We start from the raw sequence: 72,089 nt of genomic DNA on the forward strand, positions 1-72,089 counted from the left end.
ATTCATCTGTTCTACTGTTTTTCCTTTGTTTGTTTCTGTATCATTTATTTCTGCTCTGATCTTTATTATTTGCCTTCTTCTGCTGGCTTTAGGCTTCATTTGTTGTTCTTTTCCTAGCTCCTTTGGATGTAAGGTTAAGCTGGTATTTGAGATTTTTCTTGCTTCTTGAGGTAGGCCTGTATTGCTATATGCCTCCCTCTTATGACCACTTTTGCTGCCTCCCAAAGGATTTGGATGGTCGTGTTTTCATTTCCATTTGTTTCCATGTATTTTTTTTTAAATTTCTTCTTTAATTTCCCAGTTGACCCACTCACTCTGCAGTAGGACGTTCTTTAACCTCCATGTATTTGTGGTCTTTGCAAATTTTTTCTTGTGGTTGACTTCAAGTTTCATAGCATTGTGGTCAGAAAATATGCATGATACAATCTCAATCTCTTTGTGTTTGTTGAGGTCTGATTTGTGACCTAGTATGTGATTTCTTCTGGAGAATGTCCCATGGGCACTTGAAAAGAATATATATTCTGCTACTTTAGGATGAAATGTTCTGAATATATCTGTAATGCCCATCTGGTCCAGTGTGTCATTGAAAGCCATTGTTTCTTTGTTGATTTTCTGCTTAGATGATCTGTCCATTGATGTAAATGGGGTGTTAAAGTCCTTATTATCGTGTTATTATCAATGAGTTCCTTTATGTTTGTTATTAATTGTTTTACATTTTTGGGTGCTCCCAAGTTGGGGGCATAAATATTTACAATTGTTAGATCTTCTTGTTGGATAGACCCCTTTATTATGATGTAGTGCCCTTCTTCATCTCTTGTTACAGTCTTTAGTTTAAAGCCTAGTTTGTCCCATATAAGTATTGCTACTCCACCTTTCTTTTGACATCCATTTGCATGATAAATATTTCCCCATCCCCTCACTGTCAATCTACAGGTGTCTTTAGGTCTAAAATGAGTCTCTTGTAGGTGGCCTATAGATGGGTCTTGCTTTTATATATATATTCATTCTTTGGATTGGGCATTTAGTCCATTTACATTCAGAGTAATTATTAATAGAAATGAATTTAGTGCTATTTTATTACTTGTTTCATTGTTGTTTCTGGAGATTTTCTCTGTTCCTTTCTAGTCTCCTTCACGTTTGGTCTTTCCTTCCCACTTGAAGTGTCCCCTTCAATATTTCTTGCAAGGCTGGTTTAATGGTCAAGAACTCCATTAGTTTTTGGTTGTTTGTTTGGGAAATTATTTATCTCCCCTTCTATTCTAAATGATGGCCTTGCTAGGTAGAGTATTCTTTTCTGCAGATTGTCCCCATTCAGCACATTGAATATATCATACCACTTTCTTCTGGCTTGCCAAGTTTCTGTGGAGAGATCTACTGTTAAGTTAGTAGTCTTCCCTTGTAAGTTAGGGACTTATTTTGTCTTGCTGCTTTTAGGATTTCCCTTTATCTCTATTTTGCAAATTTCACTACAATATGTTGCCCTGCTTTTGTTGCTTTTGATGGGAGTTCTCTCTGCCTCCTGGATTTGGATGACTGTTTCCTTCCCCAGATTAGGGAAGTTTTCAGCTATAATTTCCTCAAATAAACCTTCTGCCCCCCTTTTCCCTCTCTTCTTCTTCTGGGGCTCCTATGATAGGAATGTTATTAAGCTTTATGGAGTCACTGAGCTCCCTCAGTCTACTTTTGTGATCCAAGATTTTTCTTTCCCTATCGTGCAGCTTCATTATTTTCCATAATTTTATCTTCTACATCACTGATTTATTCCTCTGCTTCATCCATCCTTGTGTTCATTACATTCAGCTGGTTTCAAATCTCAATTATTGCGGTTTTCCTTTTGTTTTGACTAGCTTTTAGGTCTTTTATCTCTGTGGTAGAGGTCTCCCTGATGTCTTCCATCCTTTTCTCAAACTCAGCTAGCTGTGTTTGAGGGATGAAGCAAACCTAAGGTCTTTGTACTCTGTTGTCATCTTAGGTCCTGAGATTACATTTCCAAACGGCAAAATGTGGAAAGATTTCCATTCTCACACTACTAAATTTGTTCATGTCCAAACCAAAAGAAAACCACTTATGCCTTTAGCATCATCTTAGAAAATGAAGAATAAGATTAGCAGAGCTGTTATCAACTAGACAGAAAAATGTAATATATGGGCACTAGATTTTGAGTCCAAATAGGCTTTTCACATAAATTAACAAATAATATTGTAGTTTACAGTATACATTTTAGGATTTGTATAGGTACTTAGTCAAAATACGAATTCAGAGTATTATTCTACAAAATGTGTTATTTCCATTATCCCTCTAAAATTAACTCAGACAATAATAGTAGGGGTATATACATTGGTAAACACTATATCAGAAATTATTGAAACTTGGAAGATGATTGAAATTACTTGTTTAAATGGGAAAAGAACAGTTTCATAAATCTCTAAGTGCTTGTGTATTTGGCAATTTTTAAGTGATAATTTATGTTTCATCTTGACCAGAAGCAAAGAGGTTGACCACTTGACTTGTTTTTATAACTTTCCTCTTCATTTAATTCATCTTCTTACACTCTTAAATGTTCCCAGAACTTATAAACACACCTTTTATTAAATATCCCTTTTTGCCAGTCATCCCTCTGTAGGTTTTAAAGTCTTCCTTTTAAATTTCAATCTTTTTTCTACCATATGTCTGGAATACCATTCAAGCCCCATTTCAACAAGCTGTTTCTTGACCATCAAATTCCTGCAAATTTTACCTCTTTCAAAAATCCACTACAACTTAGTTTTCATGTATTTCACTTCTGGACTTGTTTAATTCTTTCCATTTTCAATGTTCTTAATATCTATTTGTATCATTCTATTCCAGATTATATATTTCTATGCAGCGGAAGTGATAGAAGTTTGTTTCACCTTGGATCAAACATGATAAACATCCTTATGATGGGAACATCTAAGAGTTGTATATAATGTGTGTGTTTTTATGTGTATTTGTGAATGTAGTTCCTTTAAACCTGAAAATATCTATATTTCATTTCAGGAAGATATCCATACGCAAACTTCTACAATAAGCAAGTATATAACAAAGATCAAAAATAAACCTTTTAATTTTAGGATGACTTTAGGGAATGTCAGTGTTGGCTTTGGCCATTACTGTGAACATTAAGAATAGCATGACTTATTTAACCAACATTCGGACACTAAATTAAAAAACAAAAAACCTCTGCCTTTACATATCTTCTTTCAGTTCAAATTAGAATATATTTCATTTTCGTTACAACAGAGAGGAGTGGAAAGAATGGGTTTCTCATAACCACAAATCAATGTATAAACCCTGATCAATGAATGCAAACCTCCTCTGTATATTTGAAATATTTTTATCCATTTTGGCATAGTCTATGTCAGGAAGCAATCCATTAGGTTTTAAAAAGAGGAAAGCCAATAAAGATAGGCTAGATGTCAAATTCTCACAACTCTCATACTTCTGGTACAAGAACTAGCTTTCCTGTCTGCTACATTCAATTGTCTAAATGTGGATAATTTGAAAAGTCACACACAGACACACACAGACACACTCATCTTAATTCTTCCATGCATTTTCCATGGGAATATTGAAAAGTATCTTTGTCTTAGTTTTGCTCTACTTGAAAAATGAAAATACTAATATTGATCCAGGAGTGTTATGATGATTCATCATTTGTAGTCTGAAACTAGAAAAACCTCAGACATGAAAGAGCCATCTGTGCAACCTCTGTCATCTTTCAAAAAGCAGAATTTGGATGTGCAACTAAACTTTGTCTGATAAAACAGGCAAGTAGTAAAACAAGAAGCAAGAAGTAAAACAGCTTCTTTTCATATGGTGGACTCTGAAGTCTTGCTTTCTACAGGAAAGCTTCATTGTGAGGTTGATTACTCACAGGCTGCAGCTGTCACACTTTATCATATAATAGCTAAATGAGATATCATAGCATAGCATATATTACTGACACATTTTTTAGTCTATTCCTAAACTATGACCAAGATTTATGGCTAGCATGACTACAAATCACAAGGTGACTTCTTCACTCAGAAACTTGTGCTGAAATATTAGGCCACAGCTGCTCTGTGAAACAAAAGCCTTGTAATTACTTCCTCACCAGGGATGAGTAACAATTTGTGCCAAGTGAGAAACAGCAAACACGTGGGGAAGTGGTTGCCTTCTTGTTAAGGCTGTATTGTCATATTTTGTGTCTAAAACAAGATATTAAGATCTTTGATTGTTAGGAAGGTCCTAGAAATACTGTGCAGAGGCATAGCTTTTTGGTAGGTGATGCAGATCTCTAGGGACGTGGAAATACTATATTCTCTTCTGAAGATTTTCCTTTTTGTTCTCATTGTGGTACTAAGTTCATCTACTAAGAAATAAACCCTGAAGGAATTTGTACTTGTGACCCAGGAAAGGGAAAATTTGTCAAAATTTGTTACTTACATTGCCTTTATCCCTCTGGCTAAGACTGGTTCTTATAAATACTGCTGGAGAATAGAGATGGACCAATATGGCCTGGTGGGTTAAAATGTGATTGACTATTTCAGTTGAAGGGGAGAAATGTGCTACAGTATATACTCCCGGTGGAGAAAAGCTCAGAAAGTTAAGCATGGGTTATGAAAGATTTGTGCCTGGAGAAATTGATTCATTTGTTCCACTGGGAATGTGGGGGAGAAGAACAGATGATATTAAACCTCAACATTCAAAAGAATTATTTTAGTTCTCTATTATCCTGTAATTATTACGGCTCTGCAAGTCTCTACTTGTTCTGCAGTACCCTAAATTTTTGCTAAATGGTTTAGCACATCTGCAGTAAGAAATGTGTAAAAAGGAAAAATTCAATGAATTTAATAATCTGTGGTTGGTTTGACTGCCTTAGGAGAGGATTCTAAAAATATATAAATTATTTCAGGGTCACTTAAACTGCTAGCAAAACTGCAGCTATTGGTTAAAGTAATGAAAGTTGAAGCTAGCCCCAAAATGACACTCCACCCCAACCTAGAAAAGAAATGAAAATGAAAGTTTGCAGCTCCTGTAGCATACATTTATTTATAAAGTGCTTAGAAAGCAGAATACCCAGAATCTGTGGGCAGTTACACTCTGGTGAGCAAAACTTAGGCAAAATTATTCTCTTGGGTTATAGGATTTCCCTTTTGTGTTATTTAATCTGAATGTGGATGCTCCAACCCTAAACTTCTGAAGTCAATGTAAACAGGTGTTGCACCATACAGATTATCAAAAATCTGTATTCTTTGTGCTATGGAGTGGATTCAGATATTCAAAAGAAGAATGAGAAATTGCATCATGAAGGTACATATGGAAGGATCCTAGGTACTATTTGTAATCACCTAGAGAAAAAAAAAGTACATAGAATTCCTGAGTAGCAGCTCTGTAGGTCAGGTTTTGTTGTTGCTATTGTTGTTTTTGTTTGTTTGCTTGCTTGTTTTGCCCAAACTTCAGAGTAGTGTAGAAAATCACAGTGGTTGCAAAATATTCAAGTCCTTCACTTTTGAAATCCAGAATTATCAGTTTGAATTTAACAGTAAAATTTAATCTATTTATGCATGCCAGATTGCATGCAAATGAAAGATCTGTCTGCTCAATTCTAGGTTGCCTATATGGCAGAGGCTCAAGAGAAGTATAACCCACCCTTCCCAGGACTGTCTTAGCAAATTAGGAAGAGCCAATCCTTTGGTCCTATTAAGTTTACCACACACATCTTGATGGAACCATAAAAAAAAAAAAGTATGCATCTGCTTGAACAAAGAGTGAATAAAGATCCTAAATGCTTTGAATGCTTCTTAGAAATACAACTTGGTATTCACCCTGCAAGTCTTCTTTCTGCCTCCACCCCCCCAAACAAAACAAAACAAAACAAAATAAAACAAAACACTCTTGCTTCCCTGGAAATCAATTTTATGTGAATATGAGACCATCTTGAGGTGAATATTATGAGGGTAGTAAGCTTACTCTATGGGAGTGACTGACACTTCCCCTTCAAGAAAACAAGCAAACAAAACAAACAAATAAAAACAACCTCAGATGTACTGTAATACCACCTCTGGTCAACTGTCCTGCCACAGACAGAGGGAAAAATGAACTCCCATTATCCAACTAGCTTTCTGCTGTTAGACCTTTATTGAATTGGGGGCATTTTAAATTAACAGGAGAAATTTGACATAGCCAAATTTGAGCAGTTTTTTATCTTCTCACAAGTCCTGTGGAAGCATTTTTGTAAGAGAGTGCAACATTAAGTTTAAGTTGAAACTGTTTTAGTATTTCTATTATACACATTGTTTCAGCAGTTTAAGTTCAAGAGCAAAATTTCAGTGCTTTCCACTCATTTTTCCTTACCTTGCAGAGATCTTTAATTTCTCTAACTATGGTACCATTTTTCATATAGTTCTCTTAAGGTTGCCTGGCTTTTTAATGTAATGGTCATTTTCATATCTTAATAAAACAAAAATTGAATTATATGCACTACTAGGCAAGCATGACATGACTTTTGCTAGCATATGTAACGTGTGAAAACCTGGGGAAAAATACTATTCAATTTAAGTTCCACTTGAGCACACTGTAGTGCGCTGGGAATGAGTTCTGTCTTAATGGCATTGAAAAAAGGTAGAAAGCAGGGAAAGTTGGAGATCACTGATTTGAACCTAATTAAAGGACCTGACAAAAATGCTAGAAAGCCAGATGGTAAAGTCCATTTCTTAGTACTGTGCCAGTCCTGGGATGGAATATGTTTAGCAGTTGACATTCTGCAAGGGTAGACTGATAATATCAGCAGTGAAACCAAAAGAATTTTGTTAACACTGCTAGGCTCTACTTTTAAAATTCTCTCATGCTTCTGTATCTAAGTAGAAATAAGAAAACAATGTAACTTCTTGATTTTAATCAAATTTTAAAATTCTATAAGAACTTCAAGTATTTGATTACTATTGAATATCTCCAACACTAATTTGAAAACGAAATACTACATCATTATAATATAATACCAAAGAGTCAAGTGTAAATTCAGCACTCTAGAATGATTATCATTCCAGAGAAAAATTGTTCTTTAATTTTAAAAAGTTAAATAATCAATTATTTGAAAACAGTATTTGAACTAAAGTGCTTAAAGAAATAGTATCCAAAATTAGGTAGTTTTTGGTTATTCCAAATATAAACACTTAAGAATTGGAAATTTCATTTGTTTATACAATACGAGATATACCTTTCTTGAATATTTTCATTGCCATGACTTTAGACATTCCTACATAGAACAAATAAAAATAGTTAAATAAGAAATTTTCTTTTCCTACCCAGATTGTCTTCTGTCATTAATATAGTGTTGCAATGAGGTATGGGTAGAGACCCTCAAATGATGAGTATTTATCCACATGTGTTGAGTGTTATTAAAAAATTAAATGTAATTAGGAACTGGGAGAACTATGTTTTGAAATGCTTTATTTGAAAAAGTGGAGGAGAGTTTAAAAAGTGTCACGTGCCTATTCAAGGACAAAGACGAGAAAAGGGAAAAGAGTGAGGAAAAGCCAAAATTGTCATGGGTGCCTAATTTTGCCATCAGAAATTAACTTTTGGAGCATTGATTCATAGCCTTGATTGTCTTCAATCTGTTTGTTCCTCTGTGATGTAACCAAATAATTTATTGGTAACTAAGTCTTCTATAAGTGCCAGAAAAGAGTAAATATATCTTCCTTTTTCCAGTGAACAAACAGTAATGCCTGGGATTTATAGTCTTCCTTTTCCAAAGAACTCAGGGGAAGACATTTTGTTGCCCATTTCATCTCAAATAGCAAAGAGACTTTAACAAGAAAATTTAGGTGGTGTCAGGGACACTGCTAATGAGGTTTGTTAAATACCAGGTTTTATAAAGTAGGATGTTAGTTCTCTGCCTTCAAGTAGAATTCACTCAGTATCACAATCTCTGAAAACTTTCATAAATTCTCTCAGGGCAATTTGTTACATGGACTATTGTCAAACACCATATTTGCCATCCTTGCATTCCCAAGACTATATGAACCATCAAATAAATAACCATCTAAACTATTCTACACCCAAGGCATACCAATGGCTGAGTAAATGACTTGTCAGAATGTTCTTCATTGCTGTTGGAGAGAAATAGGGTTTTTTGGGTTTTTTTTTTTTTTTTTTTGGTTGGCAGTCACCATCTTGGCCAAAAAAAAACATTGTTTTCTCACTCCATTTGGTTCTCTAGTGCTAAAACTGTCTTTCAGTTTTCCAATTCTTTCTGATGCATCCCTGGGCTGCATTCATATAATGTTTAGAATTTTTATTTGAATTTGCATATTTTATATGATTTATTTTTACTAAACATGCTCCCCCAAATATCCAATAATAGAGTTTTGACTTGAACATATTGTTGTACATACAAATGCTAAAAAATTATGTAGCCATTATCCTTTCTTTAAAAAATCAACTATATTGAGGCATAATTTATGCACAGTCAACTGAATCCATTAAAATTGTACAATTTTACAAGTTTTGAGTTTTGACAGGCATATATACCCATGAAAATATTAGCATGCTCAAGATACATACCATTTCTATCACCACCAAAAGACTATTTGTGCTACTTTGCAATCCATCCTACATTCTGTATGTCCCAGGCAACAGATGATTTGCTTTCTGTCTCTCTAAATTAATTTGCACTTTCCTGAGTTTAATCTAAATAGAATAATGCAGTATGTGGTGTTTTTGGCTAGCTTCTTTTATTTGGCATTATTATTTTCTGATTCATTCATTTTGTCAGGTGTATTAATAGTTTATTTCTTTCTATTGTTTTTTTTTAAAGATTTTATTTATTTATTGGACAGAGAGAGACAGAGAGAGAGAAAGGGAACACCAGCAGGGGGAGTGGGAGAGGGAGAAGCAGGATTTCCTCTGAGCAGGGAGCCCGATGCCAGGCTCAATCCCAGGACCCTGGGATCATGACCTGAGCCGAAGGCAGACACTTAATGACTGAGCCACCCAGGTGCCCCGATTTTTTTTATTGTTGAGTATTATTCCATTATATGAATATGCCACATTTTATTTATTAAATTGTTGAAGGACATTTGTATTGTTTCAAATTTGGGTTATTACAAATAAAGGCACTATTAACTTTTTATGTACAGGTTTTTGTAGGTATATGCTTTCATTTCATTTAGGTAAATACTGAGGAGTCAAATTGCTGAGTTTTAAAATAGTGTATGTGTGTATTTTAAGAAATTGCTAAACTGTTTTCCAAAAAATTGTACTATTTTTCATTCCCATCCAAAATGTATAAAAATGCCAGTTACTCCTTATCTACATGAAAACTTTTCTTAAAAGATTTTAGTCATTTTACATTTTTAGTGGTACACCATTCTGGTTTTAATTTGCATTTCCCTGATGACTGATATATCGAGTATCTCTTCCTGTGCTTATTGACCATTTGTGTTTGTGTCTTCTTTTGTGAAGTTTCTGTTCAAATGTTTTGTGAATTTTAATTTTTATTACTGAGTTGTAAGAACTCTTTATAAAAGCCAGATACAAGTCCATTGATGTAAGCAACGTAAGAAATTTACTCCCAGTTTGTGGCTCATATTCTTATTTTCCTAAAGAAATAAGTAAGAATAAAGAAAACTTTGCTTTTTTAAAGAGCAAAAAACGTTTATGTTTGATGAAGTCTAATTTAACAATTTCTTTTCTTTTATGGTTACTGACTTCTGTGACTTGAAAATATTTACATACACCAAAGTCATAAATATTTTATCCTATGTTTCTTCTAAGATGTTATACTTTCAGTTTTTTATATTGAGGTTTATGATCCATTTTGAGTGAATTTTGAATAATGCTTGAGGTAAGTTTCAACATTAATTTTTTTTTACCATGTAGATATCCAGTTTCAGCACTACTTGTTTTAGATTTTCCTTTCTCCATTAAATGGCCTTGATAATTTGTTGAAAAATATTTTGACCATGTATATGAGACTATTTATGGACTATTTTTGTCCTTTGATCAGTATGTTTGTCCTTTCTTTCATACCAGACTCAATTACTATTGCCTTATAGTAAGTCTTGAAATCAGGCAGTATAAGTCCTCTTTGTTCTTTTTGAAAAAATTGTTTTGGCAATTCTAGGTCACTTGCATTTCCATATACACTTAAAATCAACTTCGCAATTTCTGCCTATAATAAAAAATCCCTGCTGGAAATTGGATTTGGATTGTGTTGAATCTACAGATTAATTTTGGGAGAAATGACATTTCAACAACATTGAATTTTCCAGTCTATGATGGTGGCTCTCATCTTTATTTTCTTCCTTTTACTCACTTTTGATTTATTTTTTCCTTATGTTTTTAGCCTGTTGAGGTGGGAATTTAGGTCATTAATATTAGTATTTTTTTCTTTTCTAATATAAGCATTTAAAACTATGAATTTCCTTCTAAGGACTGCATTTTGACACATTTTATTTTAATTACCATTCAAGTGGAATAATTTTTAGTTTTCTCGGTTTCTTTGCAATTTCTTTTTTAACTCATGAATTATCAGGAAATATCTTGGTTAAGTTCTAAATATTTGGGAATTTTGTAGACCATTATTGTTTCTGGTTTCTAATGTAATTCTGCTGTGTTCAGAAACTATACTCTGCATGATTTCAATTCCTTTTTTAAAGTTTTTATTTAAAGTCAAGTTTGTTAATATGCACTGTAATATTAGTTTCAGGTGTTCAGTACAGTGATTCAACACCCCATGCTCATCACAACAAGTACACTTCTAATACTGTCACCTATTTAATCCATCCCCCTACCCACTCCCCTCTGGTAACCATCAGTTTGTTCTCTAGAGTTAAGAGTCTGTTTCTTGGTTTGCTTCACTGTCTCTCTTTTTTCCCCTTTGCTCATATGTTTTATTTCTTAAATTCCACATATGAGTGAAATCATATGGTATTTGTCTTAGTTTTCTTTGGTCTGAAATGAAAACTGGAAGTTTATTCTATACCAGTTGCTTCCTTCAAATTTTGACTTCTCTTTCAAATCCACATGATTTTAATTTGTAGTTTTTAATTCATCAGAGGGTAATTTTAAGAGCTTACTCATACTGAAAGTAGAATTCCCACAAACCTATTTTTGAAAAATATTTAGAACTTGGGGAAGTGTTTATGTCATCATGATAAATGAAAAATATAATGAGCAGAATGCATTCCAGTTCTAGAAATTAAAGTAGTTATACATTTATAATGTATAAAAATGAAAAGGAAATTTATCTACGTCCTCTCAGAGATTATTTCATGGTATTTGGATATGGCTGATTTTTTCATCCTTTAGAGTTTGATATATTTTTAAGAACATCACATTCAATTTTATGATCAGATACATAATAAAATTGATTCAAAAAGATGTTGAAAGGCAATAAATTAATAAATAATAAGTGAATCACATGGTTAATAAATCATCTAGAATTTCAAAGGAGGAAAAGAATATCAAGACCAGAAGATTACAACAGTTTTTCATGGAGAAGGTAAGATATGAAATATTTCTAAAAGTGGACATTTTAAATGAGTGTTGGTCAATACAGATAGAATGGAAGAAACATTCCAATATTTTTCTTGTTATGGAATTTTAGTTCTTGAATTCAAGAAGGTATATGCCAAACCTGTCTCTTGTTTGAGCTGCAATGAGTTTGTTACATTGTGTTTCATCCATAGACTGATTCTGTTAGCAGGACTGGCAGAAGGATAGATTACTCATTCAGCCTTCTGCTTGGTTTCTGTTTCTGGCTTAGTCACTGGGACTGGGGAACTAGGCAAGAGAAGAATGAAGTGATTGATAACTTTTATTTATTTATTTTTGCTTCTGTTGTTTTCTTTTAATTTCCTCCAACATTTTATTTTTCATTTAGGGAAATATTCTCAAACTGAGATAATAAACTCATAAATCTTCATCAAACTTCATGGGAAAATTATTCCTTATTCCTTTGAAATAATATTCCCAGCTTTCAATTTCTAATATTAAAAAAACCCACATTGTTAAAATTTTAAAAAATAAAAACTGAACTTGGAATTATAAACTAAATACTTAAAACATATCATGTAACATTTTGATAAGAACTTCAGAGAGCTTTTTTGGAATACAATGTGATGATTAAGCTTTCTAATTTTAGCAAAATTTTAAATGAACATACCCTACTTGCCAGAAGTCTTATATTGAGTAAATAATTTTTTATTCTTTGCAATTTAACTTTTAGATTAAAGAGGCAAGTTACAATAAAAATAAACTACATATAAGATATTTAATCACAAATCTAACTTTCAGGGCATAGCCTAGAGTGAACACTGACTGAAGATTTCCCTGCTGTCCTCTATAGGGATCGCCGATGTTCAGTATGATGAACCTGAAGCCCTGCAAAATTGTGGGTCTTCAAAGGAAGTTTCGATTATGTTGAGAATACAAGACAGGGAAATAGGTTCATATATTTTAGAAAGATTATAAGTAAGTTTACCAAAATTGAAAAGTTATTATTTAAACATCAGATAAAATTCTGTTAATTGAAGTATTTTATTTATTGAACATTTCAACTAATTGGTTTTTAATTCTTATATATTTTGAAATAATATAATCATGCAATATTCTTAGGAAAAGCAAAGACTATAATAGACAAAATGGTAACTTGTGTTCAATTTTTTGCTTGTGTTCTCTATATTTGTCATTGCAGTTAGTCAAATTTTCTAATATATGGGAATCCAAATCATCCCTCCACAACCAGCAATAATAAATATTAAGATATAGTGGATTTTTAAATAAATGTATACTTTCAATGAGGCTGCAAAGAATGCTTGGGCATTGGTCATTTAAAATCCACATAAGTGTCTAGAGTAGAAATACCTAGTAGAATTTCCTGTGAAATTGGAATTGTTCTCTATCTGCACTGTCTGTTATGGTAGCCACTATTCACATGTACTTAAGTGTATGTATTCACACTTAAAATGAGGGTGGTGTAGCATAGGAAATGAATTTTTATTTTCATTAATTAATTTGACTAGATTCAGAGTTCTCACAGATGATTAAAGTGGAAAAGTAATGATAAAACTTAAGTAGTTTTTTCCCTTTGCCTTAACACTTCTTTAAATGTGAATTTAGTTAAAAACCAAAAATTCGGAAATGCTTTTTTTTTAAAGATTTTATTTATTTATTTGACAGAGATAGAGACAGCCAGCGAGAGAGGGAACACAAGCAGGGGGAGTGGGAGAGGAAGAAGCAGGCTCATAGTGGAGGAGCCTGATGTGGGGCTCGATCCCATAATGCTAGGATCACGCCCTGAGCCAAAGGCAGACGCTTAACTGTTGTGCCACCCAGGAAGAATTAACATAGTTAAAATGTCCATGCTACCCAGAGCAATTTACACATTCAATGCTATCCCGATCAAAATACCAATGACATTTTTCAAAGAACTGGAACAAATAGTCCTTAAATTTGTATGGAACCAGAAAAGGCCCCGAATCACCAAGGAGCTGTTGAAAAGCAAAAACAAAGCTGGGGGCATCACAATGCCGGATTTTGAACTGTACTACAAAGCTGTGATCGCAAAGACAGCATGGTACTGGCACAAAAACAGACACATAGACCAATGGAACAGAATAGAGAACCCAGAAATGGACCCTCGGCTCTTTGGGCAACTAATCTTTGATAAAGCAGGAAAAAACATCTGGTGGAAAAAAGACAGTCTCTTCAATAAATCGTGCTGGGTAAACTGGACAGCTACATGCAAAAGAATGAAACTTGACCACTCTCTCACACCATACACAAAGATAAACTCCAAATGGACGAAAGACCTCGATGTGAGACAGGAATCCATCAAAATCCTAGAGGAGAACATAGGCAGCAATCTCTACGACATCGGGCAAAGCAACCTTTTTCATGACACATCTCCAAAGGCAAGAGAAACATAAGAAAAAATGAACTTGTGGGACTTCATCAAGATAAAAAGCTTCTGCACAGCCAAGGAAACAGTCAAAAAAACCTAAGAGGCAGCCCACAGAATGGGAGAAGATATTTGCAAATGACACTACAGACAAAAGACTAGTATCCAAGATCTACAAACAACTTGTCAAACTCAATACACAAGAAACAAATAAACAAATCAAAAAATGGGCAGAAGATATGAACAGACAGTTTTCCAATGAAGACATACAAATGGCTAACAGACACATGAAAAAATGTTCAAAGTCATTAGCCATCAGGGAAATTCAAATCAAAACCACAGTGAGATACCACCTTACACCAGTTAGAATGGCAAAAATTGACAAGGCAAGAAACAACAATTGCTGGAGAGGATGTGGAGAAAGGGGATCCCTCCTACATTGTTGGTGGGAATGCAAGTTGGTACAGCTATTCTGGAAAACAGTGTGGAGGTCCCTTAAAAGTTAAAAATTGAGCTACGCTATGACCCAGCCATTGTACCACTGGGTATTTACCCCAAGGATACAGATGTAGTGAAGAGAAGGGCCATATGCACCCCAATGTTCATAGCAGCATTGTCCACAATAGCTAAATCGTAGAAGGAACCGAGATGCCCTTCAACAGATGACTGGATTAAGAAGTTGTGGTACATATACACAATGGAATATTACTCAGCTACCAGAAAGAATGAGTTCTCAACATTTGCTGCAGCATGGACGGCACTGGAGGAGATAATGCTAAGTGAAATAAGTCAAGCAGAGAAAGACAATTATCATATGATTTCTTTCATCTATGGAACGTAAGAACTAGGAAGATCGGTAGGGGAAGAAAGGGATAAAGAAACGGGGGGTAATCAGAAGGGGGAATGAAGCATGAGAGACTATGGACTCTCAAAAAAGCTTTTTAATCCATCGCAGTCAGTCTTCAAATAAAGAAGAAGAGGATGACATAATTGAATATGCAATTGAAATATTTGTTTGTTCATTTGTGACATGGTTTGAATATCTCTTGAGTTTTAACTTTTTTGAAATGCTGGGTGTTTGGCACTCTGTTAAACTAGTTGAAATTGGTTAAAAAGCATATGCTTAAAATTAAAAGATGAATACTTAAGCTTAATTTGTTAAAATATTTATATTTTTGTGTAGAACAGAATCCTGAATGAATAATTTTGTCTGAATTATACAAAATCATTTTAATTGTATAGGTTTTGGAAATGGCTGATATCTTTCTAATAGACAGCATGACAATAATTTCTCAAGTGAAGGGAGAATGTGATGATTAAGCAAAATTGTCCCTTTTCAAATTCTATCATTAAACTTAAGGATTTGCTGTGAGTACCTTACAGTAGTTATGGTTAGAAATATTTATGAACTCCTTTTTTTCCGTGGTAAGATATTTTATGGGATGTTGGTGTTGGAGGCATGGCATGACAAGAATGGGATTATACAAATAAGGATGTTGTAGACCTTCATAGAGTTTTTATACTCATCTAAGTATTCTTGATGTTTTTGGCTTGCTCTCTCTTTCTCAGTACTTGAGCACATACTTTTAACTTACTGTACTATTGTCCATGGACTTAATGTGCATCACTGTAGTCACTGTTAGGGAAAAAATAAATTTCCTCAAATCCCAAGCAAGCATTTTGAAATACCATTCAATATTCTACCTTTAACTTTCAGTCAGTTAACTTCTTCATCATAGTCTCTCTTTCTGCTCCCTGATAGAGGTTAGAGTAAGAAACATTGGCAAAAAGCTTGGAGGAAAGACAGGAAGAGGAAGAGCAGTCTGCAGGCTCTATTTTCAACTTCAAGGTTGCTATAATATGAGTGATTAATACGCCAGGTCTTATATTCTTGGTCTTTAAAAGTGCCTTACAGTATACTTCAGTTAACAGTTTATTGCTTTCATTCTTCACCCCCTCTACAGTGAAGTGTTTTGCTAATGCTAGGAAATCTGCTGATTACATATTGCCCTTCCCCACTGAAAACAGAAATAAGTGCTCTGTCATTCTTCAACATTATTTTCCATTTTCAATACCTACTGTGCTATGTGTCTCAGTGGAATACTTTGTAGGTGGTTAAATTCAAATTTATTTTTCTACCAATAAAATGTTATAAAATTTGCTGTAATGGCCACAATCTGTATTATATGTTGTATAGATAATAGGATAATTTTCCTAATGAAAATAGGTAATATATGCTATACTTATGGAGTTTTAACTTTGATAATAATGCCTTTTTTGGTGACCATAGTCTTCACTTTTCTGATGTATGGTTTTGTAAAAATGACAGGTGGTTTAACTCATTATCCTTAAGTGGCTCAATAAATAGATTCTTAATGATCCTATAAATAAATTTTAAAATTATTTTGCTCAATAAATGCCTAAATGGTAGGAGTTTTAAGTCCTGCAAACTTTACTCAAAATAAATTTATTTTTAAATGTAATAATTGGTTTTATTTATTTTAGAAAAAGAAGTAGCTCTTTTAAAATCTAAAAGTGATTTAAGAATTGAAATTTTTGTTAATTGCGCACAATTGTTACATAGACTTAGAAAAATCTAAAAGACCCTTTTGAAGGAAAATTGCACTTCCTCAGCTCTGTTAATGCTTTGCTTCTGTCTTGTTCCAGTTGCTTGCTCAAGCCTTCTAGTGATTATTTTTAAGACACTGATTGAGTGCATTATCAAACACTGTTGTGGCGGTTCCGCTGCATGAGCATTGGAAGAATTAAAGGAGAATGGGGAAAATTCACTTACAAAGGTTTGAAAAAAAGACTAGAAAGACTGGATTCTGGTACTTGTTTAAGCTCTCATGCTTCTTTTCTCATGAAAAGAGAAAAGTCACGTATGTCAGGCCAACTAGCTTCTTAGAATTAGATTTAAAAAAAATTGTTCAAAGATCATTTCTGACCTTACTAGAAGATTCTGTACTCTGTGAGAGACTGCAGAGGGTGCTGATAAATAAATCCTACCTTTCTTGTCTATGGTCCTTTAAGTGTCAGGCTATCTCAGGATTCAGTACCAGTTGTCATCCTGATATTCATTCAGTCAGAAATAGGAAGTAGTTAGAAGCAACTAGTAGCTTTCCAGGAAAAGAAAGTAGTCCTTCATAAGACCCTATATGTAGGATGACTCTGTGAAAAGTAATTATTTCAAGGTACATTACCTAAAACCCAACAAGTTAAATCTTGAAGTGGCATTTTAAGCTTGAAGTTGTTTCCAAAAAAGTTTTAAAAATTTATATGTGAAAGCTCTCCTTTTCCAGATTTTTCCTATGTATACCTCACACACATGGATGTTTTAAAATGTAAATCAGATAATGCTATATATTTAATTTTGTTATTCGATTTTTTTCCAAGTTTTTGTTTAAATTCCAGTTAGTTAACATACAGTGTAATAATATTAGTTTCAGGTATAGAATTTAGTGATTCATCACTTACATACAACACCCAGTGTTTATCACAAGTGCTTTCCTTAATACGCATCACCTATTTAACCCATCACCCAGCCCACCTCCAGCAACCCTGTTTGTACTCTATAGTTAGGAATCTGTTTCCTGGTTTGCCTCTCTCCCACCCACTTCCATGTTCATGTGTTCTGTTTCTTAAATTCCACATATGTGTAAAATCATATGGTATTTGTTTTTCTTTGAATAAATTATTTTGCTTAGCATAATACTCTCTAGCTCCATCCAAGTCATTGCAAACGGCAATATTTCATTCTTTTATACAGCTGATTAATGTTCCATTGTATACATATACCATCTCTTCTTTATCCATTCATAAATTGATGGATATTTGGGCTCTTTCTATAATTTGGCTAATGTTGATGAGGCTGCTATAAACATGGGGGTTTATGTGTACCTTCTAATCAGTAATTTTGCATCCTTTGGGTTAATACCTACTAGTGCAATTGCTGGATCATAGAGTGGTTCTATTTTTAAACATTTGAGGAACCTCCATACTGTTTTCCAGAGTGGCTGAATGAGTTTGCATTCCCACTAACAGTGTAAGTGGGTTCCCCTTTCTCTGCATCCTCACCAACACTTATTGTTTCCTGTCTTGTTGATTTTAGCCATCTGGCTGGTGTGTGGTGATATCTCATTGTAGTTTTGATTTATATTTCCCAGATGTTGAGTGATGTTGAACATCTTTTCATGTGTCTGCCTGTTAGCTAACCATCTGTAGGTCTCTTTAGAGAAATGTCTATTCATACCTTCTGCCCATTTTTTAACTGGATTATTTGTTTTTTGGGGTGTTGAGTTTGATAAGTTCTTTATATATTTTGGATACTAACCCTTTATCAGATACGTTATTTGCAAATATCTTTTTCCATTCTGCAGGTTGTCCTTTAGTTTTGTTGATTGATTCCTTCACTGTGCATATGCTTTTTATTTTGATGAAGTTCCAATAGTTTATTTTTGCTTTTGTTTCCCTTACCTCACGAGACATGTCTAGCAATAAGTTGCAATGGCCTATGCCAATGAGGTTACCACCTGTGTTCTTCTCTGGAATTCTGATGGTTTGCTGTCTCACATTTAGGTCTTTCATTCATTTTGCACTTATTTTTCTGTATGGTGTAAGAAAATGGTCTAGTTTCATTCTTTTGCATGTTGCTGTACAGTTTCCCAACATCATTTGTTGAAAAGACTGTCTTTTTTCTGTTGGATATTCTCTCCTGCTTTGATGAAGGTTAATTGACCATATAATTGTAGGTTCACTTCTGGGTTTTCTATTCTGTTCCATTGACCTTTGTGTCTGTTTTTGTGCCAGTACAATACTGTTTTGATGACTACAGCATTGTCATGTAACTCAAAGTCCAGAATTGTGATGCTTCCAGCTTTGCTTTTCTTCTTCAAGGTTGCTTTGGCTATTTAGGGTCTTTCGTGGTTCCATATAAATTTCAGGATTGTTTGTTGTAACTGTGAAAAATGCTAGTGATATTTTGATAGGGATTGTATTACATGTGTAGATTGTTTGAGGTAGTATAGACCTTTTAACAATATTTGTTCTTCCAATCTATGAACATGAATGTGTTTCCATTTCTTTATGTCATCATCAATTTCTTTCATCAGTGTTTTATAGTTTTCAGTGTACAGATCTTTTGTCTCTTTTGCTAGATTTATTACTAGGTATCTTATAGTTTTTGGAGCAATTGTAAATGGGATTGATTCCTTAATTTTTCTTTCTGCTGCTTCATTATTGGTGTATAGAAATGCAACAGATTTCTGTACATTGATTTTGTATCTTATGACTTTCCTGAATTCTTTTATCAGTTCTAACAATTTTTTTGGTGCTCTTTTGAGTTTTCTATATAGAGTATCATGTCATCTGCAAATTAGGAAAGTCTGACTTCTTCCTCCCTGATTTGCAGTTCTCTGTGATTGGTAATCTTGGTGTTAGCGAATTGTTCCTGCTTATCTTCTGGGGCAAGGGGCCTGTGGAGCTGATTCTCAGGTGTCCTTGCACAGGTAGAATTGTGCCCCCTTTACCAGGGGGCCAGGCTCAGTGTAAGTGGCTCCGGATTGCACTATGTGGTGCTGTTTTGTTCCCTGAAGGCTTTCAGCACTGATGCGTGGGATAAAAATGGTGGCTCCTTGATCTCTAGCCCTGGAGCTGAAAGTTAGCACCCCCCACTCTTCAGTAAGCCCTCACAGAAAAGCAGTCAATCACTCTTGTCTCCCTGCTGTCCGTTGGAACTCTGTGTTCACCCAGCCTGTGACATAGCATTTTTATCTCAGGTGCATGACCCAGTTTCGAGTCTCCAAACTTTATGGACTCCTACAGCATGGACCCTTGCCAGGGGAGGGAGGGAGATCTTCCAGTGCTTCTGTCTTTTTCCAGGCTCCTGCCTGGAAAGCAGTCACATGACCTTGTAGCAGTTCACAGTTTATGGCAACACTGAGCAGAAAGCTGCTGCATAGACTTACTGTTTTCAGCAAGGTTCTCTGCTCTGATGTCCGGAAACTCTGCTGCACTCAGCACCCCTGTTCTTCTTGTGGCCCCAGGGATCCTGAGGACACATTGTCCTACCTAGGATTTGGCCCCACTTCACCATCTGAGCAATAGGGAAGTCCCCACTGTAGCAGGCTTCTAAAAGTTCCAAATTTGTGCTCCACTACTTATGATACTTTGTGGTAGCTTCCTTAAGCAAGCTCCCACCCCTCCATCCTATCTTCAGATATATCACCCCAGATTCATGTCTCTGCACCTCCTACCTCCAAAAAGTGGTTGCTTTTCTCTTTGCAGAATTGCAGCAATTCGTTTCTCACATTTCTGATTTATTTTGCAGGTGTTCAGAATGATTTGATAATTATCTAGCTGAATTCCAGAAAGCAGATGAAATTAGTGTCCTCTACTCCTCCTTCCTTGCTAATTTGGATGTCTTTTATTTCTTTTTGTTTCTGATTGCTGAGGCTAAGAGTTCCAGTACTATGTTTAACAGTGGTGACAGTGAACATCCTTGTCTTGTTCCTCACCATAGATGAAAAGCTCTCACTTTTCCCCCCACTGAGGATGATTTTAGCTGTGGGTTTTTCATATATGGCCTTCATGATGTTGAGGTATGCTCCCTCTATTGCTACTTTGTTGGAAGTTTTTATCATGAATGGATGTTATACTTTGTCAAATGCTTTTTCTGCCTCTATGGTTCTTATGCTTTCTTTTATTAATTTGGTGTATCACATTGATTAATTTGCAAATATTATGCCACACTTGCAGCCCAGGAATAAATCCCACCTGACTGTGGTGAATGATTCTTGTAATGTCTGTCGGATTCATTTTGCTAGTATTTTGTTGACAATTTTTGCATCCATGTTCATCAGGGATGTTGGCCTGTAGTTCTTTTTTTAATGAAGTCTTTGTCTCGTTTTGGATTTCAGGGTAATGCTGGCCTTGTAGAATGAGTTTGGAAGTCTCCCTTCCATTTCTATTTTTGGATATAGTTTGAGAAGAATAAGTATTAACTCTTCTTTAAATGTTTGGTAGAATTCCCCTATGAAGCCATCTGGCCCTGGACTTCTGTTTTTTGGGAATTTTTTGATTACTGATTCAGTTTCATTACTGTTAAAGTTTTCTATGTCTTCCTGTTTCACTTTTCATAGTTTATACGTTTTTAAGAATTTATTCATTTCTTCCAGATTGCCCAATTTATTGGTGGATAATTTTTCATAATATTCCCTTGTAATTCTACTTCTGTGGTGTTGGTTGGTATTTCTTCTCTCTCATTTGTGATTTTATTTATTTGGGTCTTTTTTTTGATAAGTCAGGCTAGGGATTTATCAATTTTATTAATTTATTTCAAAGGATCACCTCTTGATTTCATTGATCTGCCCTATTTTTTAGTTTCTATATCATTAATTTCCACTCTAATCTTTATTATCTTCTTCCTTCTGCTGGCTTTAGGCTTCATTTGTTTTTCTTTTTCTATCTTATTTAGGTGTAAGATGTGGTTGTTTATTTGAATTTTTTTTCTTGCCTCTTGAGGTAGGCCTCTATTGCTATATACTTCCATCTTACGACCACTTTTGTTGCACCCCAAAGGTTTTGGCCCATTATGTTCTCATTTTCATTTGTTTTCATGTATATTTTAATTTCTTCTTTGATTTCCTATTGACCTATTCAATACTTAATAGCATGTTGCGTAACCTCTATGTATTTGTGGTTTTTCCAAATTTTTTCTCGTGGTTGACTTCAAGTTTCATAATGTGGTCAGAAAAGATGCATGGTGTGATCTCAATCTTTTTGTACTTGTTGATCTCAATCTTTTTGATTTGCGACCTAATGTGTCATCTATTCTGGAGAATGTCCCATGTGCACTTGAAGAGAATGTTTTTCTGCTGCTATAGCTTAAAATGTTCTGAATATATCTGTGAAGTCCATCTGGTCCAGTGTGTAGTTCAAAGCCATTGTTTCTTTGTTGATTTTCTGCTTAGAAGATCTGTCCATTGATGTAAGTGGGGTATTAACATCCCCTACTCTTAGAACATTATTATCAATGAGCTTCTCTGTTTGTCATTGTTTTATATATTTAGGTACTACCATGTTGGATGCATAATTATAAATATTTATAATTTGTAATATATTTGTATTTTATAATATAACAAGAAAGTCTTGTTGGATGGTTCCCTTTATTATGATATAGTGCTCTTCTTCATCTCTTGTTACAGTCTTTGGCTTAAAATCTAGTTTGGTCAGATATAAGTATTGCTACTCTGGCTTTCTTTTGACTTCCATTTGCATGATAAATTCTCCATCCCCTCACTTTCTCCACCCCCTCACTTTCAATCCTCATTTGTCTTGAGGTCTAAAATGTCTTGTGTAGACAACATATACGTGGATGTTGTCTTTTAATCCATTCTGGCATCCTATGTCTTTTGATTGGTGTATTTAGTCTATTTACATTCAGAGTAATTATTGATAGATATTATTTAGTGTTATTTTATTACTTATTTTGTTGTTTCTGGAGATTTTCTCTGTTTCTTTGTAGTCTTTGTCACTTTTGGTCTTTCCTTCCCACTCAACAAGTCCTGTTTAATATTTCTTGTAGGGCTGACCATTTAGTGTTCATGAACTTCCTTAGTTTTTGTTTCTCTGGGAAACTCTTTATCTCTCCTTCTGTTCAAAATGATAGCCTTGCTGGACAGAGTATTTTTTTCTGCAGATTTTTTCCATTCAGCACAGTGAATATATCATATCACTCCTCTCTGGCTTGCTATGTTCCTGTGGAGAGATCTGCAGCTATCTTTATGGATCTTCCTTTGTAATTTAGGGACATCTATTGTCCTGCTGCTTTTAAGATGTTTTCTTTATCACTGTATTTCTCAAATTTCATTACAACATGTCTTGATGTTGGCCTGCTTTTGTTGATTTTTATGGAAATTCTCTGTGCCTCCTGGATTTTCCTGATCCTACAGATCAGGAAAGTTTTTAGGTCTAATTTCTTCAAATAAACCTTCTGCCCCCTTTTCTCTCTCTCTTTTTCTTCTGGAACTCCTGCAAATATGAATGACTCCATGTTTCATGGAGTTACTGAGTTCCCTAAGTCTACTCTTATCTTCCATAATTCTGCTTTCTCTTTTTTTCAGCTTCATTATTTTCTATTATTTTTTTGTATCACTTATTCATTCCTTTGCTCCTTCCATCCTTATGGTCATTACATTCAGATGGTTTCAAATCTCAGTTATTATAGTTTTCATTTCTGACTGTTTTTTAACTCCTTTATCTCTGTAATAAATGTCTCGCTGATGTCTTCCATGCTTTTCCAAGTCCAGTGAATATCCTTATGATCGTTGCTTTAAATTCTACATCAGACATGTTACTTATATTTGTTTTGCTTACATCTCTTGGCATGACCTTTTCTTGTTCTTGCCAAGACAGAGCAATGCATCCCAAAAGAAATGGAATGGCTGGGAAAAGGTCATGCCTCCCCTCTGCAGAACCCTCAATCTATTTTTTCTTTTGGGATGCATTCCTCTGTCTTGGCATTTTGTCTAGGTGTCTGTCCTTTTCTTTGTGTTAGAAATGCCTGTTATGTTTACTGCTCCTGCATGTGATGGCTTTATGAAGAACAGGTCATATAGTGTCCAGGACCTAATGCTTCAGGAAGTGTCTCTGCTGTGTGCTGTGTGCACTCTGCTGCTGTGTTTTGACTGCTGTATCCCTCAGGTCAGTAATCTGCAGAGATTCTCCTTGCCTTTGGTGGGAAGTATTTGGATCTGAGCCAGGGTGTGGTGAGTTTTATCTAGGTGTGTTCTGGTCTGATTGTTAAATGAGTCTTGATGCTACTTCCACTGGAACTAAAGCTTTGCAGAACTCTATAGTTGGTAGATGTGGTTTGTGTGCATGATTTTGATGGTTTTCTGGGGAAGGGGCCTGCTGCACTGGTCCTTAGCACACTTGCCTGAGAAAAGCAATACCAGCAGAGTGCAGGAGTTGGGGGTGGGTAGGACTTGGGGTAAGCAGGTTAGGCAGTTAGTGTTGGCAGTGTGCTCTTTACTGAAGTTGGCTTAAGCTGAGGGGTTGGGGAGGGAAATGGCACCAGGTAGGTCCTTTGTCCCTGAAGAGAGGTCTCCATGCTTGCTCCTTTCATGGAAGCACTCCCAAAAGAGAAATCATCTTCCTTCGTGTGTCACAGGTATTTTTCATGCTGTCTATCTCTGGGTTGCTTGCCTGTCTGAAACAGCACAGTGCACTTTGGGCTGTATCTTAGCCAAGCCTGATGATTTTAAAACTCCAAAGTTTAGGGACATGATGTGGCAGGTACCTGAACTGGTCTTCTGGTGGAGGGTCTTGCCACTCTGGGACAGATGCAGGTTTGACTGAGAAGGGTCATTGCACCAGAGTGCAGGGGCATGGGTTTTGAAGCAAAAAAGGCTAAACATCCAGTGTCTGGTTTAACAGCCCTCTGAAGGTTTCTCTGGACCTATGCTGAGGGGTGGTGGAGGGAAATGGTGCCTGTGGGTTCTTTTGTACTGGGGAGGTGACTCTGGGATTGCCATTTCTCACAAATGCACTCTGAAAAGAGTGAACAGTCTCTCCTGTGGACCTCTGGGTATCTTCAGATCACACAGTGTGCTTGCCTGCCTTCTCTTCAGCAGTGGGGCAGTACCCACATGTCTCTAACCCCAACCAAGCCTGCCAACCTCTCAAACTCTAGTCTTTTAGCCTTTTATGTTATGAAATTCAACCTAAATTGTGTTTTATTCTTTTATGGAAAAGGTAGTTCATTCATATGGTTCAAATTTTGAACAGTATCAAAGGGCATATGGCAAAAGTATTCTTTCTACCCTCTTCCCCTGTTAACCAGCCCCTCTTTTCAGAAGCAGTCAGTGTTCTTTCTTTCTTGAGTATTCTTCCAGAAATACCATATGCTTTTACAGCATGTGTATACGTGTGTGTGCATGAGCAGTCATATCTTCACAGCATAGAGCTATATGTATGCATATATGTATATATTCATGTACCTGTATATTATATTCAAATTGATCATATATTTATTGACCACCTTCTATATGCCAAAAGCTATTTTTATTTTTCTATTTTTAAAAAGATTTTATTTGTTTATTTGAGAGAGTGTGTGAGGGGGGAGAAGGATAGAGGGGGGAGGAGAGGGAAAAGGAGAACATCTTAAGCAGACTCTGCACTGAACATGGAGCCTGAATGGGGCTCAATCTCATAATCTTGAGATTGACTTGAGATCATAACCTGAGCTGAAACCAAGAGTCAGTCACTTAATTGACTGAACTACCCAGGTGCCCCAGAAGCTATTTTTAGCTTTTAATATATCATATATAATTATATATATATATATTTATATATATATAAATATATATATATTTATATATTTTTTTCATATATATATAGAGAGAAGCTATTTTAGCTAAAGCTTCTCTCTATATATAATATTAATATATATAATATATAATAATAATATAAATATATGAGAGAAGCTTTTGATATATCATACATAATTATATATATTTTATATACATAATAATATGTATTATATATCACTGATTTATATATACATATATGTATACATATGTATATATAAACATGTATATCTACCTATCCTTCTATTTATCTATCTATCTATCTGTCTATCTATCTATCTATCTATATCAGTGATATATAAGTGAATAAAGCAAAATTTCTACTCTTATGTAGCTATTCTAATGGCACTGGGCATACAATGAACCACAAGTGTAATGAATACATTATATGATATATTAGAATGTAAAAAGTGCTCTTAAGCCAAGAGGGGAAGAGAAAGCAAGGTTGATAGTGCCAGGCCAGAACACAGTAGATTTGGTTGGAATTTTAAATGGGATGGTCAAGATAGGCCTCCTTGAGAAAATAGTACAAAGCAGAGACTTGAAAGAGGTTAGGGAGACTGTCTTACAGATATCTAGAGCGTATCAAGAAGCGGGAACAGTTAGTATTAAAGTGAGAGCATCATACCTGGTATCTTTTAGGGATAGCAAAAGGATCAGTGTGACTGGATCAGAGTGAACTGAAGAGAAAATGGTTCCATAGGAGATCAGAGAAGGTTCCATAGGAGATCAGAATGGAGTGACATTGGAAGGTTTTGAGCAGAAAAATGATCTTTTCTGACTTAGGTTTTAAGAAGATAAATCTTTGACTATTGTGTTGAGAATACACAGTGAGGGGATGGGTGAAAGCTAGGAGATAGGTTAAGTGGCCTTTGCAAGAATCCAGACAAATGATGATGGTTTGGATCAGGTTCATAGTGGTGATAAGATTATGCATATATTTTGAAGTCAGAACTAACAATGTTTCCTGACAGATTGGATGTGGGTGTGAGGGAAATAGAGGAAGTAATAATTCCAATAGTTTTGATGTGAGCAACTGGAAATATGAATTTGACATTGGGGCAGACACAAGTTTTGAGGGGTCTGAAGTTATCATACAATTTTGGGGGTCCACCTCAGGAAAATGAACACAAAATTACAAAACAAAATTAAATAATAGGTGAAATGGGAATATTTATTCATAATGAGAGAATAAATCACAAATTTACAAATGTGAAAAATTGACAATTACCAGGGACATCACAAACTCAGAAAAATAATAGTTTTAAAATTAATTACCTGAAACATCTCTGTTATTGTTTATTGAGTTTCCAAAAATTCTTCTGTCTTTGTTCTCTGAATATGCCTTTTTAAATTGTCCTATTCTTGCTTCATATATATGTAATACTTTATCTTTTTTTAAAGATTTTGTTTATTTATTTATTTGACAGAGAGAGAGAGAGAGACAGCCAGCAAGAGAGGGAACACAAGCAGGGGGATGGGAGAGGAAGAAGCAGGCTTCCCAGCAGAGCAGTGGGCCAATGCGGGGCTCAATCCCAGGACCCTGGGATCAGGCACTGAGCCAAAGGCAGACGCTTAATGACTGAGCCACCCAGGCACCCCTACTTATCTTTCTGAATATATCATTGATTGTTTTATAAAGTTTTCTTCTCCTTGTATAGTCTTCACTTCAAGTTTCTTTTGTTCTGTATTTTTTTATATCTTTTTTTGTAAGTTCTATTTGTTTTTTAGCTTTTGTTCCTGTCTCTAACTTAAATGTTGGATACTTTCTTCAGGATTTACCAGTCCTTGGTTATCTGCTCATGTTTGAGAGTGCTGATTATAACTCAGAGCCTAAGATATAGCTTGTTTACTAGGTGTGTGGGCAGATTATTCATTTCTAAATTCCTGCTAACTGGACATTTAGGTGTTTGTCTTGGGGTCAGCAGGTTCTACATAAAGGACTTTTCCAATTTCTTGCCTAGAGGATGGAAGATTGGCTGCTAGTGTTCTGCAAGCTTAGTAAGGGAAGCATTCAATTAATTATGCATATGGTTGCTTAATCCCTTTGTTTTAGGTAGTGTCCAAGTCGACTGTGCCTGGTGTCTACCTGTTTTTTTTTTCCCATTGCTGGAGAATAAACCTCCAAACTTCTGTGGAGGTAGGAGAAGGACAGTTACATAGCTCTGAGGAATGAGGGAGAGGATTTTTCTAGATTAAACTGCTTTTCAAAATATTTCACCCAAACCTCCTGATTTATTCTCTCTTTCCCCTAACTCTCAGTTTCAAAGGTACCCAGTGTTGTCAATTCTTGAAGCTCAGGGGGGTACTGAATTATAAATTGCATTACTTCCTAGCATTCTCTGCTGCTGGCTACAGTCTCTACCATCTCAGGTTTGCTAAATCAGCTAACACTAATCCATTTGCTTTTGCCTTCATATATTGCATAGCTGTTTATTTTTCTGAAATGTCTTTCAGTTCTTTCATATTTACTTTGTTCTATTATTTATTTATTTATTTAAATTCAGTTAATTAACATGTAATGTATTATTGTTTCAGATGTAGCATTCAGTGATTCATCAGACTTACATAATACCCAGTGCTCATTACATCATGTGCCCTCCCTAATGTCCATCACCCAGTGATCCCATCTCCCCTCCCTTCTCCCATCCACCAAACCTCAGTTTGCTTCCTATGATTAGAGTCTCGTATGATTTGTCTCCCTCTCTGATTACATCTTGTTTTATTTCTCCCTCTCTTCCCCTATGATCCTTTGTTTTGTTTCTTAAATTCCACATATGAGTGAGATCATATGATAATTGTCTTTCTCTGATTGGCTTATTTTGCTTAGCATAATACCTTCTAGTTCCATCCACATCATTGCAAATGGCAAGATTTCATTTTTTGATGGCTGAATAGTATTCCATTTTATAGATAGATAGGTATAGATCTCTCTCTATATATAGATATAAATATCTATCTATCTATATCTATATCTATATATCTCACATCTTCTTTATCCATTCATCTGTCAATGGACATTGTTGTTACCTCTTCTAAAGTTATCAGCTTTTTGGGTTTATGTTTTTAAAAACAATTTTCCCTGCATTTTTAGTGGGGTTTGGGGGAATTAAAATTAGATTCCCACATGCAGTTCACCATTTAAACTAGTCCTCCTTGATATCCAACATTTTAATACTTTCATTTTCATCTTATTATATTTTGACTAGGAGTTCTGATTCCATTCATTTTTTTCAAGATAATAACTACCACTACCACCACAACAAATTTACCCAGCCATTCATTATATGAGAATTAAATGTAGACAAGAGAACATGTTAATCTATTTTAATAATTCAGTAATTGTGATGTGAGCATCTTAGTGTGTACCAGGCACTGTGCTCGGCATTTGACATGTAGAAGTGAATAAAGATTAGTACCTATCCTCAAGCAGATCACAGTCTAACAAGTAGGTTTAAGTGATGTAGATAAAAAAACAATAGGTGCAATATCAGAAGTATGCACAAATTCAAATATAGCCCAGGTAAAGACATCCTTAACTATGTTGGGATTAGGTTCAGGGAGAGACCTAGAAGGTTGATGCCAGGTCAGAGAATGAGGGATAGCAGCTTCCTACTTAGAACTGATACGATTAAGTTGCATTAGGCAATATAAATCCTTCACACTCAAGGATTGGTCTGAGAGCTCTTTTAGATGTTAGAATCTCAGATACAAAACAGAAGAAATAAGTAGATATTTCAAACCATATTCATTCAAGATGACAGAATATCATGGTAACAATGTTCATAACATAATTTATAGAAACAGAAGAGAAAAAATACACTGAAGCCAGTCTGCTTCTTCCACCTTCATTGGGATGTTGTGGTGTTTAATGTGATGGTTTATATAAAAAATGCTTTATAAGACTATAACATGAACATATTTTATTATCAGTTCAAGAAGAAAAACTGAAATTTTGGTGTCATAAATTTATTCAGCAAGTACTTACTAAGCACCTACTATGTCCTGGGGACTCTTCAGATATTATAGGTACAGTGACAAACAGAACAGTTGGTGGAGTAGACAGCTCAAAGCATCAATACTGTAATGAAGGGAGAAATGTTGATTGCAGTGGGAGCATATAACAGGTGGAGCTAACCTAGTTTTAGACATTGGGACGGTCTTTCTGAAGAAGCTATACTTAAACTGAGGTATAAGAAGCAGTAAGAAGTTAGCTAGGTGAAAGTGTAAGTGAAAAGAAAGTTTTGACAGAGGTTCTAGCACATGTGAATGCCCTGAAGTTATCTGGAGTATGGCCCATTCAGGACTCTGCAATAAAGTCAATATGTCTGGAGCCCAAAGTATGAGGCAGAGTGGCATAAGATAAGGCTGCAGTAAAGGGCAGCTTCCAGTTGATAAACTTGTAAGCATCCATGTTAGGGAATTTGGATTTTATCCCCAAAATAATGGACATTGAAGGATTTTATACAGGGGAGTGAGATGCTTCTATGTCACCCTGTTGGTATAACTAGAATATTATCATTTTTAAAAAAGCCCTTAATGAGATAATAAATCTGAGAAAAGATCATTCAGAGTTTGTAATATAAAAAAAGAGGCACTGGTTATTATGTACTTACTACCTTTTCCACCAGGCAAAGAAAGACAGTGTTTCTAAGAGAAGTGTGTGGTTAATTTAACATTGTCAAAGTGGAAAGGTCAAATAAGATGAAATAGAATGTATATTGGATTTAGTGACATGGAAGTCATTAATTATTAGGGATTTTTGGTGGAATGATTGAGCAAAACTAATTTGAATTGGGTTGTGGAGTGACTGGAATGTAGGAAAATTGTGACAAAAAATGTAGGCAACATTTTCAGGAAATGTGAGGAGGAGACATAGAGGGGAAAGATGGGCTTAAGATGCTTTTAGGACTTGAGCATATATAAATGAAGATGGAGATGATTCAATAGAAAATGAGAACATGATGATACAAAAAAGAAAGGGGAAAATTACAAGTGGGAAACTCCTGAGAATCATAAAAGGGTTGGGAACCAGAGGAGAGGTGGAGGGTTTGATTTTAAATATAAGGACCACCTCTTATTTTATTACAGAAGAGAAAATGGGATGGTTAGGTACACATAGGTTTGTAGGTTTGGTGGCTCTCTCTGAGAAAGAAAAAGGGAAGGTTATTGATAGAGATCAAAAGAAGATTTGGAGATGAGGAGTCATAGATATTTTAAAACAATGGGAAGGATTTGAAGTAGCTACGGAATTATATATTATGAGTTGACAAGGAAACTGAGATTATAAAGTGGTTTAGGGATCAATGGTGGCCATGAATATAATGGTAGTAATATGTCTAGTTGCACGATTTTCACCATCAGTGCTCACTAATCTGAATATAGTAAAAACAGAAACATTTGACACTTAAAAACAAAACAAAAAAAAATGTGAAGGGTCCAAAGCAAGTTTTATTGACGTAAGTTATAATTCTTCATCGCCTAGGAACTTTGTTAGTAAAAACAAGATAATAGAGTCAAAGTACCTAGAGATCTTTGGAAGGAAAATCCTTTTAAAATATAAAGTGAAACTACCATGATTATCACATAAAATTAAACTATTTGAGATGTTTTCTATGTTGCTTTTTTGTTTGACTCCTGCATTACATGACATTGATTTCCCTTTGATCCATCCCTTCATGATTTACTTAGGTGTGATTTTCCTAATGTTTGATATTATCCTGTCAGTTTAGGAAACTTCAGAGTAAATCAAAATTGATGATGCCTATGATTGCAAATAACAAACATGTGAAAATAAAAGTGTCGTTTTTCTTAATTTAATAGCAAAATCCACTCATGAAATTTCCAAATATCAACTATTTTATAGCTGTGAAGTGAATTCCATTCAAAATTTAGACGTGCATATGAATGAACATTTATTCTATTTTAGCAGTATTTATTTGGAACCTAGCACTATTGCTAGACCTTAGGGATTTAAAGATGGATAAGACAAATTCTGTTTGTGCATTCATAACTTTGAGGCAGAAGTGAAAACAGGGGTGGAGGGTCAACCAATGAAGAGCCTTATATTCCATGTTAATAGAATTTAAATTTTAACATGTGGGCAAATTAAAACCCCCAAAGGCTTTTTTTTTTTTAGGAAAGTGATATGATCAGATTTTTGTTAAGGTCACTTTCATAGCAGTGTAGAAAAAGGACTAGAGAAGAATAAGCTATAAGGAGAGAGAGAATTAATACTCCTGGAGTACCTACTATATGCAAGGCACAATACTAAATGTTTTATATACATAATATCACTTAATCACCACAATATAACTTAAGAACAAGCATTATCATTTCCATTTTATAGCTGACAAAAATAAGGTTTAGAGAGATTAATTTCCCCAAAGTTAAAATTATAATAAAATATATTGTTGGCGTCTGAAAGCACCCTGACTCTAAGATCTATGATTTTCTTCTGGACTATACTCTAAATTAGGTGGCACTGTATCAATCTAGAAATGAATGATGATGAAAGCCTGCATCAAAAACTGTGGTTGTGAGAATGGAAAGAAAGGGGAAATGTGAGGATTATTCATGGAACAAAATTAGCAGCAAGACTTGGGTTTTGTATAGATTTGTAGAGGGAGGGGGAAGAGCAAGGTGGAATGAGTCAAGAACCTCTCCCTGGTTTTAATTTTTCTAAATGAGTAACTGGTTAATGGTGTTATGAACTGAAATTATGGAGGGAAAGAATTAAGGGAAAGAGAGATGTTGAAATTATAGGACAAAATGGGAATAATTGATGGAATGAAGTGTTGGAGGAAATGGGAAACAGCACAGGTAGAAGGATTATCTTAGTCTCTTTCTCTGTAACGGAAGGTGAGAGACTAATTATATGTTCAGGTGTAGATAAATTATAACAGGGCAGGAATGATGTTGAGAGATGTTAGACTCAATAACCTCTATATTATCTATTACAAAGGAAGTGAAGGTAGGAGTCAAGAGGAGGGAAGTGAGCTTCAAAAGAATAATACTAAAAGGGGAACTAATCACCATTTTCTAGTTAAATAACAAGGTGGTTATTTTAGTTCACTACTATAGGATACCCAGCCTAAAACTCGGTTTCAAGTTTACAACTTAAAATTTTTACCTTATTTTCCCCCTAATTTTCAGAATAAAGTTATTAGACATGGCAATTTAGATAATTGATATTATTCATCTATGAGAGTAAACATTCTTTTTTTGCAAAGTAGTGGAAACAAAGTACAGTTTTACCAAAAGCATACAGGTCTTTTGAATTATTCTTGTCTCATTCTGATATAAATACTAAGTCAGCCACATAAAATAAATTAGGAGTTTTTCTTTTATTATTTTATGGAAAAGTATAAGACTGAAATAATGTGCTTCTTGAATTTCTCTAGAAACCTTTTAGAGCAGGGTATTTTCTTCATTGGAAGATTTTTTTTTAACTGTCAATTAAATTTATGTAATGGCTATAGGGTTATTCAGGTTTTCTATTTCTTCTTCAGTCAGTTTTGATAAAATTATACTTTTTGATAAATTTACTCATTTAAGTTTTCAAATTTACTATCAAAAGTTATATATACTAACCTCTTGTTCAGTTAAATATGATCATCTATAGTTATACTTCACTTTTAATTCCTAGTTTTATTTTTGTATCCTTTCTCTCTCATTCCTAATATATATTTGTTCACTTCTCTTTCTTTTTTTCCTTAATTCCATTAAGTTTTGTCATTAAAATATCTTATCAAAGAACCAACTTATACCTTTGTTTATTTTGTTTATTTTATGCTCTTTTTCTATTTCATTAAATATTCCCTTGATTTGTTTTGCTGTTTTTTTTTCCTAAGTACTTGAGATCAATGGTTTAATCATTATTTTCTATTTTTCTTCTTTCATAATGTAGCAATTTAAGGCTATGAAATTAATTTAAAATATCACTTTAGGTGTTCATGTGTTTAGGTCCATAATGTTTTCAAGATCATTCAGTTCTAAGTATTTTCACATCTTTATGTTAAAGTTTTCTTTGATATATGAGCTACTTATAATTGAGTTTTCAATTTTCAATAATGGGTTTTTCTTATTATATATAAAATTTGTGTGATTTCCTTTCCTTTGGATATATACTTAGCAGTGGAACTGCTGCATTGTATGGTATTACTATTTTTAATTATTTGAGGAAATTTCATACTGTTTTCCATTTTGTTCATACCAATTTACATTGTCATCAACAGTGTACACGTGTTGCCTTTTCTACCCTCCTTCATCAAACTTTGTTTTCTCTTATTTTTTTGATAATAGTCATTCTAACAGGTGTGATAAATCTAAAAAAGTTGTGTTCATAGGGCTAGAGAATAGAACAGTGTTCATGAGGGATTGGGAAAAGTGGGGAAATAATGGTCAAAGAGCACAAACTTTCAGTTATAGAATAAATACGTTCTGGGAATCTAATGTACAACATGATGATTATAGTTAATAATTCTGCATTGTGTACTTGAAATTTGCTGAAAGAGCAGAACTTAAGTGATCTTATTACACCAAAAAAAAAAAAAAGTAACTGTGAGGCGATAAATGTGTTTTTTAAGTTGATTATGGCAATGATTTCACAATGTATACATATATCAAAACATCCCATAGTTTGCTCTAAATATATACATTTTGCATTTGTTAATCATACCTCATTAAGCTGGAAAAATTAGACAACATAAACTCTAGAAAAAAGTGATTTTTAAATTTTATTAGAGTCAAAGAATGTGGCCTGTATGATACCAATTCTTTCACATTTCAGATTTTACAGCTGAAATCTTTTACAGTCCTATTTGTTTTTAAAATATCCTCAATTTGTCAATTATGAAGATAATTGTGATGAAATCTCTCATTATGATGGTATATTATTCAACTGCTTCCTATAATTCTTTACTGTTTAATATTTGAGGGGGCATTGTTACTAGATTAATGAAGTTTAGAATTGCTTTATGATTCTGGTGAATTAAGTCTTTGCTAATATGTAGTGACCCTCATTATCTCTAGTGCAGGGTTCTTTTTTTATTATTATTAAAGTCTATTTTGTCTTGTACTAATGTATCTACACGCACTTTCTTGGCTAACCCTAATCTTAAGTTTAATGTTGCATAACAATGTTTTCACTCTTTAACTTCATATACTCTTTTATAAAGTATATAATTGGATTTTCACTATTTAAATTTTTTTTGTTCTACATTTTTATTTCTTTTTTTAATCTTTTTTTAAAAAGTTTTCATTTAAAATCCATTTAGTTAACATACAGTGTAGTATTAGTTTCAGGAGTAGAATTTAGTGATTCAAAACTCAGTGCTCATCACAGTAAGTGCTCTCCTTAATACTCATCACCCATTAAATCCATCCCCTCCCCACCCACCCACTTCCCTGCAAGTAAACCTTCAGATTGTTCTCTATAGTTAAAAATCTGTTTTCTGGTGTCTCTCTCTTTTTTTTTTCTTCTATGTTCATCTGCTTTGTTCCTTGCAAATGGCAAGTTTTCATGGCTGAGTAATATTTCATCACACACACACACACGCACACACACACACATACCATCTCTTCTTTATCCACTCATGAGATCAGTGGATAGACATTTGGGCTTTTTCTATAATTAGGCCATTGCTGATAATGCTGCTATAAACATCAGGGTGCATGTATCCCTTCAAATCAGTATTTGTTTGTATCCTTTAGGTAAATACCTAGTACTGCAATTGCCGAATCCTGGGGTAGTTATATTTTTAATTTTTGGAGGAACCTCCATACTGTTTTCCAGAATGGCTACAACAGTTTGCATTCCCACCAACAGTGTAAGAGGGTTTGCCTTTCTCCACATCTTCACCAACACCTATTACTTCTTGTGTTGTTGATTTCAGCCATTCTGGCTGGTGTGAGGTGATATCTCATTGTAATTTTTATTTGAGCATCTTTTCATGTGTTAGCCACCTGTATGTCTTCTGTGGAAAAATGTCTATTCATGTCTTCTGCCCCCTTTTAAACTGGATTTTTTGTTTTTTGGGCATTGAGTTTGATAAATTCTTTACAGATTTTGGATACTAACCCTTTATCAGATATGTCATTTGCAAATGTCTTTTTCCATTCTGTAGGTTGTCCTTTAGTTTTATTGATTGTTTCTTTCTGCTTCTGTGCTGAAGCTTTTCATCTTAATGAAGTCCCAATAGTTTACTTTTGCTTTTGTTTCCCTTGCCTCATGAGACATGTCTAGCAAGAAGTTACGAAGGCCCATGTCAATGAAGTTACCACCTGTGTTCTTCTCTAGGATTTTGATGGATTCGGATCTCACCTTTAGGTCTTTCATCTATTTTGCATTTATTTTTGTGTATGGTGTAAGAAAGTGGTCCAGTTTCATTCTTTTGTGTGTTGCTGTGCAGTTTTCCCAACAACATTTGTTAAAGAGTCTTTTTTCCATTGCCCATATAGTTGTGGGTTGACTTCTGAGTTTTCTATTCTGTTCCATTGATCTGTATGACTGTTTTTGTGCCAGTACCATATTGTCTTGATCATTACAACTTTGTAATATAACTTGAAGTCTGGAATTGTGATGCCTTCAGCTTGCTCTGCTTTTTCAAGGTTGCTTTGGCTATTCAGGTTCTTTTGTGGTTCCATACAAATTTTAGGATTGCTTGTTCTAGCTCTGTGAAAAATGCTGTTGGTATTTTGATAGGGATTGCATTACATGTGTAGGTTGTTTTGGGTAGTATGACATTTTAACAATTGTTCTTCCAATCCATGAATATGGAATGTGTTTCCATTTTTTTATGTCATCTTCAATTTCTCTCTTCAGTGTTCTATAGTTTCCAGAGTACAGATCTTTCACCTGTTTGGTTAGGTGTATTCGAATGTATCTTATGGTTTTGGGTGCAATTATAAGTGGGATCAATTCCCTTATTTCCTTTCTGCTGCTTCATTATGGGGTATAGCAATGCAACAGATTTCTATACTTTGATTTTGTATCTTAAGACTTTACTCAATTTGTGAATCAGTTCTAGTAATCTTTTGGTGGGATCTTTTGGGTTGTCTATGTAAAGTATCATGCCATCTGCAAATAATGAAATTTTGATTTCTTCCTTGCCAATTTGGATGCCTATATTTCTTTTTGTGGTCTGATTGCTGAGGCTAGGAGTTCCCGTACTGTGTTAAATAACAGTGGTGAAAGTAGACATCCCTGTCTTGCTCCTGACTGTAGAGGAAAAGCTTTCAGTTTTTCCCCACTGAGGATGATATTAACTGTGAGTTTTTGTATATGGCCCTTATGATTTTGAGGTATGTTCCCTCTATCCCTACTTTGTTGAAGGTTTTTATCAAGAATGGATGTTGTACCTTGTCAGATTCTTTTTCTGTCTCTATTGAGAGGGTCATGTTTCTTATCTTTTTATTAATTCAGTGTATCACTTTGATTGATTTGCACATGTTGAACCACCCTTGCAGCCCCAGAATAAATTCTACTTGATCATGGTGAATGATTCTTCTAATGTACTGTTGGATTCAATTTGCTAGTATTTTGTTGAGAATTTTTGCATCCATTTTCATTAGGGATGCTGGCCTGTGGTTCTATTTTTTAGTGTCTGGTTGTGGAATCATGGTAATGCTGGCCTCATGGAATGAGTTTGGAAGTTTTTCTTCCATTTCTATTTTTTGGCATAGTTTGAGAAGAATAGGTATTAACTCTTCTTTAGATGTTTGGTAGAATTCACTTGGGAAGTCATCTGACCCTGGACTTTGTTTGTTGGGAGATTTTTTATTACTGATTCAATTTCTTTGCTGTTTATATGTCTATTCAAGTTTTCTATTTCTTCCTATTCTAGTTTTGTCAGTTTATGTTTCTAGGAATTCATCCATTTCTTTCATGTTGTCTAATTTGTTGTTCATGTTATTTTTCATAATATTCTCTTACAATTGTTTTTATCTCAGTGATGTTGTTATTTCTCCTCTCTCACTTGTGATTTTATTTATTTGGGTCCTGTCTCTTTTCTTTTTGATAAATCCAGCTGGGGTTTTATCAATTTTATTAATTTTTTTCAATTTTATTATTTTTTTCAAATAACCAGTTCCTGGTTTCATTGATCTGTTCTGTGAATTTTTGTTTGTTTGTTTCTGTATCATTTATTTATCCTCAATATTTATTATTTCCCTTCTACTGGCTTTAGGCTTCATTTATTGTTCTCTTTGTAGCTCTACGAATGTAAGTTTAGGTTTTTTTTTTTTTTAAAGATTTTTCTTGCTTCTTGAGGTAGGCCTGTATTGCTATATACTTCCCCCTTAGACCACTTTTGTTGCATTCCAAAGGTTTTGCACCATCATGTTTTCATTTTCATTTGTCTCCATGTATTTTTAAAATTCTTCTTTAATTTCCTGGTTGACCCATTCATTTGTTAGTAGGATGTTCTTTAACATCCCTGTATTTGTGGTCCTTCTAATTCTTTTTTCTTGTGGTTGTCTTCAACTTTCACAGCTTTGTGATTGGAAAATATGCATGCTATGATCTCAATCATTTTGTAGTTGTCAAGGCTTGATTTGTGACCTAGAATGTGATCTATTCTGGAGAATGTCCCATGTGCACTTGAAAAAAATGTGTATTCTGCTGCATTAGGATGAAATGCTCTGAATATATTTATGAAGTCCATCTGGTCCAGTGTGTCATTGAAAGCCATTTTTTCTTTGTTGATTTTCTGATTAGATGATATGTCCATTGATGTAAGTTAGGTGTTAAGGTCCCCTACTATCATTGTATTATTATCAATGAGTTCCTCTATGTTTGTTATTATTTTATAAATTTGGTTGATCTCACATTGGGGGCATAAATATTTACAATTGTAAGATCTTCTTGTATAGTCCCCTTTATTATGATATAGTCATCTTCTTCAACTCTTGTTACAGTTTTGATTTAAAATCTAGTTTGTCCTATATAAGTATTGCTACTCTGGCTTTCTTTTGACATCCATTTGCATGATAAATGTTTCTCCATCCCCTCACTTCCAATCAGCAGGTCTACAAAGAGTCTCTTGTAGGCAGCATACAGATGGGTCTTTTTTTTTTTTTTATCCATTCTGACACCTTATGTCTTTTGATCTGAGCATTTAGTCCATTTACATTCAGAGTAATTGTTGATAGATCTTATTTAGTGCCATTTTATTACTTGTTTTGTTGTTGTTTCTGGAGATTTTCTCTGTTCCTTTCTAGTTTTTGTTGCTTTTGATCTTTCTTTCCAACTCAAAGAGTCCTGTTTAATATTTCTTTCAGGGCTAATTTAATGGTCACAAACTCCTGTAGTTTTTGTTTGTCTGGAAAACTCTTTATTGCTCCTTCTGTTCTAAATGATAGCTTTGCTGGTAGAGTATTCTTTTCTGCAGATTTTTCCCATTCAGCATGTTGAATATATCATGCCACTCTCTTCTTGTTTGCCATATTTCTGTGGAGAGATCTGCAGCTAGCCATATGGGCCTTCCTTTGTAAGTTAGGGACTTCCTTTGTCCTGCTGCTTTTAGGATATTTTCTTTACCATTATATTTTGCAATTTTCACTACAATATGTCTTGGTGTTGACCTGCCTTTGTTGATTTTGATGGGAGTTCTCTGTGACTCCTGGATTTGGATGTCTGTTTCCTTCCCCAGATTAGGAAAGTTTTTATCTATAATTTTCTCAAATGAACCTTCTGCCCCCTTTTCTCTCTTTCTTCTGGGACTCCTATGATACAAATGTTATTATGTTTGTTGGAGTCACTGAATTCTTTAATTCTAATTTCATAATCTAAAATGTTTCTCTCTTTTGTTCAGCTTCATTATAATCATAATTTTATCTTTTATATCACTTATATGCTCCATTGCTTCTTCCATCCTTGTAGTCTTTACATTCAGTAAGTTTTGAATCTCATTTATTACAATTTTCATTTTGGCTTGATTGTTTCTTAGCTTTTATTCCTGTGTGATAAGTGTCTCCTTGATGTCTTCCATGCTTTTCTCAAGCCAAGTTAGTATCCGTATGATTGTTGCTTTAAATTCTGGATCAGGCATATTACTTATTTCTGTTTCAATTAGATCCCTGGCCATGACCTTTTCTTAGTCTTTCTTTTGGGATGAATTCCTCAGTCTTGGTATTTTGTCAAGGTCTCTGTCTTCTTCTTCTTCTCCTTCTCTTCCTCCCTCCTCCTCCTCCTCCTCCTCCTCCTCCTCCTCCTCCTTCTTCTTCTTCTTCTTCAAGCCTGTTGTGTTCCTTGCTCCTGAGTGTAACAGCTTTATGAAGAAGTCATATAATGTTGAGGGCCTGGCACTTCTGGAAGTGTCTTTAGTGTGTGCTGCATGCACTCTGCTGCCTTTTTTTTTTTTTTTTGGCTGCTCTATGCCTCAGGTCCATCATTTGCAGAGTTGCTCCTTACAGTGGGCGGTGTTTGAACCTTGGCCAGAGTGTGGTGAGTTTTAACTAGGTGAGCTCTGGTCTGCTTGTTAAAGGAGACCTGATGCTATTTCCACTAGAACTGAAGCTTTGTAGAACTCTATGGTCAGTAGACTGGTTTGTGCAGGGTTTTGTGCTGGTCTCTTTTGGGAGGTGCTTTCTGCACTAGTCCTTAGGCCTACTTGCTGGAAAAAAGCAGTGCCTGCATGGGGTGCCTGGGTGACTCAGTCGTTAAACGTCTGCCTTTGGCTCAGGGCATGATCCTGGCATTATGGGATGGAGCCCCACATCAGGCTTCTCTGCTAGGAGTCTGCTTCTTCCTCTCCCATTCCCCCTGCTTGTGTTCCCTCTCTCTCTGGCAGTCTTTCTCTCTCTGTCAAATAAATAAATAAAATCTTAAAAAAAAAAAGCAGTACCAGCAGAACACAGGGGGTCATGACTGGGTGTAAGCAGGTTAGGCAGCCAGTGTTGGTGGTGTTTACTGAAGTTGGTTTATGCTGAGGGGAAGGGGAGTCTCAAGGAGGGAGTTTTGGAGAAGCAAATAATTTTCCTTCGTGTGCCAGAAGTATTTCCCAGATTGCTAATTTCACACTGTCTGCCTCTGGGTCACTTGCTTGCCTGGAGCAGCATGGCACACCTTGGGCTCTCCCTGACCCAAGCCTGCTGATTTTTAAAATTCCAAACTTCAGGGGACCTGGCATGGTGGGGACCTGCACTGGTCCTGTGGGAAAGGGTCTTGCTGCACTGGGCCTGATGCAGGGTTGACACAGAAGAATGGTCATGCCAGAGCGCTGGGGCATTTGGGGATTTGGAGCAAGCATGCTAAATAGCCAGTGACTGGGTTATCCACCCTCAGCAGCTGTCTCTGTGTCCATGCTGAGGGGTGAGAGAAGCAAATGGCCCACTGGTTCTTTTGTCCACAGAGAGGCCATACCATCTCTCACGGCTGCACTTGAAAATATATATACAGTTTCTCCCCATGCCCCTTAGGTGATCCTCAGATCACACAGTCTGCCTTGTTGTTGTTTGCCTGCTTCTTCTCCAGGAGTAGGGTGGCATCCTCAGGTTCTATCCCAGCCATGCCTGGGGACCTCTAAAACTCTAGTCTGATCCCCTCTGATTGCAAAAACTCACAACATTCAGCCCCTTTCATTTTCCCAACCAATGATTTTGGGGAAGTGTTCTCTTTGTGTATATTCCTGTGCACTTCAGTCTCTCTCACCTTTCTCTGCAAACTTCCTCCCTCAGTGTTCCCTTCCCTCCACTGTACCCATGATCCTTTTTCCCCCAAACCACATCTCCACACTTCCTATCTTTCTCAAAGTGGCCTTTTCTCTCTCTCTAGTTGTGCAGTTTGTCCTATCAGTCCCCAGGTTGATTTCTTGAGTATTAAGAATGATTTGATTTTTATCTAGCTCTGTTCAAGGGATGAGGCAAGCCTATGGTCCTCCTACTACGCTGCCATTTTAGCCAGCCCCCCTCCTCCATAACTGGATTTTTAAAAGAAAGTTCAGTAGAACACTCTTTGTGTTTGAGCTGGACAGTTTAGTCTATTTATATTTATAGTGATTAGTGAAGTTTTTGCATTTATCTAAATTATCATATATATTTTCTATTTGTTGTATTTTGTTTCTACTTTATTATAATCTTTTGAACTTTTTAAAAAGATTTATTTATTTATTTTAGAGAGAGAGAGAGAGATATCAGGGAGCAGGGGCAGAGGGAGATGGAAAGAGAGAATGTCAGGTAGACTCCCCACTGAGCATGGAGCTTGATGTGGGGCTGAATCCCATGACCCTGAGATCATAACCTGGGTCAAATCAAGAGTCAGACACAAATGATTGAGCCTCCCAAGTGCCCCTAAACTGAGTTTTTAAAAAAATTTCAGTGATTACTTACCTATTTTAGTATCCTTGTTTTAACATAGAAAATTCTAAAATCAGTCAACATTGGTACCCTCCAACTGGACAACACAAAGACTTTTGAATGCTTTAGTTCTCATGAGCCCCTTTCAATGCTACATAACTGCAACAATAACAAAAATCCTTTATTTTCCTTTTGACTTTATTAAAAATACTGGTTCACTGTTAACATTTATATGATACCATTTATCAAGCTATGAAAGTATCTATTTAAGTCATAGAATTTTTGTAACATGCTTTTTCATTTTATTAAAGTGGTAATGGCTGTCTGGATTGTTGAGAAAGGCTGTGAGCCTGACTCAGGAATATCTGATTAATGTGGTCTCCTGTGGGCATGTTGAGAGCAGAATGGCAACATGTGTGTATGCCACCTTGGAAAGCATAAATTAGTGATGAAATGAAATGGAACACAGAGCAGGCTTTGCTTTGGGTTGGGTACGAGAGCAAGGAAACATGCAGAGCATAAGGATCTCTGGAGACAATAGGAGTAATAGTTCTGTGAGGTTCCTGGGCAGTTAGAAGATGAGCATGCATGCTAGTTTCTGGGAAAAACAGGTTATAGACAATGTGGGCACCTCTAAGGACAAATTATTTGTGTTTGATTTTTTTATGGTTACCCTTAGAAGGAAAAAAAAACACAAAAGCCTAAGTTGTACTATTCTCCTGTGGCAGCCCCTACATCCCTTTATCTTTACTCCCCAGGTTAATGAGGAGATCAGCAAGTCACCTGCTGCTTTGTATTATGTGTTTTATTACTCTTCTTCATTGGTGTGTATGACAGAGAGTGAAATGCAGCGCATCCTGGAGACAATATAGCAGGATATACGTACATGCTAGTCAGCAGCCAAAATCACATCATTTGCCAGTGAATCTGCAAATAATAAGCCCTTTAAGTACTTCTGTAATTTTCACCAAATGCTGCGCTTTTGAAATCTTCATTAATTTAGCCCCATTATAATGGAAAAGGTGAATAAGTTTATGGTGTGGAAGGCGAAGTAGCAGAATTTGCATCTCTTAAGAACATTGCTGGCATTCATTTTTGATAATGGAGTCTAAGTGATATTAAAATTCCCCTACAAAATATTACTTGGAATAAAAAAGCACCAAATATGTGGTGAATTTAATAATAAAATACTTAAAAACCCAACAAATGCTTATTTACTCAAATTAATGCTCTCATATTACAAGGCCCTTATTTGTCTTAGAATCATGTATGCATAGTTCTAGCACTGTAGACAAGGAAGATGTTGAAAGCAATAAAGGACATTCCAGAAATGAAAGAAGCTATATGTATTCAAAGGAGAAATATGATGGAAAAAGTCATTAGTACTGCAAAGGATTTTCATCCATACTTGATCTTTTCCTGAAATGAGAACACTATTTTTACGGGGAGAAATATTCTGTTTAGGAAAAAGAAACATTGGTGTTTGGGGAGGAATAGTTCAAGCAGCCACTTTTAAGTTAAGACGAGTTTGGTGATCTATAGCCATAAGCCCTGGGCTTGGATTTTTGTTTATGATCAATAGATAAGACATCAAAAAGATGTTCCTTGCAAATATCTTATCATGTTTGTCCTTCATTTTTATTTCATTTTGTCCTTCCTTTGATTCACAATTTGTCTTTAGTCTTGTCTGCCCCGCTCTTAGAAATGGCTTTTGGGAAAATAAAGTATGAAATAGGTAACCTCATGTGGGCCAGAGAGGTTTCTTTTTCTTGATTGGTCCATTTTTATTTGTCAACCTGCACAAGTGCACACTTTGACCAAAAGCTAAAAGGGTAGTACAAATTAACTAGGACAACAGACTTTATGAAGGGAGCTTTGTGCTTCTAAACCAGTTCAACTACCAGATTTAATTGTTTTTGCTGTGATTAAGCTTTGAAAACTATAACCAGTTCTGATTGTAAAGAAGTACTATTTGGAAACAAATTACAACTCTTGTCTTTATGACATATATCAATTTACAAACAAGCTGCATAAATCACTTTTTATATTTTCTGTAACAGAAAAATACTGCAGGGCATTTTAATAACCAATAAATTATGTGTTTAATGAACCAGACCAAAATATAAATGGTATGAGTCAAACACCTTTAAGAATGAGGACCATGTATTGACTTGATAGAAATTCTGATCACATAGACTACAGACTATTAGATTCACCACAATTTGAGAGAGTAAATGCTTATACTTCATCTATGGTGATCCACATATAAATTCTTTTTGTGACTTCATCTTATTTGCAGACCTCACTTATTTACTGTTCATATTATTCTTCAAGGAAACCAGGAATAAAAACAGAGCATTTCACCTTCAGTCTTTTACAAGTATTACCACAAGAAGTTATATAATAAACCTATCAGCCTTGGTGAATTGATAGAAAAATCTTTTCTGAACTACTGATACAAAGCAAGTATGTACATTTGACATCACATCAGAAGCATGTGAAGCTCCACTGATATAGGAATGTAGTCACAGAGCTGATCAAATGCATTCTTAGCTTTCGGAGATATATGAATGACGTTCATCCTGGGGACCCTTAACAGGATGAGAGAAATTGGGTAAGAGAAATTAGTGAAACCTACTCTCATCTATGGAACATAAGAACTAGGAAGATCGGTAGGGGAAGAAAGGTATAAGGAAAGGGGGGGGTAATCAGAAGGGGGAATGAAGCGTGAGAGACTATGGACTCTGAGAAACAAACTGAGGGCTTCAGAGGGGAAGGGGGCGGGGGAATGGGATAGGCTGGTGATGGGTAGTAAGGAGGTCACGTATTGCATGGTGCACTGGGTGTTATACACAACTAATGAATCATCGAACTTTACATCAAAAACCAGGGATGTACTGTATGGTGATGAACATAATATAATAAAAAATATTATTATAAAAAAAATGAGTGAAACCTAAATTGTTATGATAGGAGTGTCCAGGTTAATATGGGCTACTTTATTGCTTTCTTATTCTCTTGTATTCAGGTTCACATGTTCACATATGTCCGTGCATTATAACAACAGAAAAGTAAGAACATTTTACATAAAATTTATTAATGTTATTTTTGCTTCTTATTAAATAAGAGTGAAGTAGTATAGTTTCAAGAAAACAAAGCAGGGGTTCAAAAGACAAGGATCTTGCTAATGAAGGTGCTACTAACTAGCTATATAACTCTGGACAGATCACCTCTCCTATGTTTCCATTTTCTCATCTATAAAAGACAAGATGATGAGTAAACCGTTGCTGTTGTTGTTGTTTTTATTTCTTTATCTATTTGGTCTTTGTTGGAAGCCTCAGAGTTTGCATATGAAATTGAGTAAAGTTGTATACCGTTTTATAAAATACTCGTATTACAGAAACTTTTTTTTTCTTTTACTTTGTGTGTGTATGGTGAACCCAATCATAATCTGAGCATGATAGGGGAGATTTTATTTAAAGGAAAATTATGATGATTGTTTGTGAAGCAAATAAAACTTTGTAATGCAAATGATCACATCCTATTGTTTCTTTTTTGCAAGTTTCCATTTTAACATATTGTTTGCTTACCCAAAAGTACAACTAACATTTACATAAAAATGAAAACTCACACCCAATATATATTTTTCATTTTTATCCTAGGGGAAAATTTCTCTTTTCTGTATTTCTAAGTATTTACTGACTATGACACTTATTTTGACATTTGCCATAAGAACATTAGTGAAGAGATCAGTCACTGAAGTCAGGCAGTCTGGGTTTTAGGTCTGATATTGTTGCTTACCAGCTGGGGAGCTTTAACAAAAATATTTGCTGTTGCTGCATATTTCCTCACTTTCCTCGTCAGTAAAGATGAGTTAACAATAGCATGTACCTTGTGGTGTTTATGTAAGGATTAAATATGATAAAAACATTAACAACTTAGTGTCTAGCACATAATCTGTGCTTATTAAATTTAAGCTGTTAGCATTATTCTGAAATATGTCCTGTGAGTTTTCTCTTTTTTCTAAATTTTTAAAATTTTAATTCCAATGTAGTTAAAATACAGTGTTATATTAGTTTCAGGCATACAATAATTATTTAACAATTCCATATATTATTCAGTGCTTATCAAGAGCACTAATCCCCTTCATCTATTTCACTTATCTCCCCATCAACCTCTCTTCTGGTAACCATCTGTTTACTCTCTATACTTGAGTCTTTTGCTTGATTTTCTCTTTTTATTTCTTTGCTTATTTGTTTAGTTTCTTAAGTTGCACATATGACCGAAATTATATGGTATTTGTCTTTCTCTGACTGGTTTATTTCACTTAGCATTATACCCTATAGCTCCATCCATGTCATTGGAAATGGAAAGAATCCATTCTTTTTTATGGTTGAATGATATTCCATTGTTCTTTATATTATATATAATATAATAATAATTTTGTTCTGTATTAGATATGTCATTTTCAAGCACATTTAGTTTCTGGTGTACAATTAGTGATTCGACACTCACATAAAACATCTAGTGCTCATTACAACAAGTGCACTTCTTAATCCCCATCACCTATTAACCCATCCCCCCACCCACCTCCCCTCTGGTAAATATCAGTTTGTTCTCTGTACTTAAAAGTTTCTTGTTTTGCTTCTCTTTTTTCCCCTATGAAATTTGTTTTGTCTCTTAAATTCCACATATGAGTGAAATCATATGGTATTTGTCTTTCTCTGACTGACTTATTTTGCTTAGCATAATACTCTAGCTCCATCCATGTTGTTGCAGATGACAAGATTTCATTTTTTATGGCAAGTAATATTCCCTTGTATATACATATGCCACATTTTTAAAAAGATTTTATTTATTTGTCAGAGAGAGAGAGAACAAGCAGGGGGAGTAGCAGGCAGAGGGAGAAGCAGGCTCCCCACTGAACAAGGAGCCTGAAGTGGGACTTGAATCCCAGGACCCTGGATCATGACCTGAGCCAAAGGCAGACACTTAACTGACTGAGCCACCCAGGTATCCCATACCACTTCTTTATCCATTCATATATTCATGGACACTTGGGTTGCTTCTACAGTTTGGTTATTGTAAATAAAGCTGTATTACACAAAGGGGTGCATATATCTTTTTGAATTAGTATTTTTTTGTATTCATTGGATAAATACCAAGTAGTACAATTACTGGATCATAAGACAGTTGTTTTTAGTTTTTTGAGGACCTCCTTACTATCTTCCATAGTGGTTGCAACAGTCTGTATTTTCACCAAAATTGTAAGAAGGTCCCCCTTTCTCCACATCCTTTCCAACACCTGTTATTTCCTGTGTTGTTAATTTTAGCCATTCTGACAGGTGTGAGGTGATAACTCATTGTAGTTTGTATTTCCCTGATGATGAGTGATGTTGAGCATCTGTTCATGTGTCTGTTGGCCATCTGTATGTTTTTTTCTGGAGAAATGTTTATTCATGTCTTCTGCACATTTTAAAAAGTGGATTATTTATTTTTGGGCTATTGAGTTGTATAAGTTCTTTATATATTTTGGATACTAACCCTGTATCAGATATGTCATTTGCAAATATTTTCTCCCATTCCATAGGTTGCCTTTTAATTTTATTGATTGTTCCCTCTTTTTAAAGACCTTATTTACTTATTTGACAGAGAAAGAGAGAGAGTGCATGAGCAGGGGTAGGGGCAGGGGGTGAGGGAGAGGGCAAAGCAGACTCCCCACTGAGCAGGGAGCCTGACTCAGGGCTCAATCCCAGGCCCCTGGGAATACGACCTGAGCCAAAGGCAGACACTTAACTGACTGAGCCACCCAGGCTCCCTTTAATTGTTTCCTAGACTATGCAGAAGCATTTTTATTTTGATGAAGTCTCAATAGCTTATTTTTGCTTTTGTTTCTCTTGGCACAGGAGACATATCTAGTAGGAAGTTGCTATAGCCTATGCCAAAGAGGTTACAGCCTGTGTTCTCCTCTAGGATTTTAATGGTTTCATGTCTCACATTTAGGTTTTAAATCCATTTTGCTTTTATTTTTGCGTATGGTGTAAGAAAGTGGCCCAGGGTCATTCTTTTACATGTTTCTGTACAGTTTTCCCAATAACATTTCTTTTTTTTTTTAAGATTATTTATTTATTTGAGAGAGAGGTGGGAGGGAAGATGGAGCGCAATCACGGGGAGGTACAGAGGGAGAAGCAGACTTCCCGCTGAGCAGGGAGCCTGATGGGAAGCTCAGTCCCAAGCCCCTGGGATCATGATCTGAGCCAAAGGCAGATGCTTAATCAACTGAGCCACCAAGGTGCCCCCCAACACCATTTCTTGAAGAGACTGACTTCTTCCTTTTGGATATTCTTTCCTGCTTTGTTGAACATCATTGACCATATAGTTGTGGGTTCATTTCTGGGTTTTCTAGTCTGTTCTATTAATCTATGTGTCTATGTTTGTACCCTATTGTCTTGAGCACTACAGCTTTGTTATATAGCTTGGAGTCTGGAATTGTGATGCCTCCAGCTCTGTTTTTCTTTTTCAAGGTTGCTTTTGCCATTTGGGGTCTTTTGTGGCTCCATACAAATATTAGGATTGTTTCTTTTAACTGTGAAAAATGCTGTTGGTATTTTGATGGGGATTGCATTAAATGTGTAGATTGCTTTAGGAAATATAGACAATTTAACAATATTTACTCTTCCAATCCATAGGCATGGAATGCCTTTCCATTTCTTTGTGTCATTGTCAATTTCTTTCATCAGTGTTTTGTAGTTTTCAGAGTAGAGATCTTTTACCCCTTTGGTTAGATTTCTTCCTAGACATCTTGTGGTTTTTGATGCAATTGTAAATGGGATAGATACCTTGATTTTTCTTTCTGCTGTTTCATTATTGGTGTATAGAAATGCAACAGATCTCTCTATGTTGATTTTGTATCCTGCAACTTTACTGAATTTGTGTATCAGTTCTAGCAGATTTTGGTGAAGTTTTTTGAGGTTGTCTATATAGAGTGTCATGTCATCTGTAAATATTGAAAGTTTTACTTCTTTCTTACTGATTTGGATCCTTTTTATTTCTTTTTGTTGTCTGATTGCTGGGGCTAAGACTTCCAATACTATGTTCAACAGCCATGGTGAGAGTGGACATCCCTGTTTTGTTCCTGACTGTAGAGGAAAAGCTCTTAGTTTTTCCCTATTAAGGACTTTATTAGCTGTGGGTCTTTCACATATGGCCTTTACCATCTTGAGGTATGTTCCTTCTAACCCTACTTTGTTGAGGATTTTTATCACACATGCATGTTGTACATAAAATTTTTTTCTGCATCTATTGAAAGGATCATATTATTTTCCTTTATTTTATTAATCTGGTGTTTCACACTGATTTGTTAATATCGAACCACCTTTGAAACACAGGAATAAATCCCACTTGGTTGTGGTTAATGATTCTTTTAATACACAGTTGGATTCAGATTGCTAGTATTTTATTGAGAATTTTTCAATCCATGTTCATCAGGGATATTGTCCTGTAGGCCTCTTTTTAGCAGAGTCTTTATCTGGTTTTGGTATCTAGGTATTACTGGCTCATAGAATGAATTTAGAAGTTTTCCTTCCATTTCTATTTTTTGGAATAGTTTGAGAATAATAGGTATTAACTCTTCTTTCAGTGTTTGGTAGAATTCACCTGTGAAGTCATCTGGCCCTGGACTTTCGTTTTTTGGGAGATTTTTGGTTACTGATTCAATTTCTTTGTAGTTTATGGGTCTGTTCAAGTTTTCTATTTCTTCCTTTTTCAATTTTGGTAGTTTATGTATTACGTATATATTTATGTGTAATTTTATATGTAATTTATAGGTAAATTTATTCATTGCTTCCAAGTTGCCCAATTTGTTGGCATATATTTTTTCATAATATTCTCTTATAATTATTTGTATGTTTGTGGTGTTGGGTCATTATTTTTCTTCCTCATTTGTGGTTTTACTTATTTGGGTCTTTTTCTCTTCTTTTTTATGAATATGGCTACAGGTTACCAGTTTCTTAAATTTTTTTCAGAGAACCAGCTCCTGGTTGATCATTGATCTGTTCTATTGTTTTTTTGTTTGTTTGTTTCTGTATCATGTACTTATCCTCTAATCTTTATTATTTCCTTTCTTCTGCTGGCTTTAGGTTTCCTTTGTTGTTCTCTTTCTAGTTACTTTAGGTGAAAGATTAGGTTGTTTGTTTAAGATTTTTCTTGCTTCTTAAGTTAGGCCTGTATTGCTAGGACTGCTTTTGTGCATCCCAACGTTTTGTACTATTCTGTTTTCATTTTCATTTGTTTGCATTTGTATTTTTTAAAATTTCTTATTTGATATTCTGGTTCATACATTCATTATAGTATCATGTTTTTAACCTCCATGTATTGTGATCTTTCCAAATTTTTTCTTGACCTCTAATTTCATACCATTGTGCTCAGAAAAGGTTCATGGTATGATTTGAATTTTTTTGTATTTGTTAAGGTCTGATTCATGACCTAATATGTGATCTAATCTGGAAAATGTCCCATGTGCAATTGAAAAGAATGTGTATTCTGCTACTTTAGGATGGAATATTCTGAACATATCTGCTAAGTCCATCTGACTCAGTGTGCCACTCAAAGCCATTATTTCCTTTTTGATTTTCTCTTTAGATGATCTGTCCATTGATGTAAGTGGGGTGTTAAAGTTCCCTACTATTATTGTATTATTATCAATTAGTTTCTTCTTATTTTTTTTATATTTGGGAACTCCCATGTTGGGTACATAAATATTTACAATTATTAGTTCTTATTGAACTCTCCCTTTTATTATGATAATATGCCCTTCTTCATCTCTTGTTACAGACTTTGTTTTAAAGTCTAGTTTTTCTGATAGAAGTGTTTGTATTTTGGCTTTCTTTCCACATCATTTGCATGATAAATGTTCTGTCCTCACTTTCAATCTGCAGGTGACTTTAGGTCTAAAATTAGTCTCTTGTAGGCAGCATGTAGATGGGTCTTGTTCTTCTTCTTTTTTTTTTAATCCATTCTGACATCTTATTTCTTCTGATTGGAGTGTTTGGGCCATTTACATTCAGAGTAATTCTTGATAGATATGTATTTATCACCATTTTATTACTTGTTTTGCATTTTTCCTGGAGATTTTCTCTGTTCCTTTCTAATCTTTGTTGCTTTTGGTCTTTGTTTTCCACTCAAAGAGTCCTCTTTAATATTTTTGCAGGACTGGTTTGGTGATCACAAACTCTTTCAGTTTTTGTTTGTCTGGGAAACTCTCTCTCCTTTCATTCTGAATGATGGCCTTGCTGGATAGAGTGTTCTTGGCTGCCGATTTTTCACATTCAGCACTTTGAATGTATCATGCTACTTTCTTCTGGCTTGCCATGTTTCCACGGAGAGATCTGTTGTTAACCTTATTGTTCTTGTCTTGGAAGTTACAGAGTTCTTTTGTCTTGCTGCTTTTAGGATTTTTTCTGTATCACTATATTTTGCAAATTTCACTGTAATATGTCTTGGTGTTGGCCAGCTTTTGTTGATTTTAATGGGAGTTCTCTGTGCCTCCTGGATCTGGATGTCTGTTTCCCTCCCCAGATTAAGGAAGATTTCAGCTATTATTTCCCCAAATAAATTTTTTGCCCCCTTTTCTTTCTTCTTCTTTTGGTACTCTTATAAGAGGAATGTTATTATGTTTGATGGTGTCACTGATTTGCCTACGTCTGTTCTCATGTTCCATAATTCTTTGTTCTCTTTGTTCAGCTTCATTATTTTCCATTATTTTTTCTCCTATAGCACTTATTCACTCTTCTGCTTCTTCCAGCCTTCTATTCATTGTATTAAGCCTATTTTGAATCTCATTTATTGCATTTTTCATGTCTACTAATTATTGACTTTTTTTCCCTCTTCAGTAAGAGTCTCCCTGATATCTTCCATGCTTTTCTCAAGCCCAGCAAGTATCCTTACGAATGTTGTTTTAAACTCTCCGTCAGGCATGTTACTAATATCTGTTTCACTTAGATCTCTAGTTGTGAACTTTTCTTGTTCTTTCTTTTGGGATGAATTCTTCCATTGTGGCATTTTGTCTAATCTCTTCCTTGTCTGTGTTGGAAAAGCCTGTTATGTTTCTCCCTCCAGAGAGTAATGGCTTTATGAAGAAAAAGTCATATATAGTCCAGGGACTGGCACTTAAGGCAGTGTTTGTGGTGTATGCTGGGTAAGCTCTGCTGTTGTGTTTTGGTTGCTCTATTCTTCAGGGCTGTCAGGAATGACCAGAAATCCCTGTACCAATAGATGAAAGACTACTCTAAACTTCTCTGTGAAAAGAGAGGAGAAGGCAAGAGGGTCAATGCTCAGAGATGAGGACCCTTTGCCCTTCTTTGCTCCCACTTTTATTGGTCCTTCAGGATAATAAAAAATCCTTATCACTGTCTCTCAAGCACATGATGTGTGACAAAGGGTCTTATTGGAGCTGGTAGGATCTGTTTATGGGAAAGATATGATATGCTGATCTGTGTGTTCTATGAGTTCTGCTAAACATAACCTAAAGAACAATGCATGCCTCTCTTAATCATAGGGTGGCTGTTTGGGCTAAGAAAGCTTCGAGGAAAGCAACTCCCTGTGGCATTCCTACAGCAAAGTGTTCACACAGGCCTTGGCATTCCAAAGGCCTATGCCGTTCTCCAAAACCTTCCTTTGCCCCCAGCAGTCTCTGTGTTACATTTTAGCAAGCCAGCTATTATGGTTGATTTCATGCTCTACATTAACCCCAACACAGGGCAGTTGTCTGTAGAGGCTCTCCTTGTCCTTAGTGGGCAGTGTTTTGTCCTTGGCCAAAATACGGTGAGTTTCAGCTGGGTGTTCTTGTCTGCTTCCTTGCTAAATGAGACCTGATGTTACTTCCACTGGAACTGAAGCCCTTCAGAAATCTCTGGTCAGGAAACATGGTATGGGAAGGGTTTTTTGCTCATCTGGGGTAGTGGCCCACCATCCTGGGAGTGAGGCAAGCTTGACTGAGAAGGCAGTCCTACCAGAGTGTAGAGGTATGTGATTTTGTGTAAGTACGTTAAGCAGCCAAAGTTGGTGCTGCGACACTTCCTGCAGTTTGCTTTTTTGTTGTTGAGCGATGTGGAGGGAAGTGGCACCAGCAGGCTCCTTTGTTCATGGAGAGGCAACTCTGTGAATGCTGCCTCTCAAGGAAACACTCTGAGAAGAGCAAATTTCTGTGACCCAGGCATTTTTCAGATTACTGTTTCCCCACAGTCTACCCTCAGGTTGTTAGCCTGCCTTGTCCAGGAGTAGGGCAGTGTCTTCAGGGCTCTATCTCAGCCACATCTGCTGACCTTTAAAACTTGAGTTTTTAAGCCCTGCTGATTGCAGTAATTCACAAAAATCAAACCTTATTTTCCTAGCCAGTGGCTTTGGGGAAATATTAACCTTGTGCTTTTCCCCTACCTCAGATACCTCAGCTTTCTTTTCACATGCATTTTCATGATAAATGTTTCTCCATCCCTTCGCTTTCCATCTGTGGGTGTCTTTAGGTCTGAAATGAGTCTCTTATAGACAGCACACAGATGGGTCTTCCTTTATCCATTCCATCACCCTATGTCTTTTGGTTGGCATTTTTAGTTCATTTACATTCAAACTAACTATTGATAGGTATCTATTGATTGCATTTTGTTACTTGTTTTATGCTTATTTTTGTAGTTCTTTGTTCCTTTCTTCTTTTTTTGTCCTCTCTCATGTTTGCCTGGTTTTCTTTAGTGATATACTTCAATTCCTTTTTCTTTATGTTTTGCATATCTATTACTGGCTTTTGATTTGTGGTTACCATTTGGTTTATATTTAACATCTTTTGCATATAGCAGTCTATTTTAAGTTGATCATTGATTAAGTTTGAACCCATTCTTTATTTCTCTCCCCCCGTGTTTTAGAGTATGGTGTCCTACTTCACAACCTTTTTTACAGCTATATTTATTTTTACTGTTTTTGTGCTTTCTACTCTTCTTAATCTTATTATGGGCTTTCCTTTCCATTCCAAGAATCCCCTTTAACATTTCTTGGAGGGCTGGTTTAGTGGTCATGAACTCTTTTAACTTTTATTTGTATAGGAAATTTTTTGTCTCTCCTTGTATGCTGAATGATAGCATTGCTGGATAGAGTATTCTTGGCTACAGATTTTTTTTCCTTTCAATGCTTTGACTATATCATGCCTTTCACTTCTGGCCCACAAACTTTCTGCTGAAAAATCTGCTGATAACTTCTGGGGTTTCCTTTGAATGTAACTGTCTTCTCTTGCTTGTTTAAAAATCCTCTTTATCACTACTTTTTGCCATTTTAATTACTATATACCTTGGTGTGCACCTCCTTGGGTTAATTTTTTGGAAAGATCTTTGTGCCACCTGGAATTGGATATATTTTCTTCCCTATATTTAGGAAGCTTTCAGCTATTATTTCTTCAAATATATTTTCTGTCCACTTTTCTCTCTGTTCTTCTGTGATCCCTATAATGTAGATGTTACTATGCTTAATGGAGTTGCTGAGTTCCCTAAGTCTATTCTTATCTTGTGTAATTTTTTTCTCTCACCTGCTCAGCTTGATTATTTTCCATTACCCAGTCTTCCAGGTTGCTAATCCATTTTTTTGCTTCTTCTAGCCTACTATTTATTCCATCTAGTGTATTTTTTCATTTATTGTGTTCTTCATCTCTAATTTTTTAAAAAATCTTTTGTTAATGGTCTCAGTGATGTCCTTCACTGTTCTCAAGTCCAGAGAGTATCTTTATGATCATTACTTTAAATTCTCTATCAGACATATTTCTTATTTCTGTTTCATGTAGTTGTCTTTCTATGATTTGGTTCTGTTCTTTCATTTGGGACATATTCTTATCTCCTCATTTTGTCTAACTCTCTGTTTTCCTGTGTTAGGAAAGTCAGCCACATCTGCTTTTGAAAGCAATGACCTTATGAGGAAGAATTCCTGTGGTGCCTTCCAGTGCAGTGTCCCTTGCTCACCTGAACCTGCTGCTTCACTGGTGTCTCCTATGTGTGTTTTGTGCACCTTGCTATTGTGTCTTGGCTGCTTTGTCCTTCAGTTCAGTCATCTGCAGTGGCTCTTTTTGCCTGTTGTGGGCAGTGTTTGGCATTTGTTTTGTTACTGGACCATTCTGGGGTCACCTTAGGCTTGAGTTATTCAGACCAGGTGTTTGCCAGAGATGCAGTAGCTCCAAACTGCAGGGCACTTTCCTTGTGTTTTCCCGAGAAGCTTTTTTTTTGGTGGGTGGGGCCAGCAATCAGAGCCTGGGGTCTGTAGTGTGACTGCTGTGTGTGGTTATCTTTCCCTCACCTCAGGGCAGAAGTCACTTAGAATGGTGCTGGCCCCTGTTCTGGTTGCTTGCATATTGCAAGGTTTGTGCCCCCAGTTTGAACGGGCTCCATCCAAGAGTGTATTGGAAGGGGTGGGTTGTGCAATGTCTGCAAGTTTTGTGCACTGGTAAGAGGAAATGTGCTGCCACCCCCAGCTGCTGGGACTGGGCTGACAGTGGTAGGACACACACAGGTTTGCTGTGAAATGAGACCTGCCACTGCTGTGGGGACTGGGGCTGGCTGGGTGGATCTGCAAACATGTGTGGGTGGGCTGCACAATCTCAACAAGCTATAGACTGGTTTTCTCTGGTGTTCACTGCCACTGCCTCTAGGACCAAGGCCCTATAATTGTGTAGGTCAGGAGATGTGGTGCTGGCAAGGTTTGCACCAGTCTTCTGGAGAAGAGGACCTGCAGTGCTGGAACTGAGGTAAGCTTGACTGGAAAGGGTGAATCTGCCCAAGCCAAGTGGGGCTGGTGGTGGTGGTGCAGGGCTTGGTGTATACTGATTAAGTAGTGAATGTGGGTGTAGGGCTGGTTATTACAGTTAGCCTTGTGTTTATGCTGGGGGCCAGGGGAGGGAAATGGCACCTGCCAGCTCCTTGGTTCCTGGAGGTGTCTCCCAGTGATCCCTGACCCTCTGGGCCAAGCTCTCAGAATAATAAATAACTCTTCTTTCCAAATGCCCCAGGTATTTTACAAACTGCTGCTTCTATGCTGTATCTTCCTGGGCTATTTGTTGTGCTATCTCTTCAAGGGCAGGACTCAGCTTCCTATTACCTTTCCAACCCTTCCAGAAATGAGCCCACTGATTTTTAAAATCCTGGGCTTTAAGTCCTGCTGGGTGTAAGAACTCATGAAATTTGGGCCCTCTAGTTTATAAAGCCAAATATTTTGGGGATTCTTCTTCCCTTTGTGGACTCCCCAGTGTGAGAGTCTGTTTTTCTCCCTTTTCCATGCCAGCAGGTCCCTCTCTCCCCTGGATGGTCCATGGGTCCTTTAGCTCTCAACAGTGTCTCCACCCTTCCTACCCTTTTTGATGTGGTATCTTCTCTACCTTTAATTGTGCAGTTTTTTCTGCTAGTCTGTGGGTTGTTTTTTGGGTTATTTACACTGATGTGAGTATTATCTAGTTGTATCTGTGGGACAATGTGAGCTTAGCATCCTCTTACTCCATCTTCTCCCTGTCTCTGAGTTTTCTTTTTATACAGAATACACTTTACCAGGATTGTAAACTCCATGAAGCCAGAGAACATAAATAATGTTTCTTGTATTGTCATCCTCCACACAGCCTAGTAGAAATTCTAGAATTAAATAGGCATCCAGTATACAGCTCTTCCTGATTCACACTGGAGATCTTTTTACCTCCTTTTATGTCTTTTTTCTTTTTTGTACATTTTGAGAGAGTGAGAGAGAGAGTGAGTAGGGGATGGGGCAGAGGGAGAGGGAGAGAGAGAATCTTAAGCAGGCTCCACGCTCAGTGCAGAGCCCAATGTGGGGCTTAATCTCAGGAACCTGAGATTGTGACCTGAGCCAAGATCAAGAGTTGGATGCTTAACTGACTAAGCCACCCAGGTGCCCCCTACCTCATTTTAGAATAAAGCATGACTAAGAAAGAGAATGTAAGTGGTGCTATTATGCTATTTAAAGTTGCAAGAAAAAGACATACCCATATTATACTTAGGCATGGAGGCTTGTTGAAAGGATCTATGAGAAAAAAAATGTAGTGAGGTCACTCATCAGTTGCATTTACTATGTGTACTAATGTTTTTAAGCCTTAGATACCTGCCTGGGTTTGAATCCTGGCTCTGTCACTTCTAAACCGTGTGACTTTGGGCAAATTGCTAAAGCTTTTGGTGTCCTAGTTTCTGTATTTCTAAGTTCTATATCTAAGGATAAAAGTAGTATCCACCTCATTAGTATCAGTGAAGATTAAAGAAGGTAACACATATATAATGCTTATTGGAGTGCCTGACCCACTAGATTCTCAATAAAGGTAGCTACTTCATAGCGACAACAGCAGTAATAGGAGTACTAGTAATAGTAGTAGTTGTTATTGTAGTTATTATTGCATATGACATAGAGAACCAGGCTATAGCTTAGTGTCATTCAGGATAATGTCCTGAGCTCTGATGATGTGCCTTCTCTTTTTCACCTAGTGTGTGAATTTCCCCAAATAGAGGATTTGATAAACTTGGTTTACCAACATTCAACATGGACAGCCAAAATAAGCTTAGAATTAGGTGTACTCCCTCCTACCCAACCTATACTTTTCTTTAGGTAAACACACTAATTCCTGGTTCAGTGTACTAGGCTTAGGCTAGCAGGGTTGCTTTTACTCTCTAATACATACACTGGATGTACAACTACAGGAGAAAACAAACAGATAAACTAAACTTGTACCATTTTCTTCAATAGATTTGTTTAAAGTAGGCTTCACACCCAGTGTGAAGCCCACTGCAGGGTTTGAATTCATGATCCCGAGATCAGGACCTGAGCTGAGATCAAGAGTCAGATGCTTAACCAACTGAGCCACCCAGGCTCCCCTCAACAGGGTACTGTTTCTAAGTTGGACACTTTTTTTTAAGGACTCTTCTTCGAACACTTCCAGTCTAGTGACCTTCCTAAATTATTATATCTGGAAAAAATTTGTGTCACAAAAACACGCTCATTTTTTAAAAAATTTCAGGACTTCCCACATTGAGTCCTTGAGCTATTTTGCCTTTTGTTTCCCCCAACATGAGTTTCCTTATAGCTCCTGAGACTATCAATCATAATATTGAATCAAGTTAATATTACATTATTAAACCACATAAAACATAAAAAACTGTGTAATAGGATATTAGTAGTCTGGGTTTTCAGAAGTTATGCCATTCATTCTACCTGAACTGCAGTTTTTATCTAGCTGTGTAAGTAAGACCCAGATAGAATGAGTTAATTATTCCAAATGAATGAAAAAATCTCTAAGGATTCCTATTGTGAAGTCCTTCACTTTTAAACAGGCCTGTGGATAGCTGAATAAAAGAAGGCCTTTAAGGCCCAAAGTTACCTTAAAGCCCAGGGGCTATTAGTTCTGCCTTGAATACTGTGTTTATATTTTAAATACTCTTTCACTGTTGAAGCAGTTCTATTCATGTCTACATCTTCCAATTTTTAAAATTAACAAGCTTAATCTTTTTTTTTTAAGATTTTATTTTATTTATTCAACAGAGATAGAGGCAGCCAGCGAGGGAGGGAACACAAGCAGGGGGAGTGGGAGAGGAAGAAGCAGGCTCACTCATAGCGGAGGAGCCTGATATGGGGCTCGATCCCATAACGCTGGGATCACGCCCTGAGCCAAAGGCAGACGCTTAACCGCTGTGCCACCCAGGCGCCCCAACAAGCTTAATCTTGATGAATTTCAAACAGCTCTTTTTTCTATAAGAATTTTTGATAATTTTGGTCACAGTTGAAGCAAAACTCTGTTTAAAACTCATGTTTAAGACATAAAATACTAGCAGATACAATGCATAGGAATGCTGCTGACAAATATGGCATGAGATAAGATAATGTCCAACAAATTTTATAGCTGAAGTACCTAGGGGGAGCTGTGCTTGCCCATCCTGCTTCTCAGAGTACTTGTGGACTTCTCAGCCACGGAGCTACCATTCAGGTCAATAGACTTATTATGATCAATAGTGTCCAAACAGTTTATCAATCTCAAATAATCAGCATCCTCTAAAGAAGATTCTGAGCCAAGGTGAATAATGTTTGGAAGGTAGCAATAATAATTTGTATTTCGTACTTGAAACAACACTGCAAATAACAGAGGAGAAAAAGAGAAATTACACAGAATAGCTTGGCTTTTAGGATTCCAGGAAATTATTCAGCATCTCCTTGTAAGAGAGTCAAACTTCCCACTGACCATAATCTTTTTTTTTTTTAATTTTATTTATTTATCTGACAGAGATAGAGACAGCCAGCAAGAGAGGGAACACAAGCAGGGGGAGTGGGAGAGGAAGAAGCAGGCTCATAGTGGAGGAGACTGATGTGGGGCTCGATCCCATAACGCCGGGATCACGCCCTGAGCCAAAGGCAGACGCTTAACCGCTGTGCCACCCAGGTGCCCCCCCCCCCACTGACCATAATCTTATGGTGATTTTTAAAAGAATAGCAATCCATGGCTTGAACTGTGCTATTTTAAAACCAAATCAAAAGAATTAAAGTGAGCCAACTGCTGCTTAGTGGCTGCTCTTAACTAAGAACTGGACATCTTGGGTTCATATTACATCACTATGACTTAATATTCTTCCTTGACAAGGCACTTTCCCCACTCTTCCACAGCATCTATATCACAGTGGACCAATCCATCTGCATACACAATTACACCCATTCCTTTTCTATTTCTCAGGATATTCCTAGTATTCCAGATTTAACCCCTTAAATCTTTGCTTTCACAAATGAACAATAAGTCCCCAATGTTAAGATAAAACAACTTTAAGACACTTAAAATTGTACAATTCATTTCAAAATCATAATATTATATTTTTCTAAATATTGGTTATGAAGAGACATTCTTTACATTCTGCCTTTCATCAAATACTGGTGTTTATTGTACTCAGAAAAGAGAGAGTTGCCTCTGACCATATTTTATTTTTAAATGTATCCATTTTTTTTTCTATAGAAGGCTGCATTATTCTACTAGCACTTTTTAGAAACATGAACTCAGAGCTCACTTCTGACTGTCTTTTATTATACTCAATTTCCTTAAACAATAATCGTTTGGGGTGAATAAATGGACCTTGACCTCACAACAGAGACTAAAAGGGAGAATTAAGAAATTTGTCACCTAAAATTTTTCTAAGTGTTTTCTCTATTTCTCTGGGTGAATTATAATCTGCCAGCTGCTTCAAGATGCTTGTGACAGTCAATGGAAATTTACCAACATTATGTCGGTTACAGGCAATCAGTGGTCCTTGGTGTACTACAGGCAGACAAATGAAAGAAGTGAACTGTCAAAACCTAAAGGGAGCAGAGCTCAGCACAACTGGCAGTTCATTGAGATATATAAAGGGAAATTACAAAGTCCTGTGGTTCCACTTGTGAACCTAATGGTATTCAAATAAGGTTGGAACCTTAAGGGACTTGTTTTATCAACCTAGAGGGAGTTTGCTATATCTGCTTGTATTACCAGAAGCAACAATTACTCATATATATGTTAAATGTCCTTTATCTACCATGAAAAAGAGAAATTAAGCTCAAAGAATACCTTTCAAGACTCCAGATTGCCAAAAAGTTTAGACTTAAGATAGAATAAAGGAAACACTACGTGAAGGACACTAACAATTACAGTGCTGTGAGAAGGGAGAGAGTAAACAAAACAAGTAATGAGAGAATGGTGAGAAAAGGAAAAGAAATTGCTCTCCTCGAACTCCATACTGGGTATAATTATTTTTTTCCCTGAAGAAAGTGAAGCCAAAGCAATAAAGAAGACACAAGTACTCAAAACCAGGGTCATATAATTGAAAATGAAATATCTTGATAGAGATGAGATTCTGAAAATAAGAGGTCTTACAACACTCAATCTTTGCCATTAGCAGTTGAGTCAAAGTATTCTGGAAAAGAAGAATAGAATAATTAAGACAATCCAAAAGCATGGGGATTCAGAAGGGCTGCTGACCAAAGGAGAAAGAGACAAGGGCTGTGATAATACTCTTGAAAGATGTGGAAGTAGCTGGAGAGTCCGATAATGCATGATCCTTCAGTAGGAATGTTTCTTTATTTTTTATTTTTGGAGGGGGAGAGAGAAAGAAGGAGATGGAGGGGCAGAGGGAGAGGGAGAGAAGGAGTCTCAAGCAGGCTCCACACCCAGTGTAGAGCCCAGTGTGGGGCTCAATCTCACAACCCTGAGATCATGCCCTGAACTGAAATCAAGAGTCAGATGCTTAACAAACTGAGCCACCCAAGTGTCACAAGCATGTTATATTAATGGACGGTTTCTTGTAAGACCTAAATCAGAAATAATCTTAGGTTTTTTGGAGAAAAATCACACTATAAATCCAAGATCCTGTGATTTTCTTAAGGAGGAAATGTAATCTAGTTGAAAAAGCACAGAGTTTGACAGAGTGAGAACCAAATCCTGGCTCAGCCGCTCAGTAAATGTACAATTTTGGCCAAGTTATTTTCTCTCAGCTTTAGTTTACTCATCTGCTAAATGTGGAAAATTATAGCTGTGTTACAGGTTTGTTGTGAGTAATAAATGATGTTCCATGTAGAGTCCAATAATTGGCTCATAATTAAGATTTAATAAATGTACACATTTTTGGTTATTACACATTTTTAGATAAAAGCAGAATATTAAATCATATGATGAGAAATGACTGGATACTCAAAACATTTCAGAAGGAGGTGAATGGGCAACCATTTACAAAGGAAATAAAAGAAATAAAATTGCATCAACGCAGAAGTCCCCCTGGGCCTTTGAAGTAATACATCTTGCTTACTCTGACCACATAAGATACTTCTATAGGCTGAATGATTTGAAATTAATGGGGCCATTACACTGATTCTTTCTAGGATGAAGTTAACACTTAGGGTAGTGCTCTTTATCATGCAGAGTACAAAATTGTTGTGGAGAGGATTCATACCCATATGTTTTGTTTTGTTTTTTCCTGGTAAACTTTATGATGAAAATGAATTAATAGTGTCACTTTCTCTTCAGTAAATCTTTGTCATAGGCAAACAATATCAAAATTTTAATGCCTATTCTTCAAATTCATACTATTTACTTTTAATATTCTGTTTACATTGTTTGACGTGTTATAATATTACTCAAAATGCTCAAACCATATAATCATAAAAATTGAATGTGAGGGTCCAAATACGTCTGATGACAATTCCATCATTTTGATAATTTCAAAGCAGTCCCAACAGAATCCAATCCCATTTCATCACCATATTACTGCAAGTTTGTTTCTTTTCAATTATAGAAGGTATTTATACACTCCAACAATTACATGTTGGGTATAACTTAGGAAGTTAAAGGACTTATTTGGGGAGCCGAAAAGTTGTAGGTTCCCCCTCTTTTTCTGTAGAGACATTTGGGGTGACCTTAGTGTGTAACAGGGCTAAGAGGGACCTTATTAGACCCTACACTGTAAGGGAAACAAGGGGTACCCTCTTACCTTGCTCATGGCATCATTTTGAGTTCTTTCCAATTCTTTCGCATACATCTAAATCTAACGTCCCTCAGTCTGGACACCTAGGGTTATATTTAATGATAACCTTTCATAAACCTTGGAGTTGCTCCTCCATCACTGTGGCCCGACTCACTTTTAGGAGCTGTTTAAGGACCTTAATATATTGTTTTTGTTCAACTGAGAGATGCTGACCCATGATAGAGATAGAAAACCCAAGCCTGAAATTTCCCTCCAACTTGGCAAGCCCCAGAGGGCTTCCGATGACTTACTGCACAATCCTTTTGTTTTTGATTTGGAGGGCTCTGCTGCTGAGTATTCACAAGTCCTTATGGGGGCACCACTTGTCGGATTTGGCCAGCAAACTCTGAGGCAGTGAATGAAGATTACTCCAGATACCTTAGTAGGAGAAAGGAGAGGACCTGGGGACCAGATGCTGTAGTGGTGAAAGGCCTGGAGCCAAACTTTGTCTCTGCTTTTACTGTGAGTTTTATCCATACACCAAGTGCAAGAGGAAAACAAGAAGGAATGTGTAACTTTAATGATCAGGATAATAATACATGGGGCAGTGTGCGATAAGGGCAAGCAGTGCTCCTGATGGACGTGCAGACAGGGGGTGCATGGAGTGTGTGACCTCCAAAGATAAACGTTTCTCCTAAGTCAAGTATTTACTCCCTGGTTGAGTGCATTGTGCCTCAATGAGGATCCGGCTGTTTTCAGCCCAGAAACCTTAAAGGGGGCCCAGTTTTCTGGACACTCCTTCTTTGCTTTTCAACTAGTCTCATCCAGGGAAGCATGTGTTTATTAAATCTTATCTAGCCAGGCACTATGAATTCCCACATTATCATAAGGTACAATTTAGCACACATTAATGTCCTATAAAGAAACAGTTTACTTCTATGTCTCAGGAACATCTACATATGTTTACAGCTATCAGTGTTCCTTATAAGGTACCATATTGTTTCTCCACATTGTGGCAACTTCCATGAAAAAAGAACTCTAAGAGTCACATCTGTCCCTTTTCCTTTACAACATTATGGCAAAAAACCTTGAGGAACACTTTGTACTCCATACTCCTGTATTCCCAGTGGCTACAAAATTTCCAAGAGTGGGATTTGAAAGATATAATTAAAAACAAAAACAGATTGGGGTTCTACTTATTAGCTGTGTAATGTTTGGGATGTCACCTAATACCTGTGGGCTTCAGTTGACTTTTTTATAAATGGAGTGGCTTGTATCAGGGTGATTCTCAAAGTCTTTTCTAAATTCAAATTTTACATGTTGTGATAAAGCAGCTGAATTTGTCAGAAGAGGAAATTATTTTCCTGATTTTTTTCCTGGAAGGGAAGTTTTCAGGTCTGCACAAGATGTTTCTTTTCTTACATAATTTTGTTGTATGCGAATTCCTCTTGGGACACCTGGGTGGCTCAGTTGGTTAAGCATCTGCCCTCATCTCAGGTCATGATCCCAGGGTCCTGGGATTGACCCCCGTGTCAGGGAGCCTACTTCTCTCTCTCCCTCTATCTCTCTTCCTGCTTGCTCTCTCTCTCTCTCTCTCAAATAGATAAATCTTTAAAAAAATTCCTCTTTCTTTAGTGAAAGAAAATAAGACAGAAGGAAAGGCTCCAGTGGTGTACTCATATGATCTTGAAATCCAAAGCATATTTTCCCCCATTCCAGAGGTGTGGGCAATCACTTCTGTGGTTTGGGGTTTCTCAATGATACTGATGTATAAAGTATAAAAACAATCTTAAAGCCATATCTGCAATTCTGTGGTTAAGACACTATCTACAACATCTCATGCTTGTTGATCCAAATACAGTTTAATGAAGTCTGAAACTTATTGTAGTGTTAAAGACAAAGACTTAACCAGTTTTTCTTAGGAAAAGTTAACTAAAAATATATTTTGATTTTTAAAATTGCAATGTCAATAAATGTGTGTTATAACAAGAGAAGCAACACAGAAATGAAAAAAAAAAAACAACCCTTAAACATGGACATTCACATACAAAAAAATGAACCTAAATACAGACCTTACACACTTCATAAAAATTAACTCAAAATGGATCATAGACCTAAATGCAAAATGCAAAACTATAAAACTTCTAGAAAATAATAAGAGAAAACCTAGAGGATCTTGGGTATGGTAATATCTTTTTAGCTACAACACCAAAGACATGATCTATGGAAAAATAATTGATAATCTGGACTTCATTAAATTAAAATTTTCTACTTTATGAAAGACAATATCAAAAGAATTAGAAGATAAGCCACAGAGTGGGTGAAAATATTTGCTAAAGACACAACTGATGAAAGATTGTTATCCAAAATATACAAAGAACCCTTAAAACTCAACAATAAGAAAGCAAGCAACTTGATTAAAATTGGGCCAAAGAGGGGTGTCTGGGTGGCTCAGTTGGTTAAGTGTCTGACTCTTGATCTTGGCTCCGGTCATGATCTCAGGGTCTTGGGATCAAGTCCTATGCCAGGCTCACGTTCAGTGGGGAGTCTGCTTGAGATTTTCTCTCTCCCTCTGCCCCTTCCCCCTTGAACTCCCTCTCTCAAATAAATATATAAATCTTAAAAAATTGGCTAAAAACCTTCACACACACCTCATCAAAGAAGATACACATATGGCAAATAAATATTTGAAAAGATGTTACCCATTATATAATCAGGGAAATGCCACTACATGACCATTAGAAAGGCCAAAATCCATTCTGGCACTGACAACACCAGATGCTGGTGAGGATATTGATTAACAAGAACTTTTGTTCATTGCTGATAAGAATGCAAAATGGTATAGCTATTTTGGAAAACAGTTTGACAGTTTCTTACAAAAGTAAACATACTCATACCATACAATCTAGCAATTGCACAACTTGGTATTTCTCCCCCAAGATTAAATACATATGTCCACACAAAAACCTGCACATGGATATTTATAGTAGCTTTACTTAGAATTGTCAAAACTTGGAAACAACCAAGATGTCATTTAGTAGGCAAATGGATAAGTAAGCTGTGTTATAAATAGAAAATGTGATATTATTCAGCACTAAAAAAGAAAGAAATATTTAATAATACTGTATTGAATATTTGAAAGTTGCTGAGAGAGTAAGTCTTAAAAGTCCTTATCAAAAGCAAAACATATTTGTTAACTATGTAAAGTGATGGATGTTAACTAAACTTATTGTGGTAATCATCTTGCAATATACACATGTATCAAATTATTATGTTGTATACTTTAAAATAATATAATGTTATGTGTCAATTACATATCAATAAACTGGGGAGAAAAAAGGAAAAAAAAGAAGAAATGAGCCATCAAGATACAACATGATCCCAAATATATGACATTCTGAAAAAGGCAAAACTATGGTGACATAAAATTACCAATAGTTGCTGGGGGGATGGTGATAGGAAAAGATGAATAGGCAGAGCAGAGAATTTTTAGGGCAGTGAAAATACTCTATATGATACTGTATTGGTGGATACATGTCATTATACATTTGTCCAAATCCATAGAATGTAGTACACCAAGAGTGAATTCTATGGTAAACTATAGATGTTGAGTGATTATGACGTGTCAATGTAGGTTCATCTTGGCAAAAAAAAAAAAAAAGTATCATTCTGGTGAGTGATATTTATAATGGGGAAGGCTATGTATGTGTGGGGGCAGAGAGTATATGGGAAATCCCTGTACCTTTCTCTTTATTTTGTTGTAATCCTAATACTGCTCTAAAAATATAGTCTTAAGAAAACCTTAAATATTTCTTTCTGTTCATACTACCTGTCTCTGTCCACTAAGGTAACCAATGTTAACCACCTCAGGATGTTCACCACTTTTCACTGTACTCATGCAAGCACATGCAAGTAAGCTCTTTTTCCAATTTATGCAAGATGCCATAAAACTGAAGGTGACTCCCTTCAATGACGCCCAACATATCTTTGATTGGCAATGTCCTTACATCTTGTCTATCTCCCCCTGAGCTCAGTCCCAAAGATCAGTCTCCTTTGCCATTTGTATGGTTCTTGTGCCTTATAAATGAAAAGAAGCCATTCATTTTTGAAGAAAGCATTCTCTTGGGGGTGATGAGTGAGCACAGAACTTCTCTTCTAGTAGCTATAAAATTTACTGTAGATATAAAATTTACTTTCAACACTATAACATTTGAATGATTTTGGTATCTAAACATTTAGCCCCATTATGAGATGTTCAGAGCAGATTCAAAAGTTTCTTTTGAAGTACTTCAACAATGAGGGAACAAAAAACAAGTTCAGGTGAAAAAAGTAATTAGCTGACAACACTCTCACTTCCAAAGTGATAGTCTTATTCACACAGTGTACCAACTTTGACTTCATTTATAATTATGAGTGTTCATGACAGAAACAAAATGGACATTCTGAGAGGGTTAGAAACACCATATTAGGAACTGGGTTGGAAGGTATCCCTTACCTTATTCCACCACACATGTTGTCTAGTTGCTGTGGTCTATACTGCTTTGACCCAAATTATCAGTAAAAAACTAATTTTGCCTATCAGTGTTTCTGAAGGAAATGATGGGTTTTGACTAGAGGAGCAGGTTAATTCTATGTGCACAGTGTTGATCCTGAAATGTCACTCTCTAGATACAATTTATGACTGGATGAAGAGCCAGCTCAGCAAGAAGTCAGGACTTCTGTATAATATAATGATGAGACATTTTTTAACCTAATGGGACTCTGCATGACAAAAGTTTTTAAGATGATAATAATACTGGATAAATTATGATCTGATAGTTCAATCCCCAGAAGTAAAGAATCCTTCTACATAATGTTGCCATAAGAGTTACCAGAAGATTTATAGCTTTTGCAAGGAAGAATTTAATATTTATCTGTAAGAGTCTGAATTAAAGGTAGAAAATCTTGAATAAAACAGAAAATTACTTCAGTAATGCAAATTCTCATACTTCTAGAAGCCTAAAGAATAGAGGTGTCATTGTCTTCTGAATAGACCCTGGGATGAGTAGAGGCTTAATTGGCATAATTAAAAGGAGAATTAAAAATGTATATTTAAGACCTTAAAAGAACTTCAGTGAATATTTTCTTCAGCAATTAAACACAATAACTCATAGGAATTGGAAATAATTATGACGACAGTTTGCCAGTGGCACCTTCACTCAGATTTACATTCAAACAGAAGAGAAGAATTTGACAGTCCTTTTAATTATATCAAGTCTTATCCAAAATATACACACAGGAAGAGTCTGTATAGCTTGGATAAAATGGTGGTTTAGACAGATCCTTAAATCAACAGAAAAGCAACACCTCTCTTGAGACATTCACCAGAGACATCTTGTGTGCTAAGCCTGTTAATAGGGAAGATTATCATTAGTGTCAATAGACACAGGTAATTTGGGCAACAGATGTAGGTAATCCACAAGAACTGTGGCTTCCAACAACTGTCTTAGGTATGTCCAGCTGTGTGTCTGCCAATGCTAATCCATCATAACAAAACATGCAATCTACTTTCCTTACAATGACAGGAATTTAAGAGGAAGACGAAAGAGAACCAAGGCCTAGGAGGTCATTTAGAACTATCTTGAATTCAAACTTTTCCTTTTTTTTTTAATCCCTATCACTCAGCATTATTGACAAGGTAACATGATACTTAATTGCAGCTATAGTAATCATCTGCTGCCAAGATTAATATGGGGAATAAAATAATTTTCTGAGTTTCTTGTTTATAGTATTTGCTAATGCCACACAGAATTATTTGATAGAACTCAGACAAGAATATCATTTGTTAGGCAGTTATCCATTTTTAATGGTCAGGCTCTTTCACATAAGGATGATCTATTGGGTATTCTTAAAAAAGGATAAACAGTCAAATTTACATTTGCACCATAAGGAGTCCTCTAAAGAAAGTAAGATTTATAATAATCCTGCTCAAATGAATAGAGAAGAAGAAAGGGTCTACAGCCATACCACCCTGAACATGCCTGATCTGATCTGATTTCAGAAGCTAAGAAGGGTTGGGCTTGGTTAGTACTTGGATGGGAGAAAAAGAACAAAACAAAAGAAAACAAAACAAAACACCTTCTCCCTCTGCCAACCCATACCATTATCATTGTGTGTCTGCGTGTGTGTTTAAAGTCAGTGAGAATAAGGTCAATAATACTTTCAGATACAAGACATGGCAGTTTTAATAATTTTTTTTCCATTAGATACTGCTGATAGTAGTGTGTGGTTCCTTGCTAAATTAAAATAGAAGCTCAGAGCTTTATGCTAATAAAGTGGGGTCCTAGATTCTTTCTTATGCCTACAGAGTAGTTCACAGCTTGAAGTCTATGTGCCATTTTATGTAGTTGCTTTGATGTATCCATTACCAAAGAATGTGAGAAACAGACATCCTTATCTCTTCTCTGATCCTTGCCCTATTCCTGAGTTTTATTTCAACACAGATTCTCACTATGAAAGGAATGAGGTGAAACTCTGAGATGGACTCTGGTCTCCTGCATACTTAAGATAGGCCAATAATGTCCCTTATATTTATAAAATACCTTACATTTTTCTATTTCTTTTCTAAGAAATTCAACATTAAAAAAACACCTACAATTATTTTAGGAGACTAACTTGGAGCCAGGTGGATTCCCTCATGGATATGAGGCTATTTAAGGTGCCCTCAGGAGGAAGAAAAAGATGTTTGGCAGTACAGTTGACCCTTGAACAATGCAGAGGTTAGAGGTACTAACCCCTTGACATGGTAGAAAACCCATGTATAACTTTTGACTCCCCCCAAACTTAACTACTAATGGCCTATATGTTGACTGGAAGCCTTACTGATAACAAAAAGAGTTGATTAACACATATTTTGAATGCTGTATGAATTATACACTGCATTCCTTTGATAAAGTAACCTAGAGAAAAGATGTTACTAAGAAAATCATAAGAACAAATATATTTATAGTACTGTACTGTATTAGTAAAAAAAAAATCCACATATAAGTAGATTTGCACAGTTCAAACCCATATTGTTAAAGTGTCAACTGTATATAGCAGCTGTATTAGCTTCTATAGATCCCAACTTCTTAAGTATACTAAAAATTTTTTTTTTGCAGACTGGCACAATAATTTAAGGTCCATTCCAACAGAAGGCATTGAGCATTTATTTAAATAGTATGAAATTGTCATTTTTGTAGGTAAAAAATGACTTAATATTGTCAATTTTTATGGTTCAACCTGAGATTTAAGTTTCTATACCCTTCCTCACTTTAACATACTGGAAAAAACATGGGAGGTTTGAGCAGATAGAACTGGATGAAAATTTCAGCCCTATCAAACTATGTGGCTTTGGAAAACATTATAGTCTAGCTGAACTTTAGTTTCTTTATCTGCAAATTGAGGAGACAAATACCTACTTCAGAAGACGATTGTGTGAATTAAGGACAACATGCAAAAAGTACAGTACTTTTACAGTGCTTTCAGTAAATAGTAGTTGCTATTAACCCAGAGAGATCATTCTTAAAGCTAGCATTATAAAAGTCATAAGGAAGATGTAGAAACAGGAAGTAGACTAGTGGCTGCCTAAGGCTTCAGAGTTTGGCAGAAAATGTAAAGTGATTGCTAATGGGTTCCTTTTTGGGTGATAAAAATGTTCTAAAATTAGACTGTGGTTATAGTCATACAATTCTGTGAATATACTAAAGTCATTGAATTTAAACTCAAAATGGGTGAGTTGTATAGTGTATGAGTTATATCTCAATAAAATTGTTTTTAAATACTCATAATGAGGGACACACATAGAGAAAGAGCAAGAGCTTGAAGCTATTTGGAAAAAAATGTTTAGACTTGGCCTTTCACAAGTCTGTAGACTTCAAATAAATCAACTGCTGAGTACTTCTTGAATTAGTCCAGTTTAGCATGAGACAGTCATTGCAAAGCATTATTTTTAATTTTCTATTTCTGGTATTAGCCACAAGAGAAGGGGTTGTTGTTTATTGCTATTCTGCAACTGGCAAACATCTAGTTTTGATGTAACAAATGCCATGAAGTAAAGATTTATTTTAAGATTTACTTCAGAGTTAAAGAAAAAGCTACAATTGACAGACCATTCAGCTATCTCACATCTCAGTTCTCCCAGTGTTTGGTGCACAGTCATATGAATAAGAAAGCTGTGTTCCCCAACACTTTCTCATTCCAATTGCACAAGCACAATGTGAATCAGGTTTTGAACAGCAGCACAGTTTGGACAATGTTCAGTCACCACACAGAGCTTAAGCAATGTAAAAAACAGACCAGGGAGGCCTAAAAAGAGGGCATAATAGTTATTTGTCCAGATGACCAAATTACATTTTCCTCTTCTAACTATTAGACATTTACAGGGACACAATTTGGAGATGCCTTTGGGTCCTATTTAATCCCTATGTAGAAACTAAGCATTTGTTAATGGAGGACCTTATTCTTATACAGGGAATTTTATACATAGAACTTTATTGGATGCAAATCTGGACAGAAAGGGATTCCAGTTTTGAATACTGCATTATGATGCATTTGTAAATAGTCCATCCTATTTTGGATGATATTTTTACCCAAAAGTGTTATACAATGAATTTGTTTTTCCCCCCACCATCTCTGTAATTTATGCATAAGATAAGAACAGTTATCAAAGATTTTAGGTCAATAGTTTCTTCTGAATTTACACATCACCCTCTGTAATCAATTAAGATGTAATCAGTATCTTGCTATTTAAACATGTGGGTATGTGTGTGTGTGTTCAATCAAGAATACCTATAAATGATATCCAGGATTAAATAACAACATACTGTTGCAGCCAGGCTACCAGAGTTGAACTGAATCCTATGGTAATGCTAGCAAGACATCTGAGGTAGATAAGAGCAGGGAGGTTTAAGTTCAACGTAAAGTTGTGAAATAAGCAATACCTTTCTTTAATACTTTTCCAGACCATTTGTTCCTGGGTGCCCAGTGTTACGTTGTCTTTGGGGTACTCAGAGCTTGACACTGCTAAATATCATGGGAACCAATTCTGCCAGAAAGCCCAATGTTCTGGGTCTTTTTCTTCTTTAGTCCCTTTCATCAATACTTATGCATTCTGTATATCCCACTCTTTAGTCATATTTTTAAAAATATTTATTTGAGGAAAGAGAGAACAGGGGGAGGGGCAGAGGGAGAGGAAGAGAGAGAATCCTCAAGCAGACTCCCTGCTGAGCACGGAGACCAATGTGGGACTCAACCTAGGACCCTGAGATCATGACCTGAGCTGAAATCAAGAGTCAGACACTCAACCAACCCTTTAGTGCCCCTCTTTAGTCATATTTTTTTTATGGATAGTCCGATAAAATAATTGAAAAGGAGTTAATTCTTTGAAAGATTTTTGTTTTGCCTTTTCCAGGAAGCATTTATATTGTAACAGGGGGCTTTAAGTGTCTTAAATTATAGTTAATTCAGTTAGGGAAACCTTTTTTTGCCTCTCAAATAATATTGTATAGATTGTGGCTATCTTCTTGGTTTATATATAAGAACAGTACTATTACATGCACACATTTACATAGGGAATTTTACACATAGAACTTTATTGGAAGTTAATCTGAACAGAAAGGGATTCAGGGATTCCAGTTTTCAATTATATATACATGTGAAATATATATATAGATATATATATATAGATATCTGAAGTAGATAAAAATGAAGAGGGGGCTGCAATCAACAAAGATTTAAGATATGCCACACTGATATAGGAAAAGTAACTCTTACATAGTAAAGCTTGCCTATGGACTACAACTAAATATTAGCAGCAGACAAATCAACTAACAGTGGAAAAAGTAAAGATGGGGTAACGTCTTTGAGTATTCTAGAAAGCACAGAGGAACCTATGTATTTAGGTAGGCTCTATGAACATCAGCTATAGCCACAAGCCAATGGTTGTTTTCACAGAAGTGGGAAGGATAACTTCAAGTCATTCATTGGTCTTTTGAGTTGCAGCCATTTTTTTTTTTAATT

The sequence above is a fragment of the Ursus arctos genome, chromosome X (assembly GCF_023065955.2).
Source record: "Ursus arctos isolate Adak ecotype North America chromosome X, UrsArc2.0, whole genome shotgun sequence".
Lineage (NCBI taxonomy): Eukaryota > Metazoa > Chordata > Mammalia > Carnivora > Ursidae > Ursus > Ursus arctos.